General features: G+C 44.5%; 1 protein-coding gene across 1 annotated transcript; it reads right to left on the bottom strand.

Annotated features, from left to right (window-relative positions):
- Positions 1 to 6,381: 6,381 nt before the first annotated feature.
- adgrl1a (adhesion G protein-coupled receptor L1a) lies at positions 6,382 to 55,627 on the bottom strand. Its single transcript, XM_041063614.1, has 25 exons — positions 55,556 to 55,627; positions 42,657 to 42,870; positions 41,405 to 41,514; positions 34,983 to 34,997; positions 26,580 to 26,787; positions 26,105 to 26,369; positions 24,379 to 24,706; positions 22,553 to 22,846; positions 21,108 to 21,211; positions 19,868 to 20,053; positions 19,632 to 19,670; positions 17,820 to 18,000; positions 17,541 to 17,663; positions 16,419 to 16,627; positions 16,142 to 16,315; positions 15,329 to 15,538; positions 14,510 to 14,730; positions 14,153 to 14,219; positions 13,909 to 14,000; positions 13,597 to 13,765; positions 13,162 to 13,317; positions 11,845 to 11,941; positions 8,951 to 9,073; positions 7,473 to 7,490; positions 6,382 to 7,304 (listed from the first exon to the last, which is right to left on the bottom strand). The coding sequence occupies exons 1-25, from the start codon at positions 55,623 to 55,625 to the stop codon at positions 6,382 to 6,384; spliced, it is 4,596 nt and encodes a 1,531-aa protein (XP_040919548.1). The 5' UTR covers positions 55,626 to 55,627.
- Positions 55,628 to 62,647: the final 7,020 nt, after the last annotated feature.

Raw genomic sequence — 62,647 nt, 5'->3', positions numbered from 1 at the left:
TGATTAATTAACCTTGACTGATGCTTTGTAAAGCTGAATCCAGCTGAGCAAGTATGCCCACAGGTCTGCATGTACATACACATACATATGAGATGGTTGAAAGCATCACTGTAGCTGGTCCCACTAATACTAACTCAGGGTTACTGTAGTGAAACAAAGCCTTGCTTACTCCAGATTAGTATGGGACCAGTCCTCTCATCCTCCCCGGTGCGTAAGACTCTTATTAGTCCCTGTCCAAGCACTAAGAGTGCTGGGGCTCTGGGTTTTGTCTCCTAAACTGACAGCTTGCTTTTTTTTCTGCATCTCTTTGATCACTTTGTGTAGTACGCCTTGGACACAGGCCAGTGTTTGACAGAATCATCATCCCAAGTACCAGGTTAAATCTGCATATGCATACCGTGTGTGGTTCAAAGGGGAGCTGACTCAGGAAGGGTCTGGGTTGCTTGGCTTCAGTCCCCTGCTTCCCATGGCACGCAGATGAGCAACACAATGCTGTCGTAACCTGCAGGACAGTCCATGAATAAAACATAACCTCTGTATTAGTGCTTAAAGATGTCTTTTCATTTCCAGTTTGAGTCATGAGGCATATTGAAGCTTATAGCACAGCAAAAGATTAGTAATTTCTGTGTGCTGTTACGCTTTTATCAAAATGGCACACACACAAACACACAAGTAATTTTGCTATACATCGGTGCACAACCACACATACACATACACCACAACTGAGCCCCTTCAAGATGTTCCCAGAGAAATCCTGAAGCATGAATGGTGTATATTTTCAATAGTTTTTTATTAATATGTGCTGATACAAGGTCGCTCTGACCTGCGATGACGCAAACACTCACAGAAAATCATCCCCTTTGGCCCAGACAGCTGTCAAAGCAATGACCATGGAAAAAAAATCTAATGAAACAAATGAACATCATTGCTCAAAGAAAACAGAAACAGAATCAAGGAGTATTATTAACCTCAGTTTACATCAGTCTGAGTGGTACAAGATAAATTATCCATTCTATAGAAATATGACAGAAAGCTCTGTAACTGGTGCTATATGTAGAACCCCACATGGCACAATGTCAGTTCTCACTGTTCCTACCAGTGCCTACAGCCTGCTATGTAAAACCACTAGTATCCAATAATATAAACCCATAAATATGAGCATTTCGGGGCTGTCCAATACTGACCAGGTTCTGCTGAGAGCTCATTAATACAGCCCTTCGCTGATTCTCAGACTATCCCATTCACACCTGCTATAGCCAGCTATTCAACCTCTGATGAGACACAGACCATGATGGGGCTGGGTTTTTCTGGCAGCCCCATGGACGGTCATGGGATGGAGATCACTACAGCCATGGACAAGCACATGCAGGCACAGTTCAGCTCCTCCCCACTCTTAAAGACAGCTCCCTCAGCACACAGATAAGGGAAGAAATAGAAAAAAATCATACCTACAGATTCAGCTTGCTCCTGCTGTATGAGATGCTAACATGTAAATAGCAAATCTTGCCTTTCTCCAATTTGGTGTATAAAACCTAACCTGGCAGAAGACATGTATTGTACATATGTCTGTGTGTCAAAGGATATGTTTGTTTTGGTTTTGGACCTCGGGGTCTTAATGTAGAATAGGCTTCACATTTTTAGAATTTGGAGAAGCTCATCCCACCCAAAAGCCCCACTGTTGTTGGTCCCACCCTGTGCATCAAAGATGGCCTGAATTGCTGGCACAGCTCCCCATTCATTTTCAAGACAAAAGAGAAACAGCACAATCCTCATCACTGGGTTTATGCCATACCCCTACATATTCTTAAAACTACTCTATAAGTACTGTATAGTAGTCATGTGGACATGTAACAAGAGACCGATAATAAAATAGTACTACTTTATCATTGTTTACATTTGCTTTTTAAAAATCTCTATAGGAAAATCCTGTCACATTTGTTAGCACTCCAAAAATCAGCTGACGCGGCAGTGGATTCATATTCACATTTTTTAAAGGAAGCATCCATAAGACCAAACAACAATCACATCATCTTTCTTCCTCTACAGGCAGATCTGTTTTATTCTATGAATGAACTTGAGAACCAGCATGTCAGGTTGATCCATTTAAACCATAGAGTGATAACCTCTGGACCGCAAACCACCAACAGAGAGCCATCTGAAACAAAGCAGCACATCCATCTCCTTATCTCCAGATCCAACTCTGCACAGCCTCACTGCAACCCCCTCCCCCATAAACCAGTCACCCTCCCTCTCTCACTGACTTTAGCTATGAATTTGTGACATCTGTGGTGACATCTCTGCTGATGTTGTCCCCGCTCTGTCCCCTCTCGGGCCAGTCTTTGCAGACATAATGAACCTCTGCTCCTTTGCTACTGTTGAACAGCCGCCCCTCTGTCCCTAGCGTGATATAGGTCACACAAATCTTTGGAAATAATGAAAAAAAAAAGGTTCTTGTGTGAAAGGGTCAACTGCAAGTGAATGGACTGTAGGCCTGCTGGGACCTCTGCTGTCTAATGATAGACTGAACAATGCCACAGCTCACTCTCCACTGACACTAAGCTGCAGGGGTGAGACTGCACTGTGTCAAAGGTTGGGCGTCCCACCTTTTAAACAACTTCCCACCTTACCACTGAGGCACACACGTCAGGCATGCCACCAGCATGGAACTGGAACTGTGTTAAACATTTGCAGACAGAGAAAGAAGAGAGCTCTGGGAAGAGAGTGAGGGCGAGTTCACTGCAGTAAATTAGTACCCACGGTGTTATTATTGTAATCAGAGGTTTGGAGGGCTTTGAATGGTGGAGAAACTCCCGTTATGTGAACCTCCGTCCGACAGCGTGGGCCCCAGACCTTCTACTGTATAATCACTATCATTTACCACAGTACAGCACTCCTCTGTTTATTGAGATATTAATCTGGAGTAAACAAAGCTTTTGACAAAACAAATTAACACTCTCAAAGAAGTGCTGCACTAATGGAGTCCATTGAGATTGATATTAAAATGTGGATGAGATGTGGGGCAGTGGGGAAGGAGCTGGGAGGTGCTGGAAAAAAGAGAAGAAGGCCCAAGGTGACGCATGTTCCTCCTCTCGTGGGGAGCGTCTGTCTAAACAGTGTTTCTCCCTGGGGCAGGTCCCAGCTGAGTGCTAGAGATCAGCATCAGCACATTATGTCAAATGCAGGGAGGAGGGGGGTGGAGTCAATGATGATGGTAATGAGAATGATAGGGATAAAGATGATGATGGCTGTCTTGTGTTCCCCATTAACACTTCAACCCTGGAGTGAATTGTTTTATCTTCAGTCCTGCTTGTTAAAATACATTCAGTTGTCCTCGGTTGACCAGTGAGTGCTGTCTCAGCACGGTGCCCGACAACTGAGCCATAAGATCCGTGCTTCACGTCGTCCAGCACTGCAGCAGAGCAGAATACATGTGCATACTGTCATTTGTAAACACAGACAGCTCCCAGGTTCAGCTGCAAGTCCAAGTGATGTACCATCAAATCAGTATTGCACATGTTCCCCCTATGGCTAAAGTGATGATACTAGGGCCTTCTTTCTGAGCCGCATCACAGTCCACGGCCCATACAATGTTACACAAACGATTTGAATAACAAGAATAAATGGCAGCAAATCCTTGTAATCCCTCTCCCTTATCTGTCTTTAACCCTCTCTCTTTCAGCCCCTGGAGCCGCAGCTAAAAGCTGTCCTTTGGGTTCCCTTAGAAGTGGGATAGTCAGGCCCTAGCCAAATGTCACACTGCAGTGGATGCATCTATTTTCTGCTCACGTTCCATCCACACACCACATTCTTTCATTGGGCGCAGGTTTACAAGGGAGATAGTCCAAAAAAAAAAAAGAAAGAAAGAAAAAAGAAAAAAAAATGCCATGAATAAATCAATGTGAATAAATATTCCAAAAACATACATAAAAACTGATAAATAAACCATAACAAATACCTATAAATAAAGCGCAGAAGAAGGCAAACTCTCAGTATTGTAAAGGTCAGACAGATTTCAGCTGGATGAAAGGAGCTTCATGAGCGGCTCTCTCTTGACAGCTAATTTCTCAAATGTATCGCTTGCATAAGGTGGCATATTGGAAACATGTTCCTCTCGATCAGTCAACCCTGCTTGTCATTTTCATGGTATATGGGTATCTCATGTCTCCCGAGGCGGTCTGATTTCTCCTGTCCTCCTTGTACCTCAACACCACGACAAGAGCAACTTCCATTTGAGGCGCAGAAGTAATGGCAGCTCTCAGAGATGAGTAGCCCCCCTTGTCTGATGTGCATTCAAGTCTCACAACATAAAAATAGCCTCTCAATTGTGTGTGCACATACAAAAGTCTGGTGCACGGCACGCACACACACTCTCACACACTGGATACACACAGACAGCCATTCAGTCACATTCATACTTACACACATGCACATGAACACATGCACACAGGAATTAATGAGTTGTCACATTAGGCTCTGGAGTAATGCTGAAACTATCTTTAAGAAACAGCAAAATGCAATATTCTCTGATAGCAAAACAAATGTCATTATCATACATGCTAAAACCCATGTTGTTCAAAGTATGTAATCTGGTTATATCTTCCAAATAATACAAGAACAAACCAAATCACTTTATGGATGCTGTCGTTCACCCACAATGCTTTATCGTGCCTTTGAGGCACAGTATGACATTAAACGACATCTATCTCGCTTGCCCCGCACCTCCCGCCCCCCCGCTGCCTTCGGCAATTCCACCCTGGGAATGTCAAAGGTCAAACATTAACAACATGTTATGGATTATATTACATAAAAATTGTGCCGGGTTTTTTTTGTTCCATTTTTCATTTGTATAAATAAAAATCTACTACACATTATAATCTCTCTCTCTCTCTGCCTTTCTCTCTCCATTGGACTTCACTGAATGGCACAGTGCTGGGGCAAAGAAGAGCGAGAGAGCGAGAGATCAAGCATCGGGGGAGAGAGATAGAGTGTATCATTCAGGTCACAAACTCCAAAACATTTTATTTTTTCTTTCGGCTGTTTGTTGCAGTACAAGAAGTCATTTTTCATAGTATTTGTTACTTTTTGTTGCTTTTGATCATCTGGTGTCTCTATTTACATAGCAGGAATAAAGTAGATTCATGTGTGGTTCCTATGTACACGGTTATACCAATTGGTCGACCAGTGCGTTTGCGACGTTTACAGTCTTGGTTGTCGCAACCACACACAGGAAACAAGTCCACGTCAACTGGCTAGGCTCTAACAGCAAAGTACAGGGGGAGGAGGGTGGCACCAGTCTGCTCCCGCAGCCCCCAGAGGATGCAGACCCAAAGTCAACAAATTGAATACTCTCTTCAAAACAATAGCAAGGCAGTCATTAAACTTTTCAAATGCCTAAAGCAAACAACCAGAGAGAACAGTGGAGAGGATTGGCCAGTCGTATGGATGCAGGTTCTCCTGCTCTGGAAGGGTGGTGCAACGCCTCCTCAGTCTCCGACTCCGCCTCTACTCCACTTCTGTACATCGTTGTTGATTCATAGCAAGAGAAAATGAAGGCAACTACACTGAATCAGCTTCCACTGCCTGCTTGGAACAAAAGCTCTTGCTCCCTTTTACTTAGATGGAGAACTGTTTTCACTTTTGATCTTCAGTAATGAGCACTTCTGGATGAGTGAGTGAGTGAGTGAGTGAGTGAGTGAGTGTGTGTGTGTGTGTGTGTGTGTGTGTGTGTGTGTGTGTGTGTGTGTGTGTGTGTGTTTGCCTTGTGAATGTTCTAGTTTCTGTTCTGGCTCAATAAAAGATATTTTTGGCAACAATGAAGAGCTTTCTGTGAGACATTTTTTAGGTTATAATAGTGTACTATATTCCCTGTCTCCACAGCTAACTACTCCTATCAAATAATGACTCGAAAAAGACCTATGGATGGTAAGAAAGGGAAATGAGATAAAATATAAAATGATATTCCCATCTCCGGAGGCAGGTCTGAAGAGAAATTACATAAAAAACTTTAACAAAGTTTTAAAGTTTTGAAATATCTGTAGGTAAAGGGGGTGGATCGGTACATTCAGAGTGCTGGACTTGGCCTTAGGGTACCAAAGGAACTGGGGGGACTGGGGTTGGAGAGAGCAGATGAATGCTCTGCAGAAAAACACCCATCACTCATCTCCATATGACAGAGGAGGGTTAAAGATGAAGGCTGCTTCTGCAGACTCAGCCGGGACTTCCCCTGAAGGTCACTCTGTTTGCTCATCTGTTAGTTAAATAAATGTCAAGAGAAAGAAAGGCAACCAAACAAGCAGAAAGTGGAGCGATGCAAGAACGAGGCGGGCTAGGAGGCGGTTCTGGCCATCACATTAGTCCCCAACTTCCTCCTACAGGCTCCAGTCACAGGCTGGTGACCAGCTGCATCTGTCCGTCTCCCTCATTGTGGGCAGGTTCCTGAGCCTGATGACCCTCCCCACTCGGCCTCCGGGGTGGTGCCTGGTAGAAGGTCTGCATGGGGGCCCCACGAGAACCCAATGCAGGTCTCCCAGAGCTGTAGTACAGCTCCTCAGGGGGCTGGGCTGAGCGGGGCACCACCTCCAGGGGCTCAGGACTGCTGTCAGGGTAAGGTGAGTCTCGCAGGTTGGTGATGCTGGTGTACAGGGAGTCACGGGCAGGGGAATCTGGCGCTCTGTTGCCTCCCTGCCCGCCAGCACTCTGGCCACTGTGGCCGCTGTGGCCCAGGCTCTCGGTGAGATCGGCCGTATAGCTCTCTGACTCCTCTGGATCGCTCTGGTAGAGGACCGACTGGGCGCGCTGCAACAGCAGGGGCTCCTCAAGAGCTTTATAAAGTAGCTCCACATCTTGCGGGGTGCGTTGGCGCCCCTCTCTCAGAAAGTCCTCGTCTTCATCCATGCTCAAAGACGGCTCTGGCCCAGCTCCCACTGTCCCCCGACCAATCCCTCCATGAGGACGTCCCCTAGCCAGGCTGCCACACGCTCTGTCCCCTACGTCACCTCCACCTCCTCCACTTCCTCCACCAACACCACCTCTCAAGTTATTGTGCACAAGCTCCGAGATGATCATTTTCTCAAAGGCAGCGGCATCAGAGAGGTTTCGTCGGATGCCTCCACCACCCAGCGTCTCTGAGCCGCGGGGATTGAGCAGGGGTGGGGGACTATCTCCAGCGCCACCACCTAGAAAGTCACAGCTGCCACCGCCTCCACCCCCTGGGCCACTGCGCAGGGAGTAGCTGTTGTTGAAGTTACCATTTAAGGGCAGGGTTTCCATCCCGCAGGGGTCACGGGCCTTAGATAATGAGCTCTCTGGACCAAAACACAAAAAGAAGAAAGAAGACAGACAGACGACAAAATGTATTGGCATTGTTATACAGACAGATTCAAATGTCAGTAAGAAAAAAAGATTAAACATTCGATGGTAAAATGTACCTGGAGTATCTGACTAGGAAGTGAACTGAGGTGAATTACACTTACTTGGGTCACGGAAGGTTCCTGTGTATCCCACAGAAAGTCATGTGGAGTGAATAAAATGAAAGACAGTAGTCAGTAAGTGTTCTTTAATGATGCAACATTAACTTGATGTATTAGTTTTTAAGACATTTCAAAAGGGAACCATTAACAGAATAAAAAATATCCTTGTCATTTTCTTTTTTTTCCTCTCTCTCTCTCACTCTCTCTCTCACATCCAACCTCTCAACTCTCACCACACACACAAACACTTGCACAGTCACATTAACTTTGATTTATGCAGACTTAGACCTGTTTGTTTGACACCATATCCCTCCAACATTTACATCTACGCCACAGAAAATACTCTGGATATTTATTTACTACTGTCAGTGATACCTAGATACATAAATAATTCATGCAAAACCTTGTACAGTACCAGTAATGTTTATTTTACGAGTTTTCTTCAACACACCAAAGGTGTTGAGCTTTTTCTCCTAAATTACCATAACACAGCAAAGCAAAAGCCACAGTCACCCAAAAGGAGAGAAGCATGCTCATTTTTAAAATTTAATGTGTAACGTGACTTTAATCAACGCTCTTCTTCATTGGTGGTGTGGGTAATTAGACATTCTAATGAAGTGCTCTCCCTGCTTCCTCTCCCACTCTCTTCTAAAAATGTCTTGGCTGCCAGGCCTGTGGCCATCAGGCTTGACGTATTGTGCGGAGAGGATTTAAAATATTTAACAGAAACGCTGCCTTAAATTTCAGTCCTCAGACACTAGGCCTGATACTCTGCGGGTGCACACTCAGCCAGCGACCAGCCACACACATAGTTCCCATCACAGTTCTCCTTTACCAGGTGAATATTGGTACTGTAGTGGAGCAATTACCAGAACACGTCTAATTCAGCAGTTGCAGGCATCCATAGAGGGCAGTGGGAATGCAGCAGTGTGATAAGACATCTATCAGGCTGTTTAAAGAGTCCCACTCTGAGGTAAAAGCAAGCACACACACACAAGCACAAGCACACAAGTGAGCACTCACACCTGACCGACCTACATCCAGATGGACTGTCCCTGGCCACCGAGCTGTCTGATCCTTCTCTACGGCCATCACGATTTAAGCTAACTACTTTTTCTGCCCAGGAACAGGAAAACTGTCCTCAAGATTTCTGGCAGTCACAGCTGCAGCAAAACTTCTAATCAATTTGTGGCTGTTCTCATGAAGATTCGAGATCTAACCAGATGGCTGGTTAGGCTGTAGGCACTGTTTGGCACTGCTCTGCTCAGCCTGGTGAATCCGTTTGACAGCTACATAGACTGAAAAAAACAACACACAAACACGCTCACACACACCTACACAGCAGTGAGTGTGAGTGTGTACCGTGTCAAAATACTGACAGAGTAACAGACAGAAGGACAACAAGCTGACTGCATGCTGTATATAAACACACGTGCTGACAAGGCCGCACGCACAGACGGGAGTGTTTAGGAGAAGCTAACCAGTAGAGTTGAAGACACCAGGTGAGGGTGGAGTGAAGCTCTCAGCCAGCAGAGTGTTGTAAGGAGAGGTACCAGTGCGAGTCTGTAATACTGGGTTTGTCAAAAGGTGGTTGCCCATGGTCGCTGCAAGACATAAACATTTAAAAAATGATTATCATAAACACGCTCTTATCTTTGCCTCAAGTGTATGCAAAACAAGCACAAGCAGAACTGCTGCACACAATAGGTGTAATATTCTGAAATTCACGTTTCCTGACTCGGTAATAACATCTGGAATCATAAAAATATTTACTGTTTATTCAGATGGGGTTATTTTTGTTATGCCATTGCTTTATGGAGTAATGCATTTCACAGTGTTCTCCTCAATGTTTATGCCTGCTGATTGTAACCTTTGAGTAAAAATACAATTGCAGGGGAAAGGTACTGTTTGGAGCACTGCCATACATATTTTCTTCCCCTTTGGCTCCTGACAATGTAGTCAGATGGGGGAGAACAGTAATGCATGCCATTATGTAGTCTAGGGGTGCAGCCATTGAAACAGTTAATTTCACAGTGAAATGTGAATGCCACTACAAGACAAATATAATTCAAAGAAATGGCACACTGAGAATGTTGTATAATGCCCATGTATGGCTCCAGCCTGAGGCAACTTGAACAGAAATGCCATGAAATTAAAAATAGGACAGCATGACGGAGAGTAGTCCAAGGCAAAGTGCAACCTTCAGGTCTCACGCCTACTGTTCATCACACAGCAAGGGTGCAGGGAATTCTAAAAAATAAAATATGCACTCACACACAGCTATTTATTTGTCATTTTCCATCCTCTTACACTTTCCCTGTCCATCTTTCTGGCATGCCACACAAACTCCTCTCCCTCCATTCTCTGGCTTGCTCCGCTGTGTCTTGACTCAACCACATTTTCTCAGTTCCTCATGCCAGAATTTTTTCTAACACCACCAAATTAGTTGGGATTAGCTGTCTGTGTGTATCTCCCAGGAATATCCTGTAGAAAATTAAAGGAACTAGCTTTAAGTGGGGAGAAAAAGTAGGGCAAGGGGAATCATGGGAGACTGTGTGTGTGCGTGTGTGTGTGCTGCACGCCTTGTCTTCCGGACACATTACTATTGTCAGGAAAAGATTGTGGTTCATGATGAAGTGAAGTGGAGAAATCAAAGAGATCCGAAATGCCAGTGATAACAACGCAGCATCTCCCCTCCAGATTCGGCCTCTTTAATTACTCCTCAATGATAGCGTCTTTGTCTATATCTCTCTTTTCCTCTCCCTCCTGCGCTCCCCTTCGTCTTCCACTTTCTGCCAACTGACAAACTTTTCTTGGAAGCACAGAAAATAAAGGCTTCACAGCACAGTTGTTTGTGTTTGACAGTGTAACATGGAATGATCCACATTGTGTGTCTCCTCCAGGCCTTGTGATTGCTCTATCGTGACGAAAAGCCCCGGAAACCGACCCGCCCTCCAGCACGCACGCACGCACACACACACACACGCACACACGCACACACACACACACCTCATCCATCCAGCTCACTCGTAGCACCCCTCTTCCTCACCCCCTGCCTCGCTCCTGTCACTCTCCTCAATTAGAATAATTACCCCCTGTTCGCTCACACGCTAATCAGTTCATTAAAAACAAAATGGATGAAATTAGCATAGAGAGTGACGGCTGATTTAGCAACTGCCTCTGTGTCATCATCAACACCCCCCCCCCCCCAATCCGGAACCTGAGCCAACCTTGATCGTCTCAGTGTCACTGATGGCTGCAGCGGTGACGCCACCAGTTGCTGAGGCTAAGACAAACAGTGACTCCACACACATTTCTCACTTTTTGATCACATTATTCTCAGTCCCTATCATGCGCTATGCAGAGTCCAGAGGGGGACTGCATGTGTCACTGCATGAAGATATGGATGTGTTTGGATGTGACAGATCCCATAAAAATATATTATTTTATATCTTTTTTTCTATAACGATGCTCACAGCACCTGCAATTCTGGGATATCTGATCTGATACAACAAGACTTCTGTGTCACTTATGTGGAAAATATACACGGAAAAAAAACCCGAACATATTTTCACAAAGCAGGACTCAAACTTATATTAGTAGGGAAAAGAGAAAATAAAGAGAAAAACAGAAAATGTGGCAACACAAATGCAACAGTTATTGCAGAGGACTTGGAAATCAAGAAACATAGTGAACAAACAAAGCACAGATGTCATGCAAGTGTTTCTGATGGCTGTTGAGAGTTGAAAAAGAGTTATATTCTGTGACACATCTATGATGTGGTCAAATGGCTACACAGCCTCTTTCTCCTGGATAACATTATGATTATTAATTTTATATATTAAAAAATTCAAAATACACGTAAATCTGCCTAATTATAGTAACAGTTCATTTGCGTAGTTTCAGGCTGGCACATGACCTCACTAACACCAACTACACACTCACACATATCTTCACATAACAGAGAGGCAGAGCTCCATTTATTTCTGCTGCTGCTAAGCACTTTTACTGAGCAGTGGCTGCCACTGCACTGCAAACTGAAACCCACTACCCACCAACCAGCCTTCAACCATATGTTATTCAATTTACGCTATAGCTGCTCATAACTGCCATTCTGTTAGCTTTGGCTGCAAGGTAATCTGATCAGCTAACCCTGTATACCAGGTATGTGAGCATATATTTCATCATCCTGTATAATGTCATGTGCACACATTTAACACTAAATAATGATGCATTGCTTGACTTCGTCAACTCAATTCACATGATTTTTTTTGTTCAGTTGTGTACATCTGTAAATATATTGGAATACTGTATTTGTGAGACTTTAAGTGCATTAATGGAGGGGAAGCAGAGCAGTAAAAGAAGAAGGCCTCACTGCGGTTGAGTGTCGGGGTGCTGTTGATATCGCCCGCCATGAAAGAAGATTCTGTCTGCTTCCGAACCGTGTCGTTCCACATCCTGCGGATCCGACTCTGGAAGAGGGAGCAGAGCACAGTGAGTGGCAGCAAACAGACAACAAGTTAAATATAGAAACACGGTGGGTATACTTTGTAACTCAGTGGGGTTGCTGTAATCAAAACTGTGGGGCTTGGTCTAATCCACCAAGAACAATAAGCAAACATGCCAGATAAAGAGATTGAGGCGTCGGGTAAAGGGGCACAGAGCTATGTCATGTTATCATGAGGTGTGCTAATAAACTCGAGACACGTAAGACATGATTGCAGTAGCTGATACAATTGTTATTTGGAGGTGTCTTATTACATTGCGGGAAAGCTTGTTTGTGGATTGTGTGGACCAACTGTCAGTGTGAGTGTGTGAGTATGTGAGTGTGCGTGTGTGTGTGTGTGTGTGTCTCATTACGAATATGCCAGCATGTACAGTACTTCCGGATGTCTTGTATGGTGCCTGTGTCTATATATAGCATGCTGACTTCAAGGACGTCTTTATTAATGAGTCATCTACTTTGGTAAGCACAGTGGCTGCCAGTGATGGTTGGAAACATAAAAGTAAAATTTTCACAACATAGGTGAGTAACACGGGTGATTAAACTCAGAATTATCTAATGAACACATCATATATGATGATATAACATACTTTAATACTGCTCTATGACTAAGAACAAAATGTATTGTAACGCTGATGTTTCACTGCACATCTCTTTGTCTTTGGCAAATGAAAACAACGTGACTGTGGGCTGAAGAGTAAGTCAAGTAAGTAAATTTGAGTGCTTTGCAAAGTAATCGGTGAGTCATTGGTATTGATCAGCAATCAAACTCCCACAGATACACTCATTTTGTACTTCAGAACCTTACATAATAGACATTTTAAACAAGGGAAAAAAATATACCAGCAAGGTGAGGAAATTTCCCTTGTTTCTAAACCTATTTATTTTGTTTTGACACCATTTGTGTCAGCGCTCTACAAGAAGTCAGATAGAATCAAGAGTCATTTGATTCAAGAAAATTGATTTTCCGTTTCATTCCTCTGAAATAAGCTGATTTCCAAAGAAAACAAGTAAAATCATCATGCCACACAGGCAGATTTACTTCTCATTTGTTTGTGAAAAACACAATTTCAAACCTCAACAGTGGTCTGATTGAAGTGTAAAGATGAACAAACAGGTGCGCCTGCACTGTGTCCGTATTGTTTTGTGTGTGCCATCAATTTATGAGTGGTTCTGTCCTGCCTGCACCTGTCTGTGGGCCGCTGCGTGGCGAGCTTGGCTGCCGCTGTAGTAGCGATTGTTGGCACGCAGGCCTGAGTTCTTCAGAGAGCCGTGGGAGCTGGTGGTGGAGGTGCGGCTGCAGCAGTAGGAGTGACGCAAACACTTACTGTACTCCTTATGGACCTGTTAAAGAAAAAAAAGGAAAAAAATTGCCACCAGCAGGTTTTAAAGCCACTCGTAAACATAAACACTTGGTTTAAAATGGCTGAACCCAATGTGGAGCTACAAAGGCTTTTATCATTGCTACAGCAAAATGTACTTAATATAATTGATCTGAACATTATGTATATGCTAAATATCAATCAGACATGCACATCCATCCATATCCACAAGATTTCATCTGCTTATTCATAACTACATCCATAATATTTTGTAATTTTTCAAACACCAGTTTATCGTTACCTTCTTTTGCAGGGCACAGTGGAAGATAAAGATGAACATTCCCTGGAAGGCGTTGAAGGTGGTGAAGAGGTAGGCCATGATCACCGTGTTCTCATTGATAAAGAGGAGGCCAAAGGCCCACGTCAGCCCCAGCAGGAAGAGCAGAGCAATAGCCCCCAGAGCCCATGACCTGATGGAAGTGGGGAAAGAAACGTTAACAAATAGTGACTTGATACACAGTGAACCTGAATAATTCACCTGACAGTGTGGTTTATTTATCATACATTTGTTTTTTGTAGGGAGCATGGCTCTCATTGAATAATCTGAACTCACTTAATGTTATCCAGGCGGCTGGAGTCAGGTTTGAGTGCTGAAGAATTGCGAATCATCTTGTGTAAAGTGATCATGAGGAAAATGAGGTTGAGCTAAGGACAGAAGATAAGAAGAATCAGATAAATGTGTGGTAAACTTTACAATGCTCCACAAACACTGTTAATGACCTCACAAAGCAAGCATGGTGAAATACTTTTGGTTTTACTGTGTGATATCAAAACAGAGAGGGGAATAAAGCTAATACCATAATAACAAATGAAACGGGTCCAATGAAGCTCCAGATGAAGTAGTTATCCACTCGCAGCCAGCATCTGGAGTGACACAGAGGGGAAGAGAGTGTTACACGCAGCTAAGCTCACGAACAAACACGCACGCACACACATGCACACACAGGCATGCATGCACACACTATTTCCCTGTCTCAGCGGATTATCTTATGAAGGCTAATCATCAGGCTTTGGCTAAGTGTGTTCAGAAAAGCCAGTCCACGGGGAGGTGCAAGAGCCGTTCACACAGCACTGGATATTACATTTCCAGCTGGGGGAATAGCATAATCCTACTTCTCAATCTGCAGGTGCAAAAGGCCTGTCTTCACACGTACGCTTTCTTGGTCCCATAGCTCCTGTAGTCTATGGCCGCGGAGATGCCCACCACCAGTGCGGGGAAGCAGTAGCCGCACAGATAGTAGTACTTTTTTCGGGAGTACTCGCTCTCAAAGACCTCCACCAGCATGAGATAGAGTTGCACACCCTCCAGACACATCCAGGAGAAGGCAGCCAAGAAGAAGAAATGCAGAAGGCCAGCAAAGATGGGACAGGCAATCTGAGGGTAGCAGCCAGAGAGAGAGTAGAGAGAAGAGAAGGAGATGTGGAATGAAAATATTAAGGCGAAGAAGGAAAAACAGTTAAAATCAAGACATATAACTGAGTGAAAAATAGAAGAAGGCAGAGCAGAGTCAGAAATTCCAGTAGTAGTTCTGGATATTCACAAAGGAAAAATGAAAAGCTGCCCCCTGGGTGACTGGTTCTGTGCATATTATTGAGTGGTTATTCATTACTCAGTGCGGTAAATGTTTTATAGAGTGATGTAATGGCACACTGCCTCAATTTCAGTTTCAGAGTCACCTTTCAATAAAAAAGTTGTCACTTTCATTATGCTGTACCTCTTCATTCATCTCTTTAGTTATTTTCAAGTTCGAATATACAAAAAACTGACCTGATCTTGTGATTCACTTTCATAAGGAGAACAGGAGTGTTAATGGAGTTTTAAGAGAATGGATGCAGTGATGTGCTTTAAAAAAAAAAAAAAAAAAAAGCAGTAAAAACTGAGTAACATATTTCCTTTCCAAGAGATTGAGCTAAATCCTAATCATGAGTGAGAACCTAACACTGTGAGTGTGAGTACATGGCTATGAACTCACATGGTATTCTGTCTTGTCGATGCCGATGAGGAAGAGCAGCTCAGCAATAAAGAGGTTGATGCAGAGGTTCTTGTGGATGGTGTTGCGGTCGGTCTGCAGGCCCCGCAGGAAGCAGAAAGTGGAGATGCAGATGGCTAGACACACCAGGGAGATGACAATCCCCACCCAGGTGATCACAAACAGGATCAATTCATGCATCCGCCCTTGGTACTGAGGTCCAGATAGAGTTGAGCAAACAAAAGTGGTGGGTTTGAAAGAGGGGGGGGTGGCAGGGAAAAGGGGGGAAAGGGGGACAGAGAAACACAGCATAAAGGGACAAAAAGAGGGGGAAAAATAGAGGACACGGTGTTAGAAGGATAGCAGGACAGGAGATGAGGAGTACAGAGATAGATGGGACAACAGTGGAAGAAAGAAACAATAGGGGACAGGCAGACACAAGAAGGGGGAGGGGAGAGGAAGAGCAAAATTGCTTTATTTAATATTTGTAAATATATGCAAGGAGCTAAAGTGTAGAGACAAGAGACAAGACATTCTGAAAAAAATACATGACATTCAAATTCATGTGAATGTCAGCTAGAAGTAGCAGGACATGAATTTGTAAGCATGTGCCTCCCTGAATGTCGGAGTGAAAGAAGGGAAAGAGAAAATTCAAAACAAAGAGCTTGTCAGCCTTGAGAGGGTACACTAATGTGCATGTGTGTGCGGGTGTGTGACTGAGAGTGAGCGAACGCTAATACTTGCACGAATGAATGTCTGCATAAATTACCCGGCTTCCATTTTAACCATGTGTCTGCCACGCCCTTATTTACTTACATCGGGCTCGTGGTGAGCCATGAGCACGGCGAAGTTGGTGAGGTGGCTGCAGGAGCAGGTGGTGTGTGTGCTGTTGGTGTCTAGCAGCCTGCAGCCCTGTGACGACCACTGCCCTGTCATGGAGCGCTCAGAGTAGTTCCAGAAGGAGCAGTTTGGAGTGAAATAATTGTCCAACTGAGGTAAAAAAGAAAAACGAGAGGGATGATGGAAAATGTAAATGTGAGTTTATGTGTCAGAATGTAAATCAATCATTTTAATTAAGGCTGAATTAGGTCACCTCTAGGTGTCTGAGTGTGAAGACCACCGGCTCAGTGAGAAACACCCTGCTGGACTCTTTGTTAATGGAGGCAGCGATTACATGGGAGTTGACAGCCAGGCGCTTCTTTTCATGGCTTGGCCCCTCCATTTCCATCTTCACTGTGGCATTCTCAGTGGACAGAAAGGCCCCCAAGTTTTTATAGAGAATGAACACCACCTTGACTTGTCCTGCACATGGAGGGGAGAGAAACGCAGGAAGATGAACATAAATCAAATGAAAGAGAGAGAATTTGAGAACAAGAGTGAAAAGAAAAGGAAGCAAAAAAAAAATACAGCCAGATTTTATATGAAAAGGGAGATACAGACAAAACGATAAAGGGGGGAGGAGGGAGGGAGGGGGAGAAAGACCAAATACAGAAACGGGGGCATAATATGGTAATGGCAGCAAGAGTGACAGAGATAGAGAGTAGGGAGTGACAGGATGAGCAAGAGGGAGACAGAGAGAGAGAGTTAGTGAAGGTTAGAATGATGGTAAGGACCGTTTCATTTTGACTGGTGGAAGAGAGCGAGATTTAATGTGGAGGGCAATGGAACATTCATCCCTCAAGCATTCACAGATCTCTTATTATTCCATATGAATATTTCATGTGCGTTTGTTTCAATCATTCTAATCTCGTTCCCACTGCAGAGCCGAGCGGAGACAGAAAACAGAAAAGGGTAGGGGATGAGGGGCCATGGAGGGAGGAGGGGAGCGGTGGAGTGGGGGATGACGGAGGGGGGGTTAGAAACAAGAGAGATGAGAGAGGGGGATAAGATGGCGGAGAGACGGAGCGAGGGAATGGAATGGGGAAGAGAGGGAGTGCTGAGATTGCTCTGTCAGACTGGGGCCGATTGTAATCTACACGCCTCCCCAGCTATTCTATTAAGACCGCTGTTAAGAAACCATCAAGAAAAGAAATTGTCTCAGCGCTTTTGTTAATCTGATTAGCCTATTATTATGAACCAATAACTTAGTCAACAGATGCAGATTGTTTTAAGCTTGCATGAAAATGCAAATGAAACATAAGAGAGTGGGCAACACAGGGACAGTGCAATTTTTCAGTCGTAGGGGTGAGGAAGGGGAGGGGTGAGGGTTGCTGACCGTTGCGACTGTACTGTTTGATAGTGGAGGCTGAAAGCTGGATGGTGCTGTCACTGGCGTAGTTCTGTGGAAAGGACAAGTCCTGCAGGTCCATCTCTGTGTTTAGAACGTGCACCTCAAGATCTGATGATGGAAACACAGCAAACAAAAATTTTGTGAAGACCCCTGCGCTGTCAAAGATTCAAAACACACCTAGGAGAAATTTAGAGTTACAGTTGTCCAAGCAGTGATTCATCCATACGAACACCATAATTAACACTGTTAACACTGTTCTCTTACCAATGCTGGGTGCTCGGTCAGAAAAGCGATTCCCATACATGTTGTTGGCCAACAGGAAAGCTCCTTTTTCCAGGACGTCCAGTAGCATGGTGGCAGTGTGCGCCTGCTCTGTGCTGTTCATGTCCTGCCACGACTCCAGAGCCTCGGGACGCAATAAGTTGTCTACTGTTTGCACCACCGCCTGTCATACATGGGAAGGATAGCATTCATGACTGTCTCTGAAAATATTTTCCAACAAGGAATGCAAAATCCTGAGTAGTTAGCACGGAACAAGTAATAAAACAAACCAGGAAATAACTGATGATTAATGGACAGCCTCTATAAAGTCACAGATATGATGTTAATATTTAAGTAAATGTGAATGCTCTGAGCAACAATTATTTTTTTCATAAATATATTTTCATCTTTAAAATCTCAAGGCAGTAATGAATAGTTACTGGTTGTGTGCCATTTAGTACACAATCCCGAGTGTACTAAATGGCATAGAACAGTTCCTTATGAAAGTGATTGGTTTGCAGATTCACAGATAACTAATCATTAGACACTGGTTCATTAACGCAGTTTTGAGCAGTCTGTTCCCAGCTCCCAGGAAACGCTATTATCTATTAATTAGCTATTCAGTAATTATCAGTTATTTGATTTGGTTATTACCTGTTCCTTGCTAATTCTTCATTTTATGTACCGTACTGTAAAGTGTAACCGTATTAGTTGAGCTCTCCAAAGTACAAAGTCACCACTATTCCAGTATAATTTCCTAGAAACTCACGACTTCCCGGCACTACATTTATTACTGTGCTATGTCATACATATTACCATTCTATTTCACACTTACAATTCATTTAATGGCAATTTTGATGGTTGTATCAGCTATCCAATTTATTGGAGTAGCCTGCTTGATGAATCATGTAATTCTCTTGCTCAGGCCTCTGAAAATGAAGGATTGACTGCTGTATGGAATAAAGAGCATTGCTGTTAACAAAATGAATTTAGCATCAGAACTCCGCCGCCACAGAAGAGAAAGATGGAGGGTATTTTCTAATTTATCCTCTGATCAGTGGGGTTATACTGAGCTAGTTTGCAACGAGTGATAAAAAATAATGGTCCAGTTACATACTGCACAGCAGCCTTTACTTCATCTAACAGAGATCAGAAGATGTGGTGTCATATTACAGTATTCTGCAGACAGGTCAAGACACACAAAAGACCGTGTGCTGCAGAGTGCCGCATTTCATCATTACAGAGAAGCATGCACAAGGCCTTTTCATGATATTAGATTACAGCTTTCTCAGAACCAGAGATATTGCACAAATATTGAAAAAGCACAGAAGGGTGTTGTAACACAAACTGTTGCCTTTCATACTATCGTCAAATTACATTTTCTCAAAGCCACAGATATTGTACCTTATTGTGCAACACAATGAGGCCAATGCCAATATTATAGTTAGGCTCTATCGCAGTGCAACAAAAGCTAAGATTATGTCTGCAGATTATAGCTGAACCCACATTTCAAGGAAAAACTACAAATCAGCTTTCACTGCTCTGGGAAATACTACACCAGCATTTAAATACTGTACATGCTGTCAGCCAAGAGTTATACCAAAACTTACTCACACTGCTCTTCAACACAAACCAGAAATTCCATAAGTGATGATTCCAAAGGCAATATAAATCATAATACAGAGCACAGAGCCAAAGGAATCTCATCTACAAGCCTGGTCTACTCAAAGATTTATCTTCCCTCAGTCAGTCTAAGTCACAGAGCAGTCCTACTCCACAGGCATGTAAAAGAGGCAGATAAAAGAGAAAAGCTACCTGGATGTAGGCCCGACAGGTCCGTTCTCGCTTCTGGAGCTGGAAGGGAAAAAAACAAAGGCTGAAATTTAATAGCTAAACACAAGTGTAAATTAAAAACTCACTGGTCCTTGCATGTACACTAGGGGGATAAATTCGCATTAACCTCAGCGTTCTTTTCTAATGCCTGAATTAAATATAGCACAGGTGTGTGTGTGCGTGTGTGTACTTATGTGTGTGTTTACACTTTCTTCTACCTTGTTGTAGTTTCGTGCTGCTGACTCCTTGTTCCCAGGCCTCAGGGCCTGAAGCTGGGCATCCAGTATGTCCAGCAGTTGCTCAATCAGTCGCACGGATGAGCTGACATCTCCCGCCTGGATCCGTCCTCGTGTGTGGTTCACCAGCTCTCCAGCTATGTTGGCAGCATTCTCACCGCTCTTTATCTGCACACGAAGACACACAAGCAAGTGTTTACATTCAGTGATGCTATAAGGATGATAAAACAGATCTGCTTTGATGAGCTGAGTCACATTCAAAGCCGTTTGAAAACTCAATCTGTTAAATCTTCACATGCACACTAAGAGTACACAAAGGTTTTGTGTTAGTTTCAATACTAAAAAAACCTAAGTTTGCATATTGTTTGTTCAGTAATCAGATTTCCCCAGACTCCCTCTGAAAAAGGATCTTTATTATTGGCCCCTCTTGCATCATTGTAAACAAAGATGGACCTTGTATAACAAATTGTGAAGTTTTTATTCTCCCTAGCGCTGTTTCACATGCAAATCACACCCTTAGCAACCACTTTGCAATTGCAATTGATTTTTGCCAAAAGGAGAAGGTATAATGGATTCTTCCAATGATGTTACTTTTCAGTGTGATGCTACTCACCTTTCCAGGCACATTCACACACACTTAAAAAACCTTTAAGAAAGCAGCTGTAAGATATGCATGGCTGAATAACCCAACTTTTCTCCTGCAGAAATGCAGCTGTGTTAACCAGTTTACTTTTAATTTCCATTTCCATGGACTTCTCGGAAATCTGATCACTGCCAAAAACTGGGGATTGATCGGATTACTACAGCGTACACAGTAACACAATTTAGTACTTTAAATGGCAGCCAGCTCAGTTAAAATAATTGCGCATCATCTAGAGACCATGATGTTTAGCTACTGCTCATGTATTATGTGTTATGAAACTATGATGGAGAAACTGAAGCGGCAGAGCACTTTGCAAGCTGTGAAGCCAAAAGCCTGATTCTTAAAAATAATTTTACCTGGCTGTAATAAAAGTCTATTAGTGAAAAAAAGAGAGTTAATTAAGTATTAAGAGCAGATGCCTTATAATGAAGGGCCGGTTGAAATGAGTCTGTATTTTAATCAGGCCAGCCTTAGAGATATGTTAATGTGTGTGTGGAGGTGGACAGGGAGAATGGTCGGGGCAGTGGGGTGGAAGAAGGGAACAGACCCATGGCCAGGGGGTATGGCTCCAGGTCTCACCTTCTGGGCCACCTGGTTGACCCACGGGGAGGTGCAGTTACTCAGGTCAGGACCCCGCGGGTTCCACATGACCTGCTCGGCCAAGCACTGGAACGAAGCGATGCCTGGAGATGAGCACAGGGAGAAGAAACAGAGGAGGGAGGAGTAATGGTGAGATAATAGGCATTAGGTGTCTGCAATTAAAGGGGAAAGTGTGGAGGAGAGGAATGGGCACAGAAAAAGTGCAATAGATTTTTTTTTTAACCAAAGAAAAATGGAATGAAATGAATTTTAAAAATGCAATACTCAAAGTGTTTGAAGATGAGAGGGAAGAAGGAGGGAGGAGGCAGAGTAAAAAGTCAGAGAGAAAATGGGTCAGAAGTGGAAAAGGTTAAATAATGGAGTGTAGGGCAGTGAGAAAGTGAGGGAAGAGAAAGGGAGGAAGAAGGCGGCAGGGGCAGAATAGGCTTTCATGCTGTAAAAGGAACGATTTAAAAGGAACATATGCACCCGTAACATTTACTCTGCACACAAAGGCACACACCAAAGACATCAGGTATGATCCCTCACTGTCAAATAAAAACAGCTGAAGGGAAGCACCTTCCACCAACCCTCATTTTCAGCTCGGTTTTTCTGTTTAGCTACGAGGGTTCAGAGAAAGGACACCACGCGGGGATAAAACCAGAGAAACGTCTATCTGCCGTTGCTAACACAAATAACCAACATCGAGTCACAAAGACAAGGCAGAGAAAAGACAAGAAGCGAGACCACAGAGAGAGAGCGGTAGAGCAGAGACGACAGACACAATGCAGCAACGGTTTGCAGTTGTAGAGGGATCAGAGCATTGCATTTCGTACCCTCTTTTTCTCTCTCCCACTGATTTTTTTTCCCTCTCTCTCACTTTTCTCTATACTCTCCTCCATCGACCACAGATTGGGTTTGAGAGCTCTGCCAAGACGTGGCAATTGAGCCAGCTGCTAATTTAATGTTACTGCCGTTCTCACTGCGAGAACATACAGAAACACTGAAAGGCATTGGAGGGGAAGATGGAGGGAGATGCCTTTTTTTCTGTGACTAAAGAGGGCTTTCTGATGGCTGCATGTTTAGAGGTATAGAAGCTAGCATGAAGGGAGGTGAAGCCTGTGTTGTCTAGCCTTTCATTTCATTATTCGCCACTTTCAATCAGCTCTGTTTCTGTGGGAGATGAGTCTTTCATTTGTAGAGGACGGGCTTTCATCTGCGAGTCCACAGGGACTGTGCCTGCTGGTGGGACCAATGCAGGGACAGAAGAAGACAACAGCGGAAAAAAACAAGTGTGAGAGCACAAACATGCTGATCACTTGGGCACATGCACAGAGATATGTTGTGCGCACAGTGTGAATACACTTGAAACACATACTTGTTTGTTTCCTGGGGTGGAAAAAATGCACACACATTTAAAAATATACACATGCAGCCTTCCTCACCTAGAGATCCTTTGGGACATGGGCGGTCTACTGTTTCTCCTCTCTGCGTGGTGGGCCACTGGACACCACGAACCAGCTTGGCTTCACAGACATGGGGCTCTTGGCCTTGAGGAGGGCGTGGTGGCCGGCGGGTGACAGGCACAGTGGCTGTGATTGGTCGAAGATCGGGGTGCTTATTGATTGAGCCGATTGGGCGTGAGGTGGGGGCCAGAGGGCGGGCAGTAGAGGGGCTGGCACTGGAGGTGAATGGCCTGGCTGGAAGAGTAGTGGTCACTTGGGTGGTGGTCAAAGGTCCTGAAGTAACCCCGGAATAATACAGAGAGAAGACAGAGTAAGAGGATAGGAATGAAGCACAGAATGAGTGAGAGACATTTGGAGTTATAAGAGGATGTAAGGGATTTGTAAGAGAGCAGCAAAACCCAACAGCAAAAGCCAAAAAAAGAGATTAAGGGAGTGAAGGACACATGCTTGAGAATGTAAGATGTCTCTCAGAAGTTGAGTTCAAAAGTTAGCCCGACAATAATTGGGGTGACAAATACTTTTTTGAGCCTCTCAAAGCCTGCTCTCCAGAGAAAGGAGGAGAAGCAGAGGAGGAAAGCAGCATCACAAGTCAGGCAGAAGTAAATAATTGATCAAATGTATCAGAGAAGTCACCATCACTAACAACCAAACCTAATGTGAAGATAAAAGCAACACATCACAACTACAAAATCCTAACTGATCAAACGCAGAGTCAGCGCACAAGTCTGTGAGTGCTCCCGCCCGTCTGTCTCTGCTTCGTCTCTCCCTGGGCATAATCCGAGCTTTATACAGGGCCTTTATGTGGCTCAGTTATACAGTGCATCCAAACCTCCCTCTCATATTGATGGACTGCCAAAATGCAGTGTGGTGTTCTCGTTTTATCCTCCCTCTTATCATTTCAGAATGACTTTTTCATTATCCATGACACAGAGAAGTTGATATGAAGTGCTGCAGCAGTCATACCTGAGAGACTGCTCTTTACTGTAACTATGGTTGGGGATGGGAATACAATGATTTGGTATCTGAGGCATCCAAATGTCAGATAAGAAAGAGTCACAAACACATTCTGCATGGGGTGTTTGAAGTGTTCCCTGGTCAAGCAAAAAGCATCACTGTGTATTATAGCACAGTGAATTACTTGAATCACTGTATATACAGGATTTTACTGAAAAATGTGTTTTTTCCAAATCAACTGAATTCCGGATTCTCCTTAATAATTTAATCTTTTGTGAATATGAAATAATCATAAAAGGAACATTGCAAGTACATAAGTTTTTGTTATATAAATCCTTAATATTTCTATCAAAAATGCATAGTTTATGCCACTTCATACCACTTTTCTGGAAGAAAACACTATGAAGTCTGTAAAGTACTCCTAATATTTCTATTCATTATACTTGCTGCAATGTCTGAGTCAAGAATGTTTGGGTTTACTTCATTTGGAGTGTCAAGTGTTGATACTCAATTACAGTCCTATCAGCAAGGTCAAATAACCTTCTTGTCTAATGGTAACTTTTAACTTAAGGTCAACTTTCATGTAAGTTTTAGGAATAAATCAATGTTACAATAATTACCAACTTGTCTGATGTTAAACCTTATGTGTCGCACCAGCTGGAGCTCAGCTAACACTTGAGCCTACATCTCAAAAGGAACTGGGGAAAAATATACATACTATTTGTGACAACCTTACACTTCTGTACAAAATTTACAAATGCAAAATGTTTCACAACTGTAGATTAAAAAACTAAAGAGGCTACTGTATTTGTACTATGCTTCTGGGTGCTCTCTGTGGGAACACTCCTTACCTGTGGTGGGGTCTGGTGGTCCAAACTCCAGCGGGTAGCGGAGCACATTATAGTTGTTCCAGACATAAAGCTGGTTGTCTCGAGGGTTGTAGTCCACGGAGGAAATATACTGATAGGGGTTGGGGAAAGGGATGTTGACAGGCTCCTCACGGGCACGGTTAGTATTGTAGGCATACATCACCAGGTCACCGCCTGCTTCACTGTCATCATCCTGGTAGACTGACCGCACTGCGTAAAGTACACCACAAGCCATGAAGGCGTTGGATGCCATCCTCTTGTCGAAGCTGGTCTCCCACGTGCCTTCAAAGCGCAGGGTGTAAGGATTGACCTATGGACAAAGAGGAGATGCTGAACTCTGCCAAGTATAAACAATCATACATGGAAGCTTCAAGAGCTTCAAAGTTTTGGTTTTGGAGGAATTTTTACTTTTTGTTCATTCTGAGTTACAGGGGGCATAAATGCACTGAGTCAGTTTAAGCATTGGATTTCTTGAAATCTGTTTTTTATTTTTCTATGTGCAGTTTGAAGGTATGTTGAACAGTGAGTTTAATCCTTCTTACAGTAGCTCAATTAAAGTAGCAGCTCAAAGGTTGTGAAATACATCACTGGACTTTTAAAGTTGACCAAAAAAAAAAGATGAATTTCAGGATTAACAAAGCTACATGTGAAAACATTGATTATGTTTCTAATATCATTATTAAAAAAGAAATGACTTAGCATAACATTTTCCATCCTCCTTGTGTTTACATGAGCCCACAGCAGGACAAATTGATCAACAATCATGTAAAAATTTATAAGCACTTTTAAAAACATTTAATAAGTAATTAAACTGTCAGTATGGGGGAAGAATTTTGTTTTTTACAAAAAGTTGCTTCTGTTCAATATACCTTCAAACTGTCTGATGAGGCATAACAGAGACCGTCATACGTTTGCTGCACTCTGAGTGAGCAGGAAAAATAATAAAACTCCCCAGAAACCAAGCGATTCCTTAATGATGAAAGTGATTACTTTCTTGTTTATTCCATTATTCTACACTCTCATAGCTCATGCAGGGTTTGATATTTTAGATGGATAGCTTAACTTATACAGTTTGAAAAACAATTTCCTGGTAAGGTCAAAGATAGTGATAATAAATGGGACCCGTCTCTTGGAACAACACATTAATTCAAACTCTGTTTATGTGGGAGCAGGCTGCCTGATTGCACTTCTGTTTGTTAAGAAGCACAGAATCAACCTGTATTAATGTTCCAAAGTTCAAAGGTTTTGAGTTTGTCCAGTGAGCAAGGCTTTGGATTGATATATTTAGAAGAATGTGTACAGTACATTTCTAAATTGTTGATACAACCTAACAATGCCACATTTTATGATTGTAAGTCAATGAATCACTGTTTGAAGCCACAAAGCAACTGGTTGTGGTGCCTCTATCCCCCACCATAACTACAAAAACAAACCAAATATTTACCTCACCAGTGAAGATTAGTTTTTGGATATTATTGGATTTGAAATTAGGCCTAACCTTTTTCAGATGATGTTTATGTGACTGTTTTTTTTCTGGTCAACAATATCTCTGAATATCATTTGTCAGTGCAATTGTGTAACCTGAGCGGTGAGTCACTCATGTGTGACATGACCTTTCGCTTGACTAGTAAAATGAGATTTTGAGATAATCCACTCTTGCATTTATAATCCATATCTCATCCCCTTCTGTGCAGCGCTGCTCTCCCACCTGGCTGACCACCAGTCGTCCGTTGTTGGCTTCGGTAGCGTAGATCACCCAGAGGCCGTTCTCGTCCACAGCCAGGTCGATGTCTGACTTCCCTCCCCAGCGGTAGGGTGAGGTATCATGGTAGTTGGCATTTGTGATAATGGCCTCGCCGCTCTTGATGCGTGTCCGTAGGTCATACTTGACTATGTTTCGTGTACGTTCCTTGTTGTAAAATACTGCACCATCATACACGACAAACCCAGTGCCGTCAACTCTGTTGGGCAACCTGTTGACAGAGAATCACATGAGTGGTGCTGCAACAAGTTAATTCATCTACTCTGCATGACACAATGCTGCAAGACAGCCTCATGGTGAGTGAGCTGACACCACAGTGGAACCATTCTGCTATCACCATCCATATCCACATCAAAAGCCAATAAATCAATATAGTAGCAGATGCTATTTGATCAGCCAGGACAGTGGGAGGCGCCCTCACTTGTAGGTGGTGGTGGCTCGGTTCTGTTTGAAGTCTTCCCAGGAGGCATACTCATACAGCATGTCGGTGCGATAGGGGGTCCAGGGCATGACGTACAAACGGTCCCCCGACTGAAGCGGGTCCTTGCACCACGCCCCTGCCTGGTGCTCCGCCTCCTGTAGAGAGCTGGCCGCTTGCACCCGCAGCAGCGTCCCCGGACACACAAAGACTGGAGCAGAAGAGGGGTGTTGGAGTAGAGAGGAGGAGAAGAGGGGGAAAAAAGGAAGGTACAGAAAATGAAAACAAGGCATTGTAAAAATGAACAATATCATGGAGATGGAAGGGGAGGGAGAAAGGAAATGGGAAAAGGCCAAAGACCAAGGAATACAGAACAGGGAAGAGACATGGAGGGGACAGAAGGAAGATGTGAGTAGATAAAAGTAAGTTGAAAATTGAAAAGGAAACAAAGAATAGGAGAAGAATGGAACAGAGGGGGAGAGGGGGGAGTGAGGTGAGGTACATTATCAGATTTAAAATGAAGGAACATATAAAAGCTCATTTGTAGAACATCAGCATTGTGGTTGGAAAGCGTCTGGATATGATAAATGGAAGATTTCTGGCTGCCGCGGCGGCTTGGATGTAGTCTCTAATCTAATTTATCTTGGCCTACTTTTTATTTGATTGTGCATTTTTTATTTCAAAGGGCTCTGCATTTCTGCTCTGCTACCGGGTGGTAAAACAGTAATTGTGGAGCTTGTTTTATTAGGACTCAAATTTGGCTCTCAGTCAAGAGTAATGCCTCAAAGAAAAAAGCATCCTGGGGTAAAGATGTGAGGTTGGCCAGGCCTCCCCATCCACTACAACTGCAACTCAGCTTCATACACACACACTCATACCACACGCATAGCAGACACAAACAACAGTTGCTATTCCAAATGTAGACGCACACAAAAATACATGGGAACCCTCACACACAATCCATACACTAACCAAGAACATACATGCACATACACACACACTTTGCTTTAGGCAGGTGGAGGTCATCGGCTGGGGACTAGTGTAAATTGGCTGGTTGACGCAGTGTGTCCCTGCCTGACAGAGAGAGTGCCCTGGGACCACCGGGCCTGCCAGGTGATCTATGAGGAAAGCTGCTGGCATCCTCGCCACACTAACATCACAGGGGTACCAGCAACACAGAGCGAGAAAGCGAGGGAGTTGGAGGCACTACAGAATAAAACAGCTGAGGAGTCCCCACGTCTCCTCTGCCAGCTTATTTATGTGGCTCTCTGGCTTGGGGTTGAGACAGAACCAGACACCTGCTGGTCACCTCATGATTGAATGCATCTCTGAACTAATTGGAAGCTGCAGGGGCATTTGGACACAGATGACATACAACACACACGGATGCACAGACAGACACACATACCATCCCAATACATACGAGGGCAGTACGCGACATGCATGCATGCACACACCAACATGCAAACGTACACTGTCACACTGTGACTGTTAAGAGTGATGGATCAGTCTAGGCTCAAAATGCCTTGAATATTGCATGGAGTCTGGTGCAGGAGGAGAATCATAATAAAGAGATGGATGAGTTACTTCAGGCTTTTGGAAATCCAGCTTTCTCTTTTTGCTGTTGTGCTGTTGTTGATAGTGGCTGGTGATCTGTAGTGCCGGGCCACTTAGGAATTAGCCTGTTCTTTCTGAAAGGGTCCAACAGGGATTGAGACTGGCAGCCAAACAGGAATCTAATCAAGCTCAGGCATAAACAAACACTCTGAATACAGACTCTTCACAGGGAGGAGGCTTGTCATGCTCCATTGTCGAACCAAAATGCTTGCTCGAAAGCAGAGACGCCTGAGGTGTTTGCTTTGCAAATATTAACGTGGGTGACTGAAATATGCAAAATAATGTTCAGAGCAATGGTTAAATCTGGCACTTTCAGACAGCCGAACAATGAATTTCTTGACTAACATCTTGCCAACTCTCTGTCACACCACAATCAAATGACATCTTTATCAATCCAGACACAGCATGGGTGCATTGCAAATAAAGGGGAAGTTGTGCTCCAAAATATTTCAAATAAAGGCTGTAAAGGGTGAGGTATTATCGGAACACAAAGCTATGGGGTGGGAAAAAACACAACTAACAGAAGTAGGACACTGCCTCAAAAGTATTAAAAGTACAATGCTACTGTAAATAGAGAAGTAAACAGCATGCAGAAAGCAATGCAGTGGCTGTGCATGTAGGTGACCCACAAACAAAGCCAGGAACGCTCTGCCTCAAGGTAGAATAAAGGACAAAGAAACACAAACATGCAAGCCTATTCCCTACAGTGGGATGACCTACTAGAAAAGTAAGTATTAATATGCACGCTAGCATCCAATTTATCTGTTGCCACGAGACAGTGAAACTGATTACAGTATTACAGTCCAGTATTACAGTACAATAGAAGGCAAAGTAAATATGTGATGCCTCTCTGGAAGAACTTGCATCATGGTCATTTATCCAACAAAACACACCAATCTTACAAACAAAAATGAACAAAAACATAAAACCAACAGAATGCTTTAATGAGGGCAAATCAGAACTAGTCTGTATGCCATGGGATGACATACAATAGCTGTGTCGACATTATGGCACTAAAGCTTTCCTGTGCGTTGGAGGTATGTCTGTTGGGAATGGCTGGAAGAGAGTCAAAGACGTAGAATGCAGAATGTAAAATGTGGAAGATATGCCACTACAGTGTAATATTGCAGGATTTATGCTGCTGAATTCAGTGTATATAGATATAAAAACATGCTATGATTCCCCTTGGTTGGTGCTGTCTTTAGCAGCCTGTGCTGGTATCACCCATCAAGCTAATTAACATTGCTTAACAGAAGAGAACATAACCCAACATGTACTGTTTTGCATACTAGTTTTTGTGTTTTATGATACAATACTGTGTATACTAACATAACATTGGTAGATTTTTTTGGATACCAGCTTTAACTGTGCTTCAGAATCCAGTCTTGCATGACATTCATAATGATCATGTCCAGATTAAAGCTCCAGATAAGATGATTATACAAGTTTAGGATTGGATCCAAAGCTTTGGAGGCCGATGTACTTAATCATGACTGGCCATAATATAAAGGTAAGAGACAGAGAATGTATTACAACCATGGCTCCAACTTAGTTGTTGTTGCCTGCAATACAATTTTCAATTCTCTCAACACATTGTGCCCACCACAGTGTCCCCCCCAAAATACTATGTGATTCTGTTCATTATTGCGCCTAACCTTGCAGCCCTGTCCTAAATTGGTTGCGGTCTGCACTCTATTGGCCTCATCATCACAATAACACTGCAGCGCAGCATAGACTAACAGTCTGTCATCCTCTGCCTTCCTCCTCCATGTTCCTCTGTTCCCTCCTTTCCCGTATGAACCCTGCCAACTGCCGATCAGCGAGCCTCGGTTTATTCTAATGAACTGGTTGTTGGGTGGGCTCGGTGTCAAAGGGGCTCATCAGCGGCCTCCAGGCTGTACACACAGGCCATGAGGGTACACATACACACACACACACACACACACATTTGCACACTCACAAGCCAAACAGAAACAGTGGCCACGCTTCACACCCTGCAAACCCTGCCTAGGGGGCTTCATTAACTCTGACCTGCGCTCCCCAGCCTTCCAGGCTGCCTTCCTGTTTACCAGCTCTTCCTGCCTCTCCTTCATTCTGCCTCCCTCTCTCTCTCTCTTAACTGTGAAGGATGATTGTAGCAGTGGGAAGCCAGAGCAGCCAAACCCTAGCAGTAGAGTCGGTAGTACAAGAGGCTATTATGACCACAGTGTGAATGAGGTATTAGGCATTAGGCATTAAGCATTAGGCGTAAGTCTTGAGATTAGGCATTATCCTAGTCTGGCAAGAGCAGGTTAGCTGGAGTAAGAACCATCTGGGATTATGTGAGATAGTTAGATTAATAGATTAATTCCTATTTGGGTGCGGACAGAAATCTTGTAGTCATGATCATGCCAGTGAAGTCACTAGGCAGCCCAGACACTTCTTTACCCTACAAACTAGCCAGATGGCTAATGAAACTTACCTTATCAGGGATTAAAACCCAGGCTGTAGCTATCATACTCTAGCATGCCAATTACTGCCACACATACAGGGAAATACTGCTGTAATAATTGGCTATTTATCTCCATAATCCCTTTCCCAGGCACAGGTCAGCTGTTACTTGTCAATATGAGGCTGCAGTATAAAATGTTGAAAGCGGCAGAATTTTCCTGAAAATGACAGTAAACATCTCCCATAAGTGTCTAGGAGCAATTTGTGATCGACTGGTAACGCAATTAAAACTGAGCACTGACAGCTCTGGGCTAAATTTAGACTATTCATTTTGGTTGTCTTCTACAGTCCATGGTGTTTTCATGTTTGATGTGACAGCATCGTGGTGATGGTTAATGTACGACTTTGATGATCTAAACACCCCCTGCCAATGCTTGGCAGCTGTTTCTTAAGTGGTGTCCTTGTGGCGTTTGTGTTTTTTGTGTTTTTTTTTTTTATTTTTTTTTTTAGCTGCAGGGATCTGAGGGCTCTGCTGGCCCAAGCCTTTGCCCAGTCCACAGTCGTGGCCTGCTCACAGGACTGACTGCTGAGAGCATGCTGCTCTAATTGAATCCCACACCTGTTACTGGCAGGTGCAGCATGTAGGCAGCAGGGGGCAGAATGGAGCATGGCATGGTACCCCACATCCATGCTGGACAGTTAATGGGCTTTAAGTGTGCAGTGAGTCTCCTGATGATATGCTGATGTGCATTCATCAGCCCGTTTGTGTGTAGAGGAGTGTGTGTGTGTGTATGTGTGCGTGTGTGAGTCTGTATGTGTGTGCATGTGTGTGCATGTGTGGGCATGCATGTGTGCAGTTCAGAGAGACACAGAGGCAGAAAGAGCGAGGAAAGCGTGAAGAAGGATGTGAGCGTGTTCCGTGTGTGCAAACAAGAATAGAGAGAGGAGTGGAGTAAGACAGAGTAAATAGGTTATTTCCTGTGAAATGAGAATTAGGAGTGAGTTAATCTGCTGAGGAGTGACATATAGTGAAAGAGAGAAGAAGAGAGAAATAAAGAAGGAGAAGGGAGGGTCTCCCATTGTGTTTCCGCTTCCTTTTAGACTACAAGGGGGGTCAAGTCATGGGAGTCAAAGCACAAAACAGTACAAACAGCCGTGCACAGACATATACACACACACAGACAAACGCCCTTAGGACACACACAGACTCTCAGACAATGCACACAAGAACACACTGTCCATTCAGTGGAAGAGGCAGGTGTCAAACTGGCACCTTTATCAACCCAAACACTCACCCCAGAGAATACCCTTCACTGAGACCAAAAGCTGGAAACAGCAAGAGATACCATCCATTGAAAGAAAGTCTTATCTGTCTTAGAGTGAAGCTGACACTGAGTGACAGGAAAGTTGGTCTTGACATGGTTGTAGAGGCTCCAGGCTGCAGATACAGTAGACGACAGAGGGGCATACCCTATACTGACTAACTGAGGCTTGTGTGGTGGGGTAACAACGAGCCTGTGTGGCTGTAACATTAGCCCAGCCTGCCACCGCCCTGCATGTCCCTCCCTCCTCCCTCCTGCTCTGAATCAGGTCTCCCTGAGGTGCTGTCTCTCTGTAACAGTCCTGAAAGCAGCCGCTGTGTTTTATATTCATGGCCACCTGCTTCACTCACTCACCCCTCTGTTCTTTGGCTCAAACAGTGCAATGACTTCTGCATGTACAGTCAATACCCACACTTTTCCCTATCTCCCTGTGCCACTGAATAGGGTGTCTGCACTGCCTCGGTCACATGACTGTGCTTGTGTGTGGTGGGTCATTCCTAATGAGCCGATGCTGCCTGACTCATCGTCTCTATAGCGACCGCTCTCCCTCTCTTTCTCTATTCCCAGTCATTCTTTGTGTTTTCCTGTCACACGATGCAGTCGTTTCTCGCTTATTCCCGCTCACTTTTCCAAATCACAGGTAGAGAACGGTTTGGGTGAGCAATGGTTTTGTCCTCGCACCACGCCCTCCTTGGAAATACCAAGACCAGTCTAACACTGCTTCCTTTTCTTGCCTCTTTTCCTTTGGAAGCAAACAAACTGGAGGTGAGAAAAATATGGTGGACACTTGTTTGGTCCTGTCAGCAGTGATAAAGGAAATACTGTAATGATGTGGGTAGCATAGCCCCCTAGACTGTCAGCGAAAAGGGTGAGAAAAGGGACAGAGAGAGTGATGGGGAGAAGGAGAGGTGGCTGAAGCCGCCATTGTCTTAAAATAGCCTGACAGTAGGTAGGTTCACAGAGAGTTGGACATTCATTGAACAGGATCTCCTGCATGTGACATCATCACCGCACGATGCACGTCATTGCAATCCCAATCTGTCAATCAGCTGATCAGTCATTGAGGATTAATTTGACAGACATGAGCAAAACACAAGTCTGGAATGTTAATTCAGCCATAAACAGAGAAAGGAAGTGTATTTAACAGCAGGGATGGATTACAGTGGGTAAGGGCAAAAGTGCAGACAGAGGATAGGGGTATTCATTGTAGTGTTAGTGGGAGGAAGAGTAGTAAATAAATATAACCAGTTGGGTGAGGTGGAAGCAGGAGGAGGAGGAGGAGGAGGGTTTTGTAGCTTCCTATTCCACCGCAAGCAGGGAGAGGGAGCTAAAATGGCTGCTTGCGGTGGGAGAAAAATGTAAGACAATGATCCACGTTAATGAAAAGTCATGGACACGACAACAGACAAAGAGGTCCATAAACCAGTTAATGGCAACGTCTATAAGAGTTAATTCCTCCAACATATGGATCCGGCCATGGGGCCAGACAGGGAAATGGCTGAGGTTGAGACAGATGTGAGTAGGGGGGTTCAGAGAGAGTTGAGGAGGGTGGGGACCTGAGAAGGGGAGTTAAGGCTCACTGTGAAGCTGGCTCTGATGGCCACTTCTCTCACCCTGACTTCGGATATAGGTCAGGTCTATCTGCTCTTTAAGAAGCTACTGATTGAGGTGCCTGGCCATGCTGATTGGGGCTCTTTAGGAATGCTTGTGGCAGGGCCCTACTGCATCAGAGAGGCCATTACAAGAAGCGGGGGCACTTCCTACAAAGGATACACCTCCCTCCCCCACCCCCTCCCCTCTCCTCCCCCTCCAGAGCCTTGCTGAACACATAGGGAACCAGGGGGGGTTTGACTGATGTGGACGGGTATAGGGGGGCACAAGTTCACAGTGCATGTGCAATAAAGAAAACAGAGAGGTGGCAGTGACAAACTGTAGAAAGAGAAGGGGAGATGAAGAAGAGAGGAGGAGAAAGAGAATTGTAAGAGATACTCAAAATAGCCTGCGGCTGCTTGTGATGGCCAGATGTGATCTGAGAGATAAACCAATCAGGAAAAGGCGAGAGAAAGAGAACAAGAGAAAGGGAGGATGAGAAACACGAGAGAGAAAAATAAGCAGAGATAAGTAAGGGGACAGTGAGAGAAAAGGAGTTAAATGGAAGTGTGATTATTTGAAAAAGGAAGAGAGACAGAATGAGAGAAAGACACTGAAGCACCTGGAAATGGGATATTGTAAAAATGATCCGTGAGCCACTTTGGCCAGTTAAAGTGTTATCTTAACACAATGCTTTTGCTTTGAGATTACAGCAACAACAAACTTTGAATCGGTCCTGAGAAATTAAAAAAACAAGGGAAGAGATAAAGTATGGAGAAAAGGAGCAGCTGAGTAATGCAAAGAGAGAGAGGAGGAGATTTTTTCTTAGATCTGGAGGGACAAATAAATCGCAACAGCGAAATGAGCGGAACAATACTGAAGAAATGTAATGGGAAATGTGAATTGTCAGGTGTGTGTGAGGCAACAGTGTGAAGAAGAAGATGGTTTTTTGAAACGGATGGAAAAAAAGAGAGATTTGCCATCCATGAGATGATATAAATGTATGCTGTGTGTAAGTTTAGGCTACTTCGTAGAGGAAAGGAATGAAGTTACACTCTCGTTTATCTCTCATAGAGGCTGGACTGACCTCACATGATGTGTTTTTGTGTGTCTGTGCAAATGTTTGTGTGTGTATGTGTGTGCATGCGTGCAGGTCAGGCTGGTGTCATCAGAACCAAGGAGGAAATCTAGAGGGATTTTAGAGTTTTGGTTATAAGTCAAAGAGAGATAGAAAGAGGAGGGTAGAGGAGGCGATTAAAGATCGAGAAAGAAAAGGGAGGGATATCAACATCAAACATGACCACTACACAAGGTGCTGGGTTAGGAGGGGATATGGGGGGAGGAAGGGAGACAAGGGAGGAGGAGGAGGAGCAGGAGGAGGAGGAAAAGGAGGAGGAGGAGGGAGGAAGGGGCGAGCTGTGGTTGTTATGTTCATTGTGGTCTTTACCTTTTTGATCCACTTCTATTCAAGCATCGGAAAAAGGAGAAAGAAGGAGATAGAAAGATAAAAGAGAAAGACAGTAAGGAAGAGAGAGGGAAAGCAAAGAGAATGAAAGAAAAACAGGTGCAGGAAAAAAGAGAAAATTGAGATTAAATAAAACGCTGTCCTTTCTCTCTCTCTCTCTTTTTTTAAAGCAAGTTATCTGTCTGTGTTATGGCTGGCTACTCAGAGAAAGGATGGCTCAAATGGAAAATGAGGAGGGGAAAATGGCCTGACCTGGGTTTAAATCCATTTCCATTTCATTTCAGCTTTATCAATAATCCCCCAACAACACAATCCACCCCCAACCACACACTCTCGACCCCACCTCCACCCCTCTTATTGCCACATCCCTCCGTCTTTCCCTCCCACTTTCCCTTGTGTCAGAAGTGCAGCCCCAGGAACCTGTTGGAGAGAGAAACCGAGGAAGAACATCTTTGTGCTGTGGTCCTCTTCAGCTGTGGAAGTAGACAAAGAGAGAGAAAGGTAGAGAAAGAGATGGGGGATGGTAGATGGAAAGGTGGCGATGAGGTTGTCTCTGTCTGTGGCTAGCTGTCTTTGGAGGTATCAACACATCCCCCTCTCTCCAAGTGCAGTGTGCTGACATTAGAGTGGTCCCTTGATCTAAAGAAAGCGGCGCTTTTGGCTTTGCTCAATTTACAGAGTCAGGATGCTTGCTATAGAAGCCAGCAAAAACACTCAACCCATCGACCGTCCAATCAATGGGGAGCTGCCGGCTTGCCTGGATGAGGCTGGCTCATCAAAGAAAAAGAGAACAAACAACAGGGGAAAGGGAGGGCTTGACAGAGTGGAACGCCTCAGAAACACAGAGAGAAACCAAGAGACATGGTTGGGGGGGAGAAAAAAAGGGTGAGACGAAAGAGAGATGAGAGAAATGTCTATAGCAGGCCCATCACACGCAAACCAATAGGTTGGTGTGTTGAGTCACACCAAGGCCTCTGCTGACACGAGTAGGTAAGGCGTGGCTCCCTCGATATCCGTGACGCTGTTTGGTACCTGCTTGTGTTGCCGCGTCTGGGGAGGTCCGTGAGCAGCTGGAAACTTGAGAAAGGATCTCAGCTCCGCCTTTCACATTACAGACACGGGCACATGTCTCTCCTCTGTGTTTGCAGAGGCGCAAGTGGTGTGCAAGCGGATTATCGTGTCTCTCAGGACAAGACGTGTCAAAAGGCACTTGGCTGGTGGATCCCTGCTGTGAGCGTGATTGCTGTGTATGTGTTGTGGGAAGTCTGATGTCCCCTGGGGAGCCCCGTGAAATTGTCACGACACCTCGTAGGGTTGCCCACAAAGAAAGAAAAAAGGTGAGAGAGAGGGACAGAGAGAGAGAGAGATCTAAAGAGACAAACAGCAAGCAAAATAGAAAGGAAAAAGGGAGCGTTAGCAGCAGTAGTCTGATGTGTGTGGGGGATGGCCTTGCATCTTGGCAGCAGTGCAGCAGAGGCAGCATCAGTATCAGTAGCCACACTGATCATTTATCATCTTATGCCAAGATCAAACTGGACAAACAACCTCCATGAAGACCTGGGGAATGGCAGCCATTTTCAGCCTAGAGGGGTAAACATGGCAAAGCTATGAAAGTGAGTCCTGTGAAGCTAGGGCAGGGGGCAAGAAAGCATTACATCCCCGCCACCAACTGCGAGTGCAATCATTAGCTCCAAGGTTAGGGGAGGGAGAGACCGGGCAGAGAGCATCCAGAGCTTTCATCCTCACTGAAACAACTGCAGGGGGGTCATGGGGACACCAGAATTCAGCAGAGCTTGAACATATGGAGTTTTTTTCATAGAGGAATCTACTGACAGCACAGCTTGTCTGCTTCATGTAAGTCTGAGGTTACATTCATCAAAGATGGTATGCTAAATGTGATGTTATAAATGGACCACTGAGTATGTTTACCTAAACAGGAGGAAAATAATGTATGATGAACAGCAGTGGAGTGTAGAGAGAGAAAGAGTGATAGAAAACTTCTTCAGTGCTGCAGAAAGGGAGAATAGAAATAGGGGAAGTGGAAGACCTCTGTTGACTCCAGTTCTTCTGCTCTTGGTTGCCCTGAAAAATAGACACTAAGCACAGATACACACAAGATCATCACACGTACCTAAGGACACAGACACACAAACACAGAGAAGGGAGACAGAACTCATCAAATTGTCCTCGCAGTGAGCGGGAGGTTAGTTTAAGGCCACCTTGGTTGTTTGTCTGATTCATTCAGCATTTCTCTTTCAGGGCCCTTTTGAGAAATAAGCCACTGCCCTCTCTCCCCTTAATCACTCTGCTCAGCGCTCTCTACAACCCTATCAATTACTCCCACACTAATGAGTACAGCTAGAGACACACACTCTCAAATACACACACACATTGTTGGAGTACTGCAGGACAACTTAGCCTCCTCTGTCTCTTTCACAGTGCTGAGAGATAGTGTGTCCTCTCCAGCTTCTTCTGTCCGCTCCCCTCTTTGTTTTCTCTTTCTCTCACTTCACATTTTTCAAGCTAGTCATCCCTTTCCACAGCCTGAGCAAAGCCTCCTGCTTCTCATTCACCAAACATTTATGAGCCCCCACATCTAATGGTGCCCCTATACATATTAATAGAATTTCATTTTCAGCTACATCAAAGTGTTTCCTCTTCTCCCCTGAAAACTTGTCATATTACAATGTCATTATTCCTTCTACTGACAAACTCTTCCCGACAAGTCAACTATCATTTCCAGCAGCTTTGTGTCCAAAAAGCGATGTCTTGTAATGAATGGGCAGTGCTGAATACATTTGAGGGGAAGAATCAATTTTATAAAGTGAAACAGTGGCAGAGCCACAAAATATGAGTGTAAAAGTGGAGAATATGGAGTTACCAAAGAAGCTCTGCAGAATCTCTACTGCACAGCATGAGTAGGTGCTTTTAAAGCCAGTTCTTCAACTACCTGCGCTGTGCATATTAACAAGATAAATCACAGCTGATGAAATAGCAGAGGCACAACACTAGGTCCAGTGGCTCTGGCATGGCTAGCATGGACGGCCCCCGTGACAGCATTAGGAATCAATAATGATGTAGCACAGTGTCCTGGAGGAGGGGGGCAGGTAGAGTTCTCGGTGTACATCTGTGTTAAAACTGCAGTGTAGGGTTTCCACTGCAGTAAGTACACACTGCAGCTGTGTGCATGGATCTGTGATGTCTTAATGGAATCCAGCAGTCTACAGCAGGCGGTGACAGTGTGAAATGAGAGTTCAGTTGAGCCGTTTTGTCTTGCTCTGTTCCGGCTGGCAAAAACAATGCTATGTGGCGGGGAGGCCCTCGCAGGGCTTTTTGGCTCGATAAGATATGATTTGACTTGTTGGCGGATGTTGTATTTTGCCAAGGCGATCCCACGTGGCAGCAATATATACACGCACACACACACACATTCCGGACTCTTGTCTGAGCTCAGCTGACAGGTGTGTGTGTGTGTGTGTGTCAGCTCGGCTCCAGCTGTCACCTTGCAGTTTCAGGTGACTGGTAACATGGCGCCTGTGTGACACGCACATAGAGGACCCTGTCAGACGCAAACATCACACACAGCCATCAACATGACTGTACACCATCTCAGCTGCTATGACACACAACCTTTACATATCATCTCTCTATTGTTCACCTTTTTGTCAAGACAACCGACGAAAAACATGCGTCAGCCTTGGATGATGCCAGAGTGCCCAGCGTTACCAGCCAGACGTGAACGATGGGGCATTACCAGAGCGATTAGCAGCGGCAAATTCAATTAATCTTGACAAATCTCTGCTGAGGCAGAACTGAAGAGAACGACGCGCCCCCTCTCCTGGTAATTAAAAGTGGCCGAGTTGAGTGGCGTGCGGTGCGACGGTGACTAGGTTTTGGGATGAACAGTTCCAGTGCTGAGTCTGAACGTGTCAGGTCATATTTAGTTTGTCAGACGAGCACAAACATGTAGAGCGGCTGCAGAGTGAGTTGTGTGTGTACGCGTGCGTGTACACATTTCTATTTCTGTGTGTGTTTGAGTGTGTGTGTGTGTGATGACTGTAGCTTGGTTGTGTTTCTCCAGCGGAGGAGAGTGGCAGAGGACAGGGGTAATTGGCTCTTCTTTGTCACCTCAGACAGGCGGGACTTTTCATCATAGAGGGATCAGCTTCCAATTTTCTAAGGCACGCCGCACTTCAGACGCAATCAACAAAGTTTTTTTTCCAAACACGGGGAGGAAAAATGCAAGTCAGCAGCTATTTAATCATCCCTCTGATTGCCTCACTGAGAGAGAACAAGCTTCCTTGTGCAGTCAGAGGGAAAAAGACAAGGTTAGAAAGCATGAGGAGAAGAAGGCAGGTACAACTAAGCGATGCCACTTTGACCCTCCTATGGACAATACAATACAGGACACCAAGCTATAGCACACGACTAGCAAAGGACTAACAAACAAAGCCATGTCACTGGAGAGGGCCAACCTGACCGCAGCTAACATCGACTGAAAGGTAAGTGTACAGAGGGAAGGGATGACACGAGAAGAATACTTGTTGCCACTTGGAAGGCTGTAAAGAAAAGATTCACACCAGAGAATAATCCCCAAAGGCAAGAAACCCAGCTAACTTCTTCTTATCTGTGACTGTGGCTGCAACCTGACTCAACAAAGTCTCTCAAAAGGTAAACTGAGGGCACAAAACCTCTGAGCAAAGGAATAGCAAAGACTGAAAGAGGTACTTTGTAGTCCCTGAGTTTCTCTGAGCCTCCCCATCAGAGCTGAATGGTTGGATATTTGAATATCTGTCCCACCTGTAAAAGAAAAAAAAAACAGAGACAGCAGAGAAGACATAACAGAGTGATAAGATGTGGCAGATTGATGGACAAAGTAAAAATAGAAGAAGAATGAGAGAAATAGGGCAATGTAGGAAGATTAAAGACCCTGGAATGCAGATGGGAAGTGAAAGAGTGAACAACAGAATACAGAAAAGGAGGAATTAGGAGGGATGAAAAGAGGTGATATTGAGTGTGATGGATAATAAGCAAAGGGAGGATGAATGAGAGACCTCTGAGAGAAGAGATGAAGAGAAAGAGGGAGAAGAAGTGAGAAAAGGAGGTTAGCGGCTTGGCATGGACTCGATCCCGTGGTTCACCACAACATCTGCACCTGTGGAAAAAGCAGAGAGAATCACCCCATACCCCACCCTGATAAACCAAACAGCTCCTGCGCCCCAAGAAGACCCCTGTTCCCCAAGTACCCCCCCGGCAACCCCAAAACCCTCATACGTCCCTCCAGCCCTTCCTGCAACCCAGTTCTGCCTCTGCCCAGTGGAGGGGAGCACCACTGTTCCTCCCCTCCAACCAAAGTGCTCCTGCACAGTGAGGGGATCAATGCTGAGAGTAATAATACATGAGAGGGAGGAGGGGAGACTGAGCGGAGATTTTCACATGAGCGAGGATCAACACAACACCATATAATCCTTGCTGTGTCTGCTCCTTCAGCTGTGTGAGTGCGCTCTTGTTCGTGTGTGCATGCTTTCTTGGTGGAGGAAGACTCAGAGCGAGCGAGAGCGAAAGTGAGCAACTGTGTGTCCCCCTTTGTGAGTGTGAGGTAGACTTATGTGTGTGTGTGAGTGTGTGTGTACAGGCGTGTGTATATGTCACACCTCCACGCAGCTCTGAGCAGTGCCGTGAGGAAGTCAGCCGTTACCATGGGGACATTAAAATGTGTGCCGCTTCAGGTCATGTGGTCTAAAATAAGCTCTTTTCTGTTTGTGTTAACATTCCTATTGTGAGGTGAGGCATACACACAACGCCCCCTGCCTCTCAGTCTCACTGCGCCCAATTTTAATTTTTATTGGAAATCAGAGGGACAGCAAAGGTGTTTGGCACCAGATAAAGGCAGTGGCATGCCCCTGGGTCAATCAGTGTGTAAGTGTGCGGCAGTGTGCGTTACACTGCTGTGATCGCCAATAAGGGCCGACCCCATACTTGCAGTGGGTGTGTGTGAAGTGCTTATCAGACCCTGTGTTCGTGGAGCACCTTCCCCCATGTGAAAATCCCTCTCAGCTACTGGTGCGTCGCTCTGTCGATGAAGAAAAAAGGTTTAGCGCTCTGTGTGAGTGAGTGCATGTGTGTGTCTCTGTGTAGTGTAAGTGTACGAGAAAGAAAGAAGAGAGAGACAGAAAGAGAGAGCGGGTGAGGATGACTGTCTTGTTTTGTTTTGCTTGTGTTGAAAGAAGGAAGAGAGAGCAAGTGTGCATGAGTGACTGTATGAATGTCGTTTGTCGTGGGTTTTTGGGGGTTGAAGAGGGGGCAAGAGGTTCAGGTGGGGGCAAAGGGAGGGATGGGAGGGGTGGTGAATGGGGTGAGGGGGGTGGGGAGGTGTGAGGGGGTGAAAGGGTCTCAGTACTCACTGTAAGGGACACACTCGTACTGGATCTCCAAGTACTTGTAGGTCCCTGGGCAGGGGTCTGGGAACACGTCCGACCCCGCTACCACCACACACTGAGTGCGGTTATTACACCTGAGAGAGGAAACAGATGGGGAAAGGAAGGGAGGAAAGAGAGAGAAGGGAGGAAGTAAGTGATAAAAAAATAACAAGTGCCATTGCAAGAAAGACAAAGAGAAGTGGGTACAAAAAAAAACATCTTCAGGCTCTGAAAGACGAGAGAACGGTAGGGAAGGGAGTAATTTCACACTAGACTAGATCATGTGACAGCTGCACCCAAGGGGAGGTGGGAAATGGGGAACGGGGAGGAAGGGAGGGGGCAAAAGGAGTAGGATGAAGGATAGAGAGAAGGAAGGAGGGAGGGAAAAGGCAGAGAGAGGGCGAGTGACGTAAGAGCCTCCTCTCCTGGGGGATTGTGAGTGGGAGCAATTAGAGGTGAGAGAACAGGGAAGGACGAGGGGTGCTAAGGCAAATACTCCACATCACACGCACAGGGAAAACATTCATATGCACATAATACCTACATCTAAACCGCATCTCTGCATGCCCTCTCACGTTTGCACACCCTGAGAAACACACACACATCCACACACACATACTCACTTATTCTCGTCACATAATCCTTCTCTTTCCAGCTTTTAGCATTTCTCCCCTGTGCTGTCTCTTCCTCCCTTCATATCTCAAATCTCTGCTGCACTCACTCTATCATCTCATCGTTTCTAGCAGTCTCCCTCCTTCCTTTACCCCCTCAATTCTCTTCTTCACCCCCCCTCCCTCCCTTGCTCTCTCCGCAAGCTAGCACCCTGTGCCTCCATTACATGTGTGATGGATAACTGAGAGAGGGCTTCCATTGATCTGAGCTCAGAGGAAGCAGATGCTGAGCACAAACACAGACAGCAGCTGTAGGAAGCCCTACAAATACTCTTGCAACAATCAAAAACATACGTATACTCATGCACAGACTCACGCACGTGCGTGCAACCAAACACACATACATATACTGTACACCACCATACACCAAGACGTAGAAGTGTTCAGCACGAAACAAAGATGCTGACTTCAATATTCCACACAAGATATCAACACCTCAGGAGGAAAAGCAGGAAATTCTGGACGAATTATGTTGTGAAATAGTATCTTGTATCCTCAATACAGACAATAACAGGCTCCGGCTCTGTACAAACACATACACAAGATCCAAACAGATCAATAGTTACCTCTGTGACATTATCTTGAAGGCGTCTGGCAGGTAGCACTGCACATTCTCCATCTGGAAGGGGTCTGCGTCACAAATCTTGTCATCAGTGCGGCCGTAGTTGGCGGTCTCGATCATGATGACATCACTTCCAGGGCAGCGCAGCTCGATCGGGTAGCCTTCACACGCCAGCTCTCGACGCATCAAACCGAAGGGCATCATTGACCGGCTCAGAGCTGAAGTGGAAAGAGGGAGAGAGGCAAAGTTATTGATAATTCAATGAACCTTAATACTTTTAGGAGGCACTTTATTATTCGACCACATTGTAAATATGATGTGCAGTATTTGACAAGAACATTTGGAATGATTGTGGCTATTGTCCTCATGTAAAACACAAATTAGCTATTATTATTATTATTATCATTATCATCGACTCGCCTTCACTGAGTAGTAATATTTCAGCACTGTTTATGCACAGCCTGGCAATCCAGTTTTCGCAGTGGAACATCACAGATCGCATATTGGCATGAAAGAATTTGCAGCAATACCAGCTTCTCCAATGAGATATTGCACCACTTGTGAAACAAACTGTGAGTTTCAAACATTAACAAACTCCTACACACAGCCAGGCAGCAGCTTATCATAGTCATCCCCACACCAGAGAAGAACTGTGTGTCCTTCAGAGCATCCTTTAATCTATTCCACCTCAAGAAAGTGTCAGGGCAGCACCTCAGGATTCACTCTGAATGAGAGAGAAAGTAATATTAAAACAAGGGAAAAAAAAAAAGAGAATTAATGTCTGTGTACACGTTCACCTCTGGTGTGTACACCATTTGCACACCCACTGCTGTTAATCAGTCATCTGAGAGGCATGTCAATGTACTGCTGTGGCCAGCAGCGGGGCTCTATGTGGAGAAGGGTCAGGAGGGACAGCAGGGTACTCAGGGTTAATCGCTGAGCCAGGCTGAGAGGCATGAAAGAGGGCTGCAAAGAGGCGCTGAGAGAGACACTCGCCATCTCTCCAGCTCTCTCCATAACTGCATACATTTCCAACTGCCTCTACAGTCAGCTTTATACACACACACACAAAAACCTAAAATGGCTACCAGCTTCCTTTACAGTCCAGGTGGAAGCAGGGTAACAGACAGAACAGAAGTAGAGAATGAGTGATCTGGCAGTGAATTTGTACATGGAGTTGAAGGACAACCAGTGTTTCTCTGTGCTGAGGCTCCTGCCAGTGACAGAGAGCTGCTGTCCATGGTCCTGAACTGACAAAACTTCTTTAGGGGAATAACATCCAAGTGCTGGATCAGCGACTGACAGGTGTGGAACTGTCCACTGTCCTGAAGGAGCACAGGAGTTTGACAGAGTTCTCCTCTGCATTGTCAGTAGGAAGGACATGGCACATATTAGGCATAGGCAGTGGACATACTGTCAAAAAGAGCTCCACTTAAGCAGGGTGGAATTTAGAAGATCTTTCTTTATAAACCGAGGCTCCTACTACACAACACCCCCCCCCCCCCCCCCCCACCATGCAGCCACAGCAGCAGCAGATGAGGGCACTGAGTCAGCCCCCCCACCTCTGAGCTAGCACCGCTTAGGTTTCATCCGCTGTCCATTCAGAAGGAGTGCCCATCTGGGCCAATGTCAATGTCAGTCATCCCAGACATGCTCTGCAGCGATGTGCTACATGATTCACTGCCATCGGACTTGCTCATATTTCTAAATGCCACCCATTTATGCAGCAGGGACTCGAGTTCAGTTGTGTAACTAACGCCATTAAGGCTGAATGAGTAGCACAGACAGACTTCAAATCTTTTATGCCTCGCCAGCATGCAGTGCCAGTGCCAAATCACAAAGGCCTAGATGCAAAACCGCATACTAATTAAAGCACACAGAGATGCAAACAGCAGGCGAGGCCAGACAAACAAGTCCCCACACAAATGCAAAAATCCACACAAGCAAATTAGCACATACACAGACGTACCGGGCAGGCGAGTATGTCCGTTCACAGTCAAGCACACACATACTAACATGCATGCGTACACACGGAGCCCTGGTGTCACAGTGGGATTACAATACGTAGTGTCAGTGTGTGGCCTTGTTCTCTTAACTACCCTGTGGTGTAAGTACACAGCAGCGTACAGCTGGCCAGCGATTAGAACCACACAGAGAGCCAAGAGGAGAGTGAAACTGAAGGGGGCCACCAAGAGTGATCACACTCATTCCACTTGCACTGTGGACCAACACAAGAGGAACATTAGCCCCCATCAGAGGGGGCAGATCACACGTTAAACATATTTTACATACCTAACACACTTTATATGGTAAACACTTGTGGCTATTCAGGGCCATCTGCTGCCACACCACTGAGCGCTAATACAAATAGCGACAACTGGAAGGGCTCAGCTTTTGGACAAAACAGCCCAAGGAGTAATTGATTTAATATCTTGGCTGCTGGTTAAGTTAGGACTAGGCTGTTTCAACAGCAGTGAGTAAATACAGATAATTTCTGCACTGTTTTGATCAATAATGGGCTGTATCATTGCTGGTACATATGCTGATCAGCTTGTGTTTGTGTATATAATTTGAGCTTATCAACTGTTATGTTTGATATGTCATGATTTATTTAGTTGAAATGAGCTAAGTCTTATCAAGACAGTGGTGGTCTGGAGGAAAGGGCTAAAACAAAATAGAAGGAGTCTATTGAATCTCAATAATGCAAACTTGGTAAAAGTCCGGTTTTACACTGAATGTGATGTATGAACCCAAATCCATTACCTTTTTCAGGAATTTCTTTTTCTGGCCCGGCTGTTCCAGTATATATTTAGCCATAATTGAGCACCACCATAAATGAGCCAGTACACGTCAATGGTGGCAACAACCACGATAACTATCCTGTTTCTGGCACCATTGCAAATCTCCTCTTCTGCCATATTGTATCGTATTTCACACCTACATTATTTCACACCTACGCACCCACTGTTTGACAAGTTCCAGGTTTAAGGTGGAATTCACTGTGTAAATAGAGCAGGATGCACCTTACATACTGATTTATTCTGGGATTTTTGAATGGCATATTCACAAACAAGCGTGGAACTTAACTTCAGGGATTCAGTTTCTATGTGTGTGAGACAGAGAGAAAGAAAAAGAGAGAGAGAGCAAGTGTGTGTGTGTGTGTGTGTGTGTGTGTGTGTGTGTGTATGGTTGTGTGTCAGCCAGATGGCCTGAGGCCTAGCTGGAGCTATGGCTAGCTCTGCGCTGAGCTGAGATGAGATGAGCAGAGGATAAGCTTGGACTGGCCATGGGCTACGATTGTCCTTCACTCTGCAGGAATCCATTAAGATTTCAGGGTCTCTTCAGCCAATACACACACAGACACACACACATATGCACGCGGCCATTTAGTCGTGCCTGTCAGACTTATTATAGCTGGATGACAAAGTGTCTTTCTCAGCAGCCATATGTATAGGTGGATCTAATCCCTCACAGTGAGACTATGACTCATCTCCTGTGGTATATAAAACTGTGTTAATATTTGTCATCCATAAGAAATGGTTACCAATTGTCACACATACTAATAATGATATACAGTGCATTCAGAAATTATTCAGAGCCCCTCACTTTTTTCAATTTTGATATGTTGTGGCCTAATGCCACAATCAATTTAATTAATTTCTTCCCTCATAAATTTACACTCAATACCCCATAATGACAAAGTGAAAACAGAATTTTAGAAATTTTAGTAAATTTATTAACAATGAAAACTGAAATATCAAATTGACATAAGTATTCAGACCCTTTACTCAGTACTTAGTACTGAGCACCACTGGCAGTGATTGACAGCCTTGAGTCTTCATGGGTATGACACAGCAAGTTTCGCACACGTGGATTTGGGGATTTTGTGCTCAGACTGTCAGGTTCGATGTGGACTGTTAGTGGACAGCCATTTTCAGCTCTCTCCAGAGATGTTTGATTAGGTTCAAGTCAGGACTCTGGCTGTGCCACTCAAGGATATTTATAGAGTTGTCTCCAAGCCACTCCTGCATTGTCTTGGCTGTGCGCTTAAAGTTCCATTAAAGAACTGGGGGTTAGCCGCCGCCACAACCCCCCCAACCAACCACCCATGACCCTCAAAAGGACATATGGTATAACTAATGGATGGATGTATTTTAGCATAAGGGTGCAACATAACAATGAAAACAAGTGAAGGGGTCTGAATACTTTTGGAATTCATTGTAAGCCAATTCAATAATTACACCAGCTGATTTGCATGGATGTGGCGGTGTGCAAGAGACAGCGATCTCTCTCTCTCTCACACACACAACAGACAGGGTACTGGTGTCACTCCAGGGCAGCTGGTGTGAGGGGCTGAAGTGGTTGGCTTCATAATAGAAGCTCCATACAAATTAAGAGCAAGAGAGGGAACTGATTGGATTTGACTCATTATCCTCACACAGTAATTAAAGCCTGAGGGTGGATAGATGCTTGGACCCTCAGACAAGAACATAATTTTGCAGAAGCCAAGCTAGTCTTTGCACACATTCATTCTTTCTCTGCCATTATGAGTCTCTACATCTATTCTCACTCTCATGCACACACACATATACACACAAATGTTTGTGAAGATCCAACATCATTTGGAGGTGAGGAAACATGACCTGCAACCAAGAGTCATGACCAACACTTAAAGTAAAGTTAAAAGAAACTGTTTTTTTCTTACATCAAGACCGAGACTACTTTTAGAATTCTGAAAAGTTCACAGTATGAATAGACGAAAATTTCTTTTCATTGAAACATTACCAAAAACTTTCCATCATCACTGTGCTTTCAAACATAAAAGCACTTTGATTTCAATGTCTCAGGCAATTTGACCTTGGACTATGTTATCACAGATGCTCTATAGTGTGTTTTCTGAGAGATAATTGAGTGAGAAGGTTTGGCCTTGCAGGTAACCAGAGACTGTGATAGCGACTTTGCAATTGAGTCACAATAGGAGATTATACTTGTGGAGCTCTGTGGCCCTAAGGCTGACTTGTCAGCTGGCTGGCTGACTGTCTTTCGGGGGCCGAAATGTGATCAGCCCCTCTTAGCCCCTCTGTCTGTTCCAGCAGTCACGTCCTAATGCTACTCATTAGCATTGCACTGAAGCAAAGTGCCAGGGAACCTTTTTCACTATGTAGTATTGGTAGTTGAGAAACTGGGCATGCTGCTGATGAGGAGGGATTCTTGTTATATTATCATCATTTAAATGATCTTTAACTGGAATTAAGGGTAAAAGGTAAGTATCCTCTTTTTGCCCAGAGGTAGCAGCAAAATATTAAAAGCATAGTGCATACATCTACACATGTCCTCACATTCAGTTCTGGCCAAAAGAGCTAGCTCCCCCATGAGTTTCAGGTTAGTTCCTTAGTAAAGCTGGCGAAGAAGAACAAGTAATTTTACAGTCATTGGACAGAACTGAGAGGTCTCAGTGATGGGAATCCCTCTCTAGCAGAGAATCATCCCCACCAATTTCTCCAGTACTTTATCAGCTTAGTGCTGTATCTTAGCGACTCACTTAGCAGTGCGAGTTAGCGTAATGACTCACTGGAGCGTGGCCTGTCACAGTGGACAAGCTGAGGCGATGTGGCCAGAACTGTCACATCCAGGCAGCCTTCAAGCTGAGGAGTTGTGACAAAGTGACATCCTGAGACAAACCTAAAGGCCTAACATGAGGGTGCAGGGGATGGGGGCTGTGTGTGGGACAGCGTTTGTGTGTGCATGAATGGGAGGGGGTAAGGCTGGCCTCTAAGCTAGGATGCTATCTCATCTCCTCTGACTCCTTCGCCTGTCAGGCAAAGGAGACAGAGAAGATGAGATGAGGAGCGACTGTATGGGGAGTCACCAGTCGTGCTATAAGGTCAGAACACAAAGCAGCGCCAAAATGACGACACACATCGACTGCAATGGAGTCAAGTCAAGCTAACACACAGGGAGGGAGAAATGGAATGGCAGAGCAAATGAGATAAAGTAAAAATAGAAAAAGATAGAAACCATCAAACTAGATGCTGGCAGAAGATGTACATGACGACCTTCCCTCTTTGTGGAAGCACAAGGTCACTGATATAAAAGGAGCGAGGCAGACAGATTTGTGAGAGAGGACCTCCTATTGTTCTGATCTGCTCGACACAGACAGCCTTTCTCCTCAGCAGCCCAGTCCTCCAACTGAACTGAATTACAGCACAGCTCATAACATTACATCATTCATAAGAGAATTAAACGTGCCCCCGCTGGAAATGGGATACACAACACTCTCATGCAACACATACTTATGCATTTGCAATGATACAAACACACACACACACAAAGACTAAAATTCTTGCAGGCAGATACATGCAAGCCCTAACCCTCATCCATCCTCAACCTTGAGAACTCACAGCGTGTGTTGACAAACTTTGCTGTGGGGGGAACTAGCAGGCATAGCAGAGAGATTAAGACACGTGGCTAAAAAGCCACTGAGACACTGAGCCACACACACACACACATACACACAAGCTTGAGGAGGGAGGCGAGACCAGACGTGCTCATACTGTCAAACCACTTCATTGCTGGCCCTGGCACCTAATTATGCAATAAAAGTGTCTCGGTTTGGCAGGGGGGAGGGCACAACATAGCCCAAAATAAAAATCAGCCTGCCTAAAAAGTAGGAGATTCACCTGGTGTAAAATATCCCCCGTCTCCCTGGGGAGGAGAGCTGTGCTACAGGCCCAACACAACTCTATTCTGTTCTCTGTTTCCAGCACATATCACAAGAGGCAGGCCAGCAGACAGTGAGTCAGACCTAGATTCATATAAACACTGTGGTGGAGTAAATCTGCAGGTGCTGCAGGGAAACAGCCACAGGGAAGGGGGGCTGGGGGGGGGGGGGGGGGGGGGGAGGTGGGTACAACAGAGACAGAGAAGGAGAGAGAGGAAAGTGAGAAAGATGGTAAGAGACTGAAGAGAAGAAAGTGATAAGAAAAAGGACGGAGAGTGAGAGGTAAAGTGTGGAGGAGAGAGGGGGAGACTGAGTGAGTACCATGCGAGGCCTGCTGTCAGAAAGATGTGTGTGTGCATTTGGAAGAGTTGCAAGTCGCATCCAGAGACCTGTTAGGAAAGATGAGTGTCAAAGCCCAGCCCTGCCGCTGCATTAGACACTTAATTAACCTCCTTATACGCTAAGCCAAAGGCTTGGATGTGTGGACAGTGTGTGTATTTTTACTGTAATGTTTATGAGCTGATCAATACATTAGCAAGTATATGTAGGTAGCTACAGTGTGCAGAATTTCTGATGCTCCCCTGCCTTTATTTTTTTATATCTATAAATTAAAAATGGATTTGGCTGTAAAATCCTACTGAATTCCTCTTATCAGTGTATCCCATCTTGTTTACCTGGAGTGCAATGAGCATCAACTGTATGTTTCCTCGTCTCTTTGTGTTTTTTTTCCTTTTCACCTCAGCACCATCCCTCGATCCCTCATCCAATTTCATCCACCCGGAAACGCTCTCATTTACCCTCCCCTCCCGTCCTCATCACCCTTCCCTTATTTTCTCCATGTCTTCATTCCTCCCTCTCCTCCTGACCCCTCAACTCCAGTTTTCCCCTCTTCCCATCCCATCTTTCTCCTCCTTGACTCTCACCATTTTACCATCCTCTCCACTCATCCATCTCTCTCCCTCCCTGCATTTCTCTTTCTCCCCCGCTTTACTCTCTATGCCCTTGGCTGCCAGCCGTAAGCTGCTGCTGGTAATTATCAATCTGCAGTCCACAAAACACACGAGAAGCAAATGTGCACATTCCCGAGCACATGACAAGCTTGACACATACACATGAGCACTTCTGCACACGCTCTCAAACCAGCACTCCCGGATACACACACACACACAGACACACACACAGTCCTTCACGGCTACAGAGCCTCAAAGTTACGGAGCTAGGCCCCGAGAGAAAAGAGGCAGCTATCACACGACTGCACAAACAGGAACACAGTACCCAATCCTTTATGTAGGAGTTTGTTTGCAGTACACAAATCAATGTACACAAACTAACATACCCTAACGCACACAACTACAAGCAAACACAAACAAAATGGGCACACGCACAAACACACAAACTCTGTGAATGAATGAATAAACAAAAACGCACAGCCCTGTATACGCGCACACACACAAGAGAGTGGCGTGCGTCATCTTCAAAGGGAGGTTTGAAAGAACACACCGCCACTCCGCCCCGGCCTATCCCTCCTACTCCCGCCCGCCCCCGACTCCCAATATATGTTCAAAGGCCATCCATTAACCTTTCACTCACACAGTCCTCTCTGTGATCTACTGCTCTCAGCCAAGGGCTTTGAAGAGCACAGCAACCCCCAGCACCAGGGATTGAACGAAGGAGGTAACAAACAAGAGAAAGACAGAAAGAGGCAAAAGGAGCGAAAGGAAGGGAATGACAATGACAAGGGATGTGTACTGTTAACAGATAACAGATACAGGGTAAGGGAAGGAAAACAGAGGAGGGGCAGTGATGCTCTAGGAGGGAGGTTACTAGAGTAATGGGAAGAGGAAGAAGGTGGAAGAAAGAACATGGTGGGAATGGTGGAAAAGGGAGAAGAGCATGAAAATGGAAGTGGTAGAGGGAACAGAGAGAAGGGCCAAAAGAGAGATAGAGGGACTGCAGAAAGGGGGGCTTTGGGGGAAAGACATCACGACGCAGAGGGAGGGAGTAAAAGCTGAGGTGTTAGGGGAGAGAAAGCAAAAAGACTGGAAAATCAGAGGCATGTGTTAGGTGTGAAAGAAGTGAGAGGCACGGACTGTTGCTAAAAAGATGGGGAGGCAACAAAAGCTTCAAAACACACACAAGAGGCCAAGAGAGAGAAACAGGAGAAAAACTGGCTTTACAGCAGTTCTTTATTGCAAATCCAGATGATATGCAGCAATAATCACAAGCCGCTAGATTAGCAATTAGTGTCAGTAAAGCCTGTGGATTTCATCTTTTTGGCAGAGAAAAACATAGTAAAACAAATTCAAAGGTCATTTTCAGACAAAATGAGACCATTTACTTGTTTCTATAAACACATACAAAACCAGTCAGCTCCGATGGCCACGGTCTATAAAACACAAAGTAATTAAAACTTGAAAATGAAACTTGTCTGTATATTTCCAAATGTAAGTCCACCATATGTCATCTGTTTGTCTGTGATTCTGCAACTAATAGTAATATTAAAGAAAGCTGTGCTGTTTGTAGCAACACATTGTTGTACTGATGTATTCAGTGAAAAAAAACACAACTCTGCTCTTGAGGATACTTCCCATGTGATTTCAAGCAGCATATGAAGTACTTAGCACAAACGAAAGTCAGCAAACACATCACAGAAATGTAAAATATACGTAACTAATTATGGTCAAAGAGCTTAAGGCACCATGTAGGATTAATGACAAATAATAATTCAGCACATCTTTAAAAGCAGCAGATGAAGCAGGTAGGAGCAATGAGGAGAAAGTGTGAGCCTGACAGGTTATGAGGTTCACCTCACTGACTTGCTTGAATGTAATTTGTTGTTCTTGTGTCACCTGATTCAGATCAGCTAATGCCATGCACAAATCCAGTGCTCTGTCCGAAGTATGCTCAGTTTTTCAGGCTTGTCTGATAGCTGCAAAAATGTAGACCTATGTAGAGCTAAAATACAAATTAAAATAATACAATATGCTGTTCAGCATATTATACAACAACAAGAAGCCAAGTGCACATAGCAAGGTTAGCGGCACTACTGCTTTATTGCCTCCTCAAGAAATATTATTGCTACAAGCCTGTCAGAGAATCAATTCTTATGAATTAGTGAGTAGGTCGCAGTTCTGAAATGATCATTTTAATATTATAGTATTGAGGGACTGAAAGTCTACTCTCTCCCTCTCTCTGCAAAAAATTCAATATTGGATGTGGTTTCAGGTCAAGTATTTTTTAGATCTTCACTTAGAATTTTAAATCTAGGGTAGTGCAACACTCAGACCCGAAGTAACTGTCAGCTCAGTCGTAAAATAGCATCTGGCTTGCAAAGGCATGGTGAATTCTTCATGCGGCCCTCCATGAAAAATAACTATCCACCCCTGCATTATAGAAAGCAAAATGCTGCATTGAGATCAGTCCCCATTCAGACATTCTGTCACCATCCAAGGACAGTCAAGAGACTAAAGTACTTTGTTGAGAAGATGTGTAAAAACAGCTAGTTCCCCATCCTTAAATAATAGCTAGGGGAAAAGGCACAGAAGAAAAAAGCCAGGGAGAGGAGGGGAAGACAGATAAAAATGTCTGTGTGTGCACTAAAGGACCAGGGGCCTTTCCACGCGACTGATCTGAGAGCAAAGGCTTAAATACAGGGGAGATGAGAACAGATTCCACCAGTCAGCTGGCACTGGCGTCCTGATATGAGTGGCATACACACACACACATACTCACACTAATGCTAACACACACACAGATCCCCATCTGGACATGTGAATGCAGTCATATAAACACAAAGGCCCAAACAGACTCTTGCATGTACACATCACTAAGCACTCATGGATTATACTGCACACGCACATTCAGTATTCTGTACGTACTTGCAAATTCACACGCATCACATGTATTACAGACTGAAAGAACTTACAAATAGCCTTATAATGGTCTGGCTGCCACGACTGGTGCACATAAATACAAACACAGATACAGTACACACACACACACACCAATGCTTGCGCTGCGCTAAATGAAAGCTCTGTGTCAGAGCATCATCACGTACGGCGCAGCTGCCTGCAATGCCTGCCACATTAAGCAAGCCTAATGGGCTTTCAGAGCAACAACAATGCGTATGGGTTGTACGTTCTCGAGCATTCTGTGGAATCAGCGGGACATTCTGTTTGTCAGGGTACGCATGTCAGTCTGTCAGGGAGCCTGCCGGAACGGGCAAGTGGAGGAGTTTTGTATATGCTGCTATGAACATGACTTTATTTTCCTAGCTTTGTAAGAGCTGGCAGTCATGAATGAAAATACTGTTTTTGTTTCACACAGCCACAGCATTTTAAAGAGAAAAGGAGAATTGAACCGTGATTTAAAAGGATAAATATTCACTGTGTGAGATGGGCAAGCGAGTGAGGTTTATAGGACAGGGAATTTAAGTATAGTAAGTATGTGCACAAAGCTCATGCTGGTTCGGAACATTTGAGTTTAAGAGCTGCTTCCAGAGGAGGATAAATGTGTGTGTGCTGTGTGTAAGGAGTAAATATTAGAATGTGCAGCCAGGAGTAGAGTGAGGTTAAAGTACGGCAGATTAGTCGGGACACCGAGGAGACACAGGGGTACACATTAGACTGTGAAGCCATGTGTGATGATCCTGCAGGTTTCCAAATGAGCTCTGATTAGCCTGAGAGTGATTTCAGCAGCTCTCGTCACATCAAAACTCTGCCCTCTTCCTTTAAATTCTACTTCCTCATTCTCTTTTCTTTGTCTCTACTGCTCCTCCGGGCACATGACAATAGAGAGAAAACATTTTGGTGAAAATTCATCTGCCAAATTTATGTGCACCATAACAGTGTGGGTGTTCATGAGCATGTGTTATTGTGCAGGTCTGTGAGCCTCATTCCATTAGAAAAAAAGATTTTCTTAATTTCATCAAACCAAATGGTGTGCCTGTGCTTTGGGGCTGAATACAGATAACAGTCAATTGATTATTAATGCATTATTAATACTCCCCAAGTGCCAGGTCACATGAATAGTCGAAGGCTCATTTTCATACAAATAAACACACCCACAAACACAAAGCAACACAGTGCCAGAGGCCAAAGGTGTTCAATAGAACAGAATGTTTGCTAAACAAATCCGGTGTTACAAGAGCAGCCAAATTAAGATGGAAAAAAAACGGCACCTACTCAAATCAGAACCACACCTGGCTAATCAGAGCTAACACAGAGGGACTGCTAAAAGCAATGCTGACACAGGCGTACACAAACACATTTTAATTTTACCCTCCCTCCCTCAGTTTCTTCAACTCCTCCTGCTTCATCACTAGCCCCTTCCTGATGCTCCTCCTCCTCCTCCTCCTCCTAGTCCTAGCTGTCCATCACCCAGCGGCTGGTTGGCACAGAGCTGACTGAGAGCATACAGCAGATGGTGTGATGCTGTCTGTGTGGCAGGCCACTAGCAGGACACCCAACAGCCCCTCCTTTTCTTCCTCAGCCCTTTGACTCCCCCTGCAATCCCTGCTACACATCTTCCAACACACACACACACACACACACACACACCCTCCAGCATCACTTCAGCCCAAGCAGGTCACCTGCTGCCGGATTTAAAACAGCTAGCACAGACACAAATACACACAAAGACAACTGAAATATATTATGGTACATGGCACATTCAAGGAGGTCACACATATGGTACCATTACATGCACGGATTCCCCCTTATACTCTTGCCACGCTCCAACTAACATCAAGATGACAAGAAATTTTATTGACATTCAGACATACACTCTCCACCTCGCTCACACTCTCTCTCTCTCTCTCTCTCTCTCTCTCTCTCTCTGTCTCTTGTAGCGACAGTCTGGTTAATCAAGTGCAGCGTTTCTAGCCTGGTCAGCAAGTCAATATACTTACAACCTTCATCACGTAGCTAACATATAAATATTACATCCTCATTTGCAATAACCTGGTCAGGCCACTTACAGGGCACAGTGAATCCTACAGGAGCTCATGTGTAACATTACAAGTCGGCTCAGCGAAGCAACGCAAAATTACACATACTGTATATATTGTATATATATGTATACACACACATAGACACACACACACAGTGAATATCTGCAGTATGAATACTGAATGCAGTCAGTTTAGCTTTCCGCAACGTAATGTGATAATATTTATTACGTACCTTGCGATGATGGAGCAATGTTGCTGAAAGCTACAGCACAGGTAAAGATGATCCAGACTGCAAGAGCCATGTTGGAGGCTGACCAGGGAGAAGGGCAAAGGGCGGGGCTAAAGCGTAGAGGTGGTAAGCAGGCACAGGTGAGTGGGGTGGCACTTCCTCAGCTTACACCCTCCCTGAGGGTGATCCTGCAGGCAGAGAGGGACAGAAATAACAGGTAAATAACTGCTTACAATTTGTATCTACATGTCCATAAAGAGAAATTTTGCAACCGTTCTGTTTTTCATTCTTTCCCCACTCAGTATGGTGTTGGAATTAGACAATGTTGAGTAATTTATTCTGTATTTATTACTGGAATATGTGATAATAACACTGCACAAAACTGAGAATCTCAGGACTGGTATATCATACTAAGGAGAAAGAAAAGAGAGGAGAGGAGAGGAGAGGAGAAGCTCCCCCTGTGGTGGTCAGGTAGAATGATCATACAAGGAGATCTGAGGCCATTTTGTGCAGAATGGCATGGCAACAGCTGTTGCCACTACCAGCTCATCACTCTACAGTGTTTGAACGCTTGATTGAATCAGACATGGTACATATGTTTTGGGGCTGTTAGTGGAGCTATACTCAACATGTGAAAAGTACATGTCTTGTGTGTGCATGTGTGTTTGTGTTTGTGTATGGGCATGCACACAAAGCAAAACAGTGAAAAGCAGTGAGTCAGACAGCAGTGCCGTAGGGCTCACACATCTCATTTGCCTAATGAAATAAATCACTATGTGGAACTTTAGCTCTGATTTTTTGACAGCAGAGCCTGTTCTGCCCCCTCCAGGGGCTGAAAGACAGAAAACAGTAGAGACGGTATTGTTAGAGCTAATACTGCTCCTGCTGAGCTTGCTGATGAAACAGACAGATTGAACTGCATCTGGCTGTATTTGTGTGTGTGTAAGTTTTTTTTTTTTCCTTTTTGGACGGGTGTGTTGAGAGGATTTCCTTTGATCTCTCTAACACTCCACCCACTTTATTTGATTGATCCTACTAACTTAGATTGTGGAAGGGCATAATATATTAGACTAAGCATTCATGCTCTCTCATACACACACAGGTTCAGCTACTGTGTTTGTGTTAGGCTGACAAACCTACAGACCTTTTCAGACCTCAGTAACTCTGGTCAGGAGCTAAAACTTTCCATTTGTAGCAGATATGTCATGATGAATCACAAAGAAATGTAAACAGACAATGTACAAGACATCTATTTTCATTTCATACAGTGGTTCAGTCTTTAAAAAAAACGTGCAATTCGATATAATTCAACATTCAAAGTTAGATCATTTTCATTTTTTCATCCCTGTATGTTTGCTCAGGAACACACACAACAACATACAGACATGGCCAAGCTCTCTTCTCCTGGCAGCTAAGATGGCAGGTCCTGAGTGACTGGGTGGCTTTACCCCCTCTTGTCATCAACACTGATTTGGCTTCCCCTCCACCTCTCCAACCCCTCCCTCTTCCTGACCTTCTCTGATATTTACCCTCCTCCCCAGTGGCAACGCCCGGCCCACAGCCACCGACCTGCCTGGGTGTCGCTGTGTGGATTTGTATGTTGGATGACGTAGAGCGCGAACAACACAGAGTGAGAGAGAAGGGAAGGGCATACAGTGAAGAGGGAGAGAGAACGAAAGCAGAACACGGAGTACAAAGCACATCCTCAGCAGCTGTTCTTTACACCAGCATTCATTTCTATCATATGTACAACACACACACCTTCTGCACTAGTGCAGCCTGTGCCTTAATTTGAGTTTGTTTGCGACCACCCTCTACGACCAGCAGCTTAGAGAAAAGGACACGCTCAGAGGGAGGGCAGGAGAGACAAAGAAAAGAGTATAAAAGCAGTAAACAAATAGCAAGAGACATGTGATGTAGTACTGTAGAAACCTTGGCTGCTCCTCTCTCTCTCACGGCCTTTACTCTCTTGCCCCCCTCTCCCCCCATCTCGTCTAGCTGTATTATTAATGTTCAAAATGTGATCCCCTCCTGTGAAGTGACAGACCTTCGTTTTTTCTCATACTTTTGTGGTTTTAATAAGAAAAATCTGTCTTTCCTCTTGTTTCTTTTGACTCTGCTTCTGTCTGCACTGTTCAACAATAGCTCTCCTGTGGCCTCAAAAGATGAGGAGGGCCAGGGAAAGAGAGCAGGAAGAGAGGGAGGGCAAGTTGGGGATTGAGGGAGGAAAGGAGAGAAAAGTGCAGGTTGGATAAATTGATTTTATTTTGTGACAGAAAGAAAGCCAGCATTACACAACACTCAAATTTAGTGTAGTAGGAAGGGAGAATAGAAGGAATGAAGGAAGGAAGGATGGATGGAAGTCAAAGAGAAAGAGAGCAAATGAAAGAGGGAATGAAAGAGAAAAAAGAGAGGAAGCATCAAGCATTCTGAGTAGCTCATAAACATAGAACAGAGGGAGCAATAGAAGGAAGAAATGAAGTAAGGGAAGGGTGGCTTTCTGTATAACAAGAATAAATAAGAGAGAGTGGGAGGGGAAACTGCTGAAAATAGCCAAGTGAGAACAGCAAAGGCATAGTAAGATAGCAAGAAGTAATGGCAAAGGAGAAAGTATTTCTTCTGCCTGAGTCTATGAGTCAGTCTGCCTCTGGGCAGAGGACGGTTAGGAGTCTTTGGAGGGTGTGAGATGGGTGTCTTCGCCCTCCATGCTCTCTCTACTTGGAGGATGTTACGTGCCCGAGGCCAGAGGCTGACCTTTTGCACTGATCACATCCACCATTATTATCATCACTGTTTCTCTTCTAATAGAGCGGAACATCATATCCCTGTGAGACCGGAGTCCACAAAATGGGAGAATGGACAGCAATTTCACTGCACTGGTGGAAAGGTGAGGAGGGTGAGTAGGACATAAAGTGTGAGGCAGGGCAAATGACAGTTAGCTGTATCAACACAAAGACAGGCATGCGGCTGTCTAAACGTATACAGCTCTGTTATCTTGTTTCGAATGCTACCCTCTGTTTCTTTTGCTATTAATTTACAGGCTGTCTTGATCCAAAGCAAATAACCTCATTATCCACTTCTATTGGATCATTACGATAATCACCATGATCATTAGGATCTGTTTGCTTTAGCAGGCACGCTCATCAAGAACAGGGTGTCACAAGTCCTTTTTTTTATACAGGGTGGGGGGTACTGTTAAAGCCTCTGTATGTCTGTCACTAGTACTATTCATGTTTACCCCATCATGCAAATCATTTCTGTGCAGAAGAAAGAGGCGTTTAGGAACATTACCCGACTAGAATCAAAAGGAGGGAGAACAAAGAGTTTACGTAGACAGTTTTTACTGCATAATTAGAAAAGCTGGTGGAACTCTCAGAGCTGCTACAGCTTCGGGCTTTCTCTCTCCTGTTTTCCCTCCACTGAGGGGAATCTGACATCAAGGTGGGGAAGACAAGTATGATAAGTGTGAGTCGACTTTGCGATTGTGAGCGTGTGTGTACATGTGTGCACGTGTGGGAGTGACTGCCCAGCCAATGGTCAGAAGGCTATAGATCCACAGCACTGATTGGACTAACACTGCAGCTTTAAAAGTGAATTTCCTACAAAAAGCTTGCCAAAGACGCTTTGCACACATCAAGTGCTCTGGCAACTGCCAACATCTTAATTAGCATTTCAGTACGTTTGAAGATGAGGTATGTTGTATGAACAAGTGAAAATCATGCAGGGCAATGGGGGGCAAAGCGGGGAGCGGGAAAACACATACACGCAGATTTTATTCGGTTGGGAAAACACTCATGATTGATTTAAAGATTTGACAGTTATAAATTATGACGGTCAGTTTCTTCATGCAAAGAGAAGTCTTTGCATCTTAAGATGAAGCACCAGCATTTCCCAAGCTATTAGGATTGATGTTTATGCCTCAGATGCTTGAACAACAAATAGTTGGTTCAGTAGCAAAGCTCCCGCTATGAAGGAAATGATTGGCTCCTTGCAACTGACACAGTCGAGCTTGCAACGCTGAATGGCAATCACATCTCACTTAGAAATCAGAAAGTGATGCAAACTGCTGCATTAAATATTTGTAATCAAGTAAAAATTCAGCTCAAATAAACCTCCAACATTCCCTTAAATTGGAATAAACTGCAAACAACTACATTATTTTATTCAGTGCTTTTGGGATTTGGTATCAGTCAGGTCTGGCACTTTATTTCAGAGGAAAGTATCACTAGACTCAGTGAAGGCTAGCCATGTAGTATTAGAGTTTGATGAGACTGCAGAGAATGACAAAAACGTATGCTTTGCCTGGGGGCCTCTAAGTAATTCTCCCTCTGACTCATAGGTGCTGAAGCTTTGTCACACTCCATACTCTTTTTGTACTCTCTTGAGTTAGGCAAGAGGGAGCAATACAAGGAAGTGTAACAATAAATGAGGATGAGATAGAATTCATTAATTACTTCTTCACCTCCATAAAACTAATCACTCGCCAAAGTGAATATAATTATCCTACTTTTCCTTTCGAAACGTAACAGACATACCATGAAATGTCATTACCATCGCCATCTGCGATTGAGCTTTGCTGAGTGGGAGGCTGTGTTTTTACTGTCAAACCTGCCTTCCAGGATGCCGAGGTATGACAGTTGAATTTAATTCAATGATTATTCAAATTAGCCAAAGTGATGATTTGGACACACTTCCATTTGCAGTGTGTGTGTGTGAAAATCGGCCATTAACAGATCGCATGGAGTAAGATTAGCCTGATTATGAGAAAGAGTTTGCTTCAACCACTGTGCTGAAAATGACATCAAGGGTACCATTATCGATGAAACTGAAAACAACAGAAAACCATGCCACTGTAGCATTTAATTTCCTAAAACTCTAAACTTCAGAAACATTAGTTTAACATAATTTTCCACAAATTGTATAATCCCACCTCTGTACACTACCTGCCAAAACAAGATCGAATCAATGTCACTGCAGAAAAAATATGATACCAGCCTGTATAAACCGCTGCCCTCCTACCCCCCGTCATTGTTATCTTCCAGTTGGGCCGATCGCTAATCTCCCTAATCCTTTTTGGTGAGGCTATCGCTAGCAAAGACAGCATAATAGCATTAGATATTATTCCTTCACAACAACCTGATTCTATTGCATTTGCATTGATGCTCAACAGCCCGCATGATCTCAGCCATAGTGAGAACTGATAGCCTACTGGAATGTTAACACTAGAACATTCATTCAGGATGGATAATGTTGTTAAGCCAGCAGTGACTACACAAGCACATTCAGGTCAGATCATCCCAACACTTCTCCATTTACTGTGGTAGGTCAGTTAAGGCCGGAGCTCTGGTGTGGTAGTATCTTGCTGGCTGCAGTAGCAGCAGGGTTGTTTATATAATGACACCATTGTGCCGGCTGTGTGCAGATGGAACATCAGAGCTCTTGTAATGGCCTGTGTATTAGGGCCAATGTGTTTGATTACTGACTCAGGGAGAGCTGGGATAGGCTGTGTAGTCAACAGGGAATAAGGCTCCCTCCAAAACAGTAACCCAGGGAAAAAAAGACCTATTTGAAGAAACAGAAGGAAAGAGGGAAGAGACAAAAAACAGGGGGAGACTTTAATGGAAGTGTGCTTTAAGGGAATGCAAATGAGACAAGGGAATCTGCAGAGCTGCAGAACACAGCGGAGGGATATCAAACAAGGCTAGTGTGGTTGTCAAAGAGGTAAAGGCAAAGGGAAGGGGGGGCGTAAAGAGAGAGCCCCTCTCATTTTATTCAATAGACACTCCTGTACCACTTTTTCCAGCTTCAGCATCCGCCCTTAGCTGCAGCTCTCCACAAAACCCCAACCCACACACCTCCTCATCTCTAGAGTCTACACTTTAACTACTATATGTTTCAGAAACAGTAGTAGTTCTCAAAAAAAAAAAAAAAAACCCTCAGTGCTTATAAAGCAGCCACTAAGAGCACAATATTCCTGAGTGACAGTTGTACATGTTAATCGGAGTGCATGAGGATCTGAGAAGGGTTCACTGTGTGTGATAACAGCGCTGCAACTGTGAATGAGTGATAGAGATAGTCTGCCCCTAGCAAGCCAGCTAGTCAATCTGTTCGCCAGCAGTGACACCACGCAGCAGGGAGAGCATGCTCCCCGGCCTGGTTTTCAGTGTCTCCAGTGTGGCCTGTGATTTATTGTGGCGGTGGAGAGCTTGTCACTGTTCATTATTACTGATGCAACAGGAGGCAATGCCACCACCCATCAATGCTTGCCCTGTGATGCCCGCCACAGCTGCCAGAGGAAGTGACCTCACTGCCCACCTGTCTTCTCACACAGACACTAGCTGCAGCTCCACTCTAATGGGCTCTAATATCTTACAGGGATCAAACCTCTGACCCATTTTGGCAGCTACCTCTTAACCGATCACCAAGAAACTGTGCATTAATTAAGTCTGAAAACTGCAATTTTACATTGACTAAGCTGAAAAGCCTCAAATCTGTGATCTAAAAGCATAGAGGAGCACCTAGAAGACACAGAAAGTTGAGCAGCACAATTCGAGCCACATGTGTCTGTGCGATGTGACATATAACTCTGGCTTCCTCCTCTCTATTTCCCACTGCTTCCCAACCTCACAGTCAAATTAGATATACTCAGTATCAGTCAACCTGCGCTGTCAAGTTTGTCAGCATGAGTTGCGTTGCAAATTAATAGGAGGAAATGAATAATTCACTGTGACCATTAAGTCTCAACAACAAGAGTGATAACTGCCGGCCCTGACGTTAATCTTATGAACCACCAACAATGGATTATGATATAACATGATAATGTTATGAAATTGTACTCTCTGGTGAATCTTGCTCCCTCCCGCCCTTTGCATTGAGCTGTTCCCAGATGTCACTTGGCTGTGACTGGCAAGCTGCCACCCCGAGTGCCTGTGCACCGCCAGCCTCGGCTAGATCCATCTTCATTAAGGACAGAAGCGCTGTGTGTTGTGCGTGTTATTATCAGTGTCTATTAATCTGTAAGCTCCAGCAGGGCAACCCCGCCTCACTGTTGCGCTACAGCACGCCATAGCCAAGCATACGCTATGTACAGACACA

This window comes from Toxotes jaculatrix, chromosome 18 (genome assembly GCF_017976425.1).
Source record: "Toxotes jaculatrix isolate fToxJac2 chromosome 18, fToxJac2.pri, whole genome shotgun sequence".
Classification (NCBI taxonomy): Eukaryota; Metazoa; Chordata; class Actinopteri; family Toxotidae; genus Toxotes; species Toxotes jaculatrix.
This window is presented reverse-complemented; position numbering and strand designations above follow the sequence as displayed.

Bases quoted from the DNA above. Each gene is read 5' to 3' on its own strand.
- adgrl1a (XM_041063614.1), bottom strand. From the start codon at position 55,625: ATGGCTCTTGCAGTCTGGATCATCTTTACCTGTGCTGTAGCTTTCAGC. The intron at 14,731-15,328 runs GTGAGTTCATAG...TGCTACCCTCAG, and splicing joins TCGACAAGACAGAATACCAT to ATTGCCTGTCCCATCTTTGC. The intron at 14,001-14,152 runs GTATTAGCTTTA...TTCTGTCCTTAG, and splicing joins CCGTTTCATTTGTTATTATG to CTCAACCTCATTTTCCTCAT.